General features: G+C 40.7%; 1 protein-coding gene and 1 non-coding gene across 5 annotated transcripts; both read right to left on the reverse strand.

The window, feature by feature from the left end:
* Nucleotides 1–4,614: 4,614 nt before the first annotated feature.
* Nucleotides 4,615–35,729, reverse strand: RAP1B (RAP1B, member of RAS oncogene family). Of its 4 annotated transcripts, none has more exons than XM_063133906.1 (8): nt 35,650–35,729; nt 16,372–16,458; nt 14,037–14,105; nt 12,133–12,189; nt 10,194–10,334; nt 9,026–9,169; nt 7,552–7,667; nt 4,615–5,862 (listed from the first exon to the last, which is right to left on the reverse strand). In XM_063133906.1, exons 2-7 carry the CDS (start codon nt 16,426–16,428, stop codon nt 7,581–7,583), a joined length of 555 nt encoding a protein of 184 aa, XP_062989976.1. In that variant the 5' UTR covers nt 16,429–16,458; nt 35,650–35,729; the 3' UTR covers nt 4,615–5,862; nt 7,552–7,580. The 4 variants fall into 4 exon arrangements, with proteins under 4 accessions (XP_062989976.1, XP_062989977.1, XP_062989975.1 ...); XM_063133907.1 differs by lacking the exon at nt 35,650–35,729 and adding an exon at nt 35,126–35,223 and having other exon boundaries at nt 16,372–16,457; XM_063133905.1 differs by lacking the exon at nt 35,650–35,729 and adding an exon at nt 35,027–35,095.
* Nucleotides 35,730–47,676: 11,947 nt separating this feature from the next.
* TRNAA-UGC (transfer RNA alanine (anticodon UGC)) lies at nt 47,677–47,751 on the reverse strand. The gene has a single exon. It is a non-coding gene; the product is annotated as a tRNA-Ala (tRNA).
* Nucleotides 47,752–72,089: the final 24,338 nt, after the last annotated feature.

The raw sequence follows: 72,089 nt of genomic DNA on the forward strand, positions 1-72,089 counted from the left end.
CCGTTGACTATGCTGGCTGAGTTGGTGGGAGTTGTAGGCAAAGTGCCTGGAGGGCCACAAATTGCCCTTTCCAGACATAGAGGGAAGAAAAGGAGAGAAGGCTTTGCTCCTCTGCGCGGAACCGCAAAAACGGAACGGTTTGCAGGCAGTGGGGCGCCTCCTACCGTAGTGGAGGACCATGTTTCCGGCTCTCAACACCACTGGGCGAGGAGCGTGGCGAAAAGTTTCCTGCCGCAGTAACAGATGGAGGAGGAGGAAGAGAGGAGACGCCCTTGTTTGATCTGGGAATGCGGAGTTGGCGCATCAAAAGCCACGAAACGCTGGGTTATAATTTCGGATGTTTGAAAAACGTGCAGTGTTCACAGGTTGCATCATATTTTTTTCAGTCTATCAAGGGAGAGACGGACTGTGTCTGTGTCAGCTTGGACTCCAAATAAGGAGATCTGAGCAACTACAGCAATCCCTATAAGTTTATAATGTGAGGAGGAAAGGGCTTTCGAGCATAGCGGTGGAGGCTCAGCCTCGGTATCGTCTTCGGGAGGGCTTAGCCACGTCCCTTTCAGGGTACCCAACTGGGTATTTCACTTGTGCAGGGGTGAGCAACTTGTGGCCCTCCAGATATTCCACCCTACAACTTTCATCCTTCTTCACCGTTAGCTACGCTGGCTAGGGCTGGTGGGAGTTGTGGGCTAAAACATCTCTAGCCACTAGTGCAGGGATCGCTCAGCCTACTCCTGCACTGGTGGCTTTTCGCGTTGCCTCCTCGCAGCTATTGGAAGAATCTTCCACCAGTTGCATTCTCCCTTCTGTACAACTGTTAAAAAGAATGACTAGACCTGCAAAGTGCCCCACTCCTCTTTTCTAACAAAAAACACAAGAGTCAAGGGAAAGTTTGTTTCCTTTATTAGCGCTGAAACGATTTTTACAGTTCCAAGTTTCCCCAATACAGACCTTTTATAACCAAGATGTGCGAGAAGGAACAGTTCTCTTTTGTACAGCAATCGTGTGGTTAGCGAGAGGTTCTGCTGTCACTAACAAGGAGTGTGGATGGGCAAGCTAAATAAAGGACTTGTATTAAGGCTTGTATTAAAACAAGTATTTACATTGACAGTTGCCTATGCACTAGTTGGAGAAGACAGCTCTGGCCCTGGCTACAATGATCAATGCTCTGGTTACCACCAAAACAGCTGTTGCAATGGACTTTACATGGGGCTGCCTTTGAAGACAGTCTAAATACCTCATCTGGTGTAAAATCAACCACTGGATGCTGGCAGGTAGCAGAATATCCGAACCTTTCCAATCTTGTGCCACTGACTGCTAGCTGCACTGGGTACGAAGTGTGTTTCAGGGCCCAATTGAAAGTACTGGTCTTAACTTTTAATGCCCATAACCTCATCCAAAGCCATTATTTGAAAAACACTGTACACCCATGTAATCCTGCCCACATGCTAAGAAAATACCTTGGGTATTTTTCAACCTTAAGATCAGTAGTTGTATTGTAAAAAACAAGGCCTTCTCAGTAGTGCCCCCAAATCTTCCCTTCCAATCAGCCTATGCCTTAGCACTTCAGTTCTGCTTCGTAACCATACCTTGAAGACCTTCCTCTTCAAGGCTGCTTTGGAAGTCATTTCTGGAAATGTGTTTTGATGTGATCACCTGTGATTTATACCTTCCACACAAATTCAGTGCTCACTTTGATGGTAAATACTGCCCAGCAAGTGGAAATGCTAGATGGTTGACCTAGCAGTGGGAAAACCCATCTTGTGAGGCAGCCCTAAACTGGTGGCTGCTTCTGCCATTTTTTTTAAAAAATGTAAAAGTACCTTTTAAGATATAGGTAGCCTTGAGAGTGATCGACCTTAACCTTCGTACAAGTGGAAATATGTTGAACCATGGATCTTCTGATCATGGATAAAAGGGCAAATTTGAAGCCAGCAAAGGGGACAAAGTACACTATAAAAGACAGGTGGCCAGAGCTAACTTACCTGGAATTTAAACCCGTGAACTATGATAAACAGAATACAAACTATGTTTATATTACAAGTCTGAAAATGAAACTGTTATATATACTAACCTGGATGTTTTAAATCTTTAAAGAGTGAGCTATGAGGTTGAAGAAAGAGTTCCCTCTTTTTGGTTTGATTGTGGAGTTTGTGAAAGTTATGAAGTTTTTAAAAAGGTTTTTTTAAAATTTAACTGTTACATGAGTTTCCCACAAGATGCACATTAGAAGCTTCGCAGGTAGAACAGGTTTTTTTTACCAGAAATAAAGTTAAATGTAAACCTTCCCATATAAGATTTTCATACATCTTAAGATAGGTTTATATGCTCACTCAGCATTGCTTCACATGTTACAGTCTGCATTGTTCTACAAATAAATACATTTAGGAGACAGGATGAGACAAATCCAAAAGGTAATGGATTAATACAGGGAAGTGTGATCTAGAGCATGATTTACACCATTGTTTGGTACTATACTTCATGATATAAAGGTCTTTTAGTACAGTGGTCTTCAACTGGTGGGTCGTGACCCAAAAGTAGGTCAGGAGATCAGTCCAGATAGGTTGCAGCAAAGCTGTTGTCGCCATGTTGGGCAACTGAAAGTGTGTCCCATGTTGCAGGCTGTGAGTCCAATGAAGGTCATGGGTCTGGACCAGTTGAAGACCACTATCTTAGAAAATACTTTGGCCGTTTCCTAAGGAAAATGAAGTAGTTAAGTTGCAGGACCAAGAATAATGCATGGCAACATGACCTCGCCATCTGAACATAGCTGAACCACCTACACTTCTCTGCTGACTCCCTTCCCACCCTTTGTACCCAAATCAGAGATGAGAAGAAACCCAGTTGCTTCAAAATGGGCAAAGGTCCACTGAAGCCTGTTCCCTTGGGCAAGGCAGTACTAGAATTGGAAAGCGCTCTCTACCACACAGAACAGCGTACACATGGATGTTTTGCATAATCCTGCCTAATGGAGCAAGTGGGAGAAACCATCTATATGAGGATACTCTCCTCTTTTATAGGAAGAAACTGATATACTGATACTTGTGCCCAAGTGGCTATAGAAAATCAGTGCTGGCTCTGAAGCACAAGTATGGCATTTGGTTTCTGGGAATCAAAGTCAGAACCAGGGCTCCAACCTCTCCCCCTGTAGCCAGAGCATGGAGAAGGCAAAAAGTGGGTGGGAAAGGGACCGCAGAAGCTGCTTTATGCAGCTTATCGGATCTCTAGCCCCCTTCCCTCCCCCTCTATGAAATTGCCTGTTTAGGCAAAGAGGCAGGTTGGATGGAACACAGAGGAGAGGATCTCTTCCAGGCTTTGGCCACCCTGCATAGAATAGTTGGCAGCCTCTGATTTCAGCGGCTGATGTCTATCCAGATATGATTGTGCCCTAAGCCAGTCTTGTAGTTATGAAGGCATGAGAGATAGTTCCCAAGTCCAAACCACACACACACATAGAGAACAAACTTTCTCGCCAGAGGTACAACCTCTGTGTGGAAAACCAATAAATTCATGAGCGCCTCCTAGTTATACAAATCAATGAGCAGAGTGCCTCACCAGTAAAACATCTTATTTCAAATCCAACTCTTTCAATGAGGATTATTTTAATATTGTTTAAATTCAGTTCTCAAAGCTAGACAAAATGCAAGGAATAGCCTACTGCCTGTGCTATCTGCCTCACAACTTTATCCAAACATGGAAGGTTGATCACTGGATATTTTGCCAAGCAATTTGCATGCAACTGCTTTCTTGAGACAGAATTAGGAAAAAAAACAAAAAACCACCCAATCCTATTATTGTCATAGCATTCTGAAAAAGACATATCTTGTAAATAGTAGTTCCAGATTATTGTGATTGGCCTTCAGTAGCCAAGATAAAACATTGACTGAACTTGTAGTTGGATCACTCACATGCCTTCAAATTGTATTATCCATATTTGTGAATTATAGGAAACATCTAGAAAAGCGCATTTTGCCTGTACATTTCAACTGACCCACATTACTTCGTGAGTTGTTAATGTATAATACTTTTAGCTCAATTAGTCTAGCATTTTCTGCATTGGCAAGGCTAAATAATCTTTTAGGTTCCTTCCAGCCCTGATTCTATATAATGGAAAAAGCAGAATTCATGCTCTTTAAAAATGCACAATGGAAGTTTAAATGTTCTAGAAATAAGCAGCTTGTTAGACTACTCAATTTAGGCAGCTGATGTCTTTTCAAGCCAAAGTATTTGTAAACTTAAACGTTTTTGATTTTGAATATTCCAGGAATATTCTTCAGTCTGAAAATGCTAATAGAATAGAATCTCATTTCCCTTTTCCTTTTCTTATCTTTTCCCACAATGGGAAAATGAAGTCTGAAGAATTTACATTTCTTCAAATAGGTACTCTGCAGATAGGGCTCACCCAACCATAAAAAGTTCCTCTTGACACCAGTAAGTTACTGGAACATTAGTTGTTCAGAGCACAGCAATGATGATCTACGATAATAGATAAAATTGGGCAAACTTGTACAAATTGGACAAATAATTGTTCCGTGATCCCAAATTCAACTGTTCAAGGAACATTTTTAACATCTTATTACTGCTTCATTACACAAAACATTCATTTACAGGTAGTTGTAATGCAAGCCCTTGCATGGCAATCCAAATTTATTGAACTACTGATGCTAAGTCATACAAAATTGCACCACTTTTAATTAAGGCTTTTAGTTTACATTTGGCCACCTCAAAGCAGTTGTAACATTAGGTTGGTCAATTTAAATACTGTGGCTCCCTGTTGGATTTTACACGCAATCTTTACACCCAAACGTTAATGCATACAAAGCAACAAGGCATTGTTAAATAAATCTGCAAAAAGGTAATTACTGCAACTTAGGCCCTGGGACCAATTACACATGATTAAAATTACTTCCCACATTCACATCCACAGTACTCGTCCACCATTTAACATCTCAACCAAAACGTTACACATGTAAAACAATCACTAACAGGCAAAAGTACTAAACCTGTATATTTGGTATTGCAAATACACTTATGCATGAGCAAGCAAGGGAATTCACAGTGAGAATCTACAGCTGCAGAAGCCCAAAAATGATTTACAAAAAATTGTTAAATCATTAAAAAATTGTTTTAAAATATACACTTCTTGTTGTAGACCCCCACTGTACACACAACTATAAACATTGTTCCCTATGTAAACAAGGAAAAGGAAACATACAATAAAAGGTTGAAAAATCTGGACATTTCCTTCCCAACAGATATTAAAGGCAATGTCTTTAGATAGACATTATACTGAAAAGGACTCATTTTAAAGACTAGATCACTGTCTCCACAGGTTTTTTTATCCTAAAATTAAAAAACTATATAGCTGTTGTGTTAATCAAAGCGCTTTTGTACAATACAATGATGATCCTGTATTTCTTTTAAAAAAGTTACAATAAGCTACAAATACCAATGAAGCAAAGTTATCTGGAGTAGTCTATATAGGAGCTCTTTGGACTTTCTTTTATTACGCTAAAATAGTGGTGCTTTTAGGATTTACATTATTGTACTCTCCAATAGGAAGTATGGGGTTTGTTGCAGTATACAGTACAGTTTTCATACATGTACAACATTGGTGGATGAACAATGTCTCTTATCAGTAATACTGGATGTAGGCTCTGGTTTTACCAGTTGCATACACTTAGATTATTTATAAGTAAAAATCTCTCGTGACACTGGAAAGTGATTAGAATGTGCAAACTGATGTAGTAGCTGTCATCCATTTCATAAGGGTACCACCACAGGAAAGTCCATTTAAGATGTTGGTAGGTTTAATAAAGTTGGAATGCTGGCACTGTTGTAGTCGGCAACAGTTCTTCAGACCTAGAACAATGAAAACCAGAGAGATTATCACTTAGATAGTATCTAAGCAATGAAGGAGAATCCTCGTATTTAAATAAAAAGTTGTTTCATGTACTAGGTTGCAGGTTGCTTTTGGATTCTCAGCCATGTGATTTTATGTTCTGTGTATCTTATTTGTTACATTGTGGTCTTAAAATAAACTTGATCCAAATTATAAGGATCAGATCCAGAGTAAACCTTGGACTAGCAGCTCCTTGCAGTCCACAGGCGTTGTGGATTTAAATATGCAATCCGTGCATATATCTTTTTTTTACTTCCAGCTGACAGCTTGACCCAAAGTGATAATGAAATCAAAATTATTTATAAATGTCAACACAGCAAACGTGGTGTAGTGGTTAGAATGCTGGACTAGGACTCAAGAGACCAAGGTTCCAGTCCCCACTTGGCCATGAAGCTCACTGGGTGACTTTGGGCCAGTCACTTACTCTCAACTTAACCTACCTCACAGAGCTTCTGTGAAGATAAAATGGAGAGGAGCAGCCTACCTTAAGCTCCTTGGCTGAAAGGTGTGGTATAAATGTAACAAATATTACATTAATAAATTTAGATAGGAACAAGATGGGATGGAACTGGGAGATAAGCGACACACAGCAAGAATGAAAGTAAATTGTGCAAATTGAAAGATGACCGCTACAAGTATAAAAGGACAATAACTAAGGATTAGAACTGATAAAGATACATGGTTCTGTGTTTTGTGGCAAGTGGCCACAAACAGCAAGTGGCTGAATATAAAGCAAGTTGACTTATAATTTCAGAAAACCTAGTATTTAGATGGTAGCTAGTACACTATGTAGTGAATTGTGCAAAGGTCATCCATAGTTTCAGAAATGGTAAGAATGAACTCATCTATTTGGAAACAAAACCAATCTGCACAAACCAGCCACTGTGATAAGATGCTGCCACCTCTTTTCAAAGCTTTTTAAAATTGGAATTTCTGTGGCTGCTATATTTTCTCTTAACATAAAGACTATTTCCTCATATTAGGATGCCCAAACAGTCTTTGCTCTATAAATATTCTCCAGTTTGCTTATATATGATTTGCTGAGAATTGTGTGGAGTATTTTTGCTGATGCTTAGTCACTTATTTCTTCAAGTAATAGATGCTGCTAATGCATCCTAAAACAGATTTGACCCTGTTCAGATGACATGCTAAGGTTAAGCATTTTAAACATTATGGTTTAGGTGTCGTGTGAACCATGATTTAGCATACCATTTCGAACCATGGTGGCTACATAACCATGATTCAAACACGCTCACTAACCACTTGCTGGAAATGGGTAAGTGGCCTAACCATGGCTTAGTGTGTTGCTTGAACAGGTCCTTTATCTTTTATTTCTTAACTTATAACCTTAACTTATAGTCTTCCAGCCTCTATATTATTTTTATTTTCCTATTTTTGAATTTTTGCTTTTATATTCTTGTTTTCAGCTAGTTACTGAAATCCAATGAATATCAACCACCACAAGTGGAGTTCCACTCTTGGAACAGAACTTTGCTGCCTCCCTCTTCTCACTGCAGCCACTGAAAAGCTGCTCTTGAAGGTCCAGTGCTTCACCCATGACAGATTTGAGGAAATCAACTGGTTAGTACTTTAAAAATACACTACCATTAGATCTGGCTTTCATAAACTGTATTTACTTTTAATCTTACCTGGCTCAGTGCTACAGTATACACATGTATTAAAGTAGCTGACATGATGACTTTTTGCGTGCTTTTCCAGGCACAGGAGTTTTTCTGTTAATTTGCCGCACAAGGTCATAAAAGATCTGTAAACACAGATTTCGCTTCATATATTAATTGTTTTTCAAGAAGTTTAGTCATTTACAGACTTCGTAGGTTTGTAAACATGAAAATTTAAGTATCACTGCACATACTTGATTATGTCTTAAATAATGGAAACTTAAATTTGTCTTAGTAGTGCTTCCATCCTGCTTTCCTGAACTTTCGAAATTGACAACTCCTACATTTCCCCAGTTTCTTCAGACATAGCCTCTTGCACACATAATTTTAATGAATGGCTTTCTAATCATACAACTAAGATTCTGATTTCCATCAAGGAGGCTACACACACAAAATTGAAGTTGCAATCCTAAACTCTTTCAAGGGAGTAAACCCCACTGAACACAATGAGACTTGCTTCCAGGAAAACTTGCATAGCATTACATTGTGACTCAAATAAATATGTGTCTTTTCTATAAAGCTGCAAATATGAGCAACTTTTAAGGGAACATTTTCCTTAAAGATTTTAATGCATTTCACCATGAATATTGGGGGAATCGTTTTTCCCAAAGGGGAAAATATTGCATGCACACCTGTGATGTTTTCTCTTTGAAGAATGCTTGCATCAAATCCCCAAACTGTCTTTAAAAAGCCAGGGAATTTAAAACAATATTGGGGAGGGAGGTTTTCCTACAACCATCTTCTGAGAGAAAAATTGGGTTGTTTTGGACATCACAATAAGCGTCAGGGTTCCCAAGAACCCTGGCTTATTGGCATGGAACAGCATGCTAGCATACACTGCCTGATTGCCCCCATTTGGCTTCCCTTCTGTCTGTGGTTTGTTTAATAGGACATCTAAACAATGATTCAGGCTTGTCTCTCCCCAAGCTTAAGCCAACAACAAACTAAGGCTTATGACTCTGGCTTGTACAATCTTGATAAAGCAGGATTCTCTGGAATATTGGCTTATTGTGATGTCGTGACATTCTCTCAGAAATCTTCTGATGCATGGTCAAATGTCATATGCCTGCTCCTTGACTATGGCACAAAATTACTGTTTTAATATATAGAAATTAATAAAACTACCTCATCACTACACACATGCAAATATCTGTAATTTTCATTGAACAAAGAAGCCAATAAATGATCACCCAATCATGTATTCTATTCCTGCTCTTTATACAGTATTTCCAGAAGGGAACTAAATATTCATTTCTAACCTTTAATATAGTCAGACTTAAAAAGAACAGCTGTTTTAGCCTTAGCAGCAGAATATACTGCTATGGTAACTAAGACCAACAGTAATGTAGTTTAGCAAGCAGTTTCATAAGCACCTGTTTACTTCATCCTATGCATGAAGTAGAGTATTCTTATGAAATACATTAAAAATTTAAAGTGTTTTTACCTCGTTAACATTAATCTTTGATTTTGCAGAAGATTCTAAGAATGCACAGTTATTCCATTGCCTTGCTAAGTTCTGTCCTTGTTCCTTTCCCACAACTCGTTCATCTTCCAAATCGCACTTGTTGCCAACCAGAATCATTGGTACCTAAAATGATAATCATTAAGTATATGCATAAAGATTTAATATGTATATTGAATGGCTGTTATTGTGAGGAGTTGGGAAGTCATTTCTGCTATGCTAGTAACATTAAGTTTTTAAATTTGAAGACTTAAGTGGCAATTGAATTCTTACAGGTACCCAACAAGAACAGCAGGAATTATAAGGAAAGCATGAAATCATTAGAGTCATTTTAAAGTATCATCATTTGAGAATTAAGCCATTATTAAAGAATGGCTTCAACTTGGGAGTACTACAGAGATCTCCATCAAGCACAATATGAAACAATAACAACGTGGTAGGAATGGATACTTCACGTCTAAGAAACCAGAATGTGTGGCAGGTGGAGGACATTATTTTAAATACTGCAGGAGCCCCACCTCACCCCCATCCAGTAAGGTACAGGAAACTTCCTCAGGATTCTGCCAATGTCCAAGAATAAGCACTTCTTCATACAACATTGATACTATAGGGTAAGATGGTGCAGGTCAATATTCTACCTCCTCAACTAATCAAAACATGTACACAAGAGTCAGCCAGTGCTGAGGGGGCAGGGAGACAACAGGAAGAATTTCCACATCCCTTTCAATTAGCTGTACACTTGACAGAGCCAAAGATATAGGCTTGGATCCTCACCTACATTAAATTAAATTCATGGCAAAAGACTTCCCTTTCACTCTGCAACCACCTGCATTCCATCCCACATTATTCACGAGGCCCTCCAACCCCGTTTTCAGGGGGCACAGGCGGGAAGAAGGGATGGAGAACATCCCTTCTGTGAACTTCCTTAAGTTAACTTTACAATCTAATAATGGTTATCCCTAATTTGGTTTTCTAAGCCATGCTTCAACATAGTTATTTTCCATAGTCCTTTTTAAAAAGGACATCTTAACATTCTGTATTGCACAGTGTTGCAAAGAAAGAGCCAGGTGGTTAAAGGGGAACAGTAAGCGACATTTAAAAAGAAAGTCTCCATTAGCCACTTTCACAGAATGTTTAGAAGCTTGCTTACATCATCAGTGTCTTTGACTCGAAGAATCTGTTCTCTTAGATCCTGCAAATCATTAAACGTGGACTGTGCTGTGATGGAATATACTAAAGCAAATCCTTGACCATTTTTCATGTAGAGGTCTCTCATGGCTGTAAACTGTTCCTGTAACAACAACAGAAATGGACAACTCAGAACAAAATCAGACTGACTTATCCAAGAGTGAGGACTGTTAACACAAACAACTGTTCTGAAAAAAGAAAATAATGTAGAAGAATTTTCTGATTATTCATTTAACATAAAAAGTGGATAATTTAAAATGGAACTTAATGACATAGTGGCTATCAAGGATGGTAATGTTTTTCTCAATGTTTGCTTATACTTAGAGCAGCACATGTGAATAGAAACAACACAGCCTTGTTACTTGATAACTACAAGTATATATCCTAGGATTATTATGTATAGAAAGAAGCTAACTTTTCTATGTTTCTTTATTCCATTCCCTGTTCTTTTCAGTTCTTTGTCCCGTCTAATCATGCACTGGTTACTTTGAAGTGTAACTTAACAAACTTGGTCTAGAAATTTGCTTACCAAGATGTTGCACATAACTTGTAGCACATAAGAAATAACCATGCAACAACCCTTCTTCAAACATGGGGAATAGGAAACACAGAGCAATACATATTGTAATGAAACATCCTTTCTTCCTTCAGTGATGTGGGATGGAAAACTTTCCACTGCTATAAGTTTCCACAGATCTCCAATTTTTAAAAATGCATTGTTTCGTAATGAAGGTATACAACAGCAGTCAACTTGGGCAGTAACAATGAATGCAATACTAAGCAGATCTAAAATCAAAGTTGCAGTTAACTTCTTCAGGTGTTACTCCTAGAAAGCACATACATTTATGTACACTACTCTTCAGGCATGTTAAAATTACTATGTTGTCAGTTTGCAGTGCCTTCATCCCACCTCGCACCCTCCACTTCAAATCTAAATAATTTAAGGAAAATATATGATTTTTTAAAAACAAGTAATCAAAAATAATTTCCAAATAAAGCTTTGAATATAACATTTAAATCACATTAAGAGTACTTCAATGATTTTTTCCCCAGCTAAACTGCTTTCAGCTACTGGAAAAAATCAGGTATTTATACAGCCTATGAAATTAACATGGTACACTTTTAGTTCTGGTTAATACAGTAAGATGAATATGGTGATGCAGTTCTCAATTGATTTAGGATAGTGAAAAAATCTTGACAAGCCACATCACTGCTTCACAAGTGATGGTGGAGTCTGTACTGGCTGGCTAACTACCTAGAAAAGATCTTCCAGCTTTGGTGGAAAGTTCACTGAAAATGTCAACTCAGTGAACAGCTACAGTGAAAAGGTAAATTTCATCTTAGAGGAAAAAAAGCTAATTTTATAAAAATAAAACTGCAATTCTGCAAGATTATAACACAGTCACATTTAGATAATAGTAAGTAAGAATAAGTGTGGTGGATACAGAAATTGATCCTCTGTTTGAGTACAGAGTTGTTATATGTGTGCAAGCCTCCAAGTACATGCTTTAAGATACCTGCATTAAGTAGACCATAAATCCTTTTTAAACTGGCACCAACCAAACTGCAAGATGTCAGTGTGACTTTGTGTGAGCATTTAAAAACTCTGTCTACCTTTCAAACTCTTAAAGAAAACTAATCTTCTGTAGTTCACAACTCCATCCTCTTATTTCCTCCTCCCTCACTGAAATAAAGCATTCTACTAATCAATAATTTTACTTATATGCTTCTGTCATAGGGAAAAGAATACTTTATTTGTAGCTCAATGAAGAACTACAGTGACATGTTAACTGCAGTCTAGAGAAACTGACAAAAAAAAACCTAGTTTATTTTGAAGCCCAATCTATTGCTCTGTTAAATACATTTTATTTATAAAAGATGTCCTGCAGTATTGTACGTACCGTTCCTGCTGTGTCTAAGATTTCAAGCATACATTGTTGTGCATCTACTTCAACTTGCTGTAAAAAGAACAGAATTAAATTTACATTGAAGTATAAATAATGAGACTTTAAATACTCAATTGCTTGCCGTTACAACTTATATCCACAATGCACAAGGTTTTGTCCCTTACCATATTCAAAGCAGTTGGCAGGCTGAAAGAGAGTTTAAGAGTTTATATAATAAAATAGCAAAATAATTAGTTAATTCTGCTTGGATCAGGGTTTATTTGTAGCAAGAATTGAATACTAAATTGGGAGGAAGGGGAAAGAAAAAGCAGAGGAAGAATAAGAAGACAGCAAGAAAGATAGCGCCTGTTACCATTCGAAGTCATTCCAAATAAGACAAAACCCATTTTTACTACTAGATGCCCAAGACACCAGTGCAGCCTGACTACGGTTGATGGTCCTGAGAGAGGTAAGGTTTGAGCAGGGCCACACTCTCTACTTACCTTGTGTATTACTGAAGATGAGGATAAAACAAAGCCTTGTGTCCCCAACTCCTGACTAGCATCAATGCCTCTTCAGCCCTCCTCTTTCTCCTGCTATCTTCTCTCCCTACTGAATGCAGCCTCTCTTGTTCTTAGGAGCTGTTATTTCCTCCACTTACCTAGTCCCTTCTCATTAACTCCTCTCTTCAGCCTTTGACTCACCTTTCCTACCTTTCCTTAAATTCTCATTTTTCATTCCATTGTTCAACACTGCCCCATTCCTTCACCTAACCTGCCTCTGGACCCATGCCTGTTCACTTCCCTACCAATCTCGAATCTTCTTCCCACTTTGCTCCCTGCAAGGTTTCCCTTCAGCCAAACTCACGATTTCCTTCATTTTACAGAAACAGATGCCAAACCTTTTATTGCTGGCAGTTTTATTATCTCAGGAGAATGTCCATGAATATTCTACAATATCACATCAACTCAGCCAGTCACTGATGGACACCACAAAATAGATACATGTGCATGTTTTAGAGCGCAAGACAACCATTGTTTGGCATAACAAGATCATTAGTCTCCCACCCACTCCTGTGACAGATTTCACTCATTTTGCTCTCTCTTGTGCTCTCTCTCTCTCTCTGTGCATGTATACAATTTTTGTTTATTTATACTCTACTCCATTTTTCCTTTAGAAAAATGGAGTAGAGTATACATTTATTTATTTAAAACTTTCTTTTTCCTAAAGCTTTTAAAACTTGATTTTGTTTTGACTTTTATACTGTTAGTTTTACTCTACCCTGTGCCTGTTTGGTGCATTCTCTTCCCCTCCTTATTGTTTTATTATGATCTTATTAGAATGTAAGCCTATGCGGCAGGGTCTTGCTATTTTATTGTTTTACTCTGTACAGCACCATGTACATTGATGGCGCTAAATAAATAATAATAATAATAAAACCTCAGAGCAGCTAACATGGGGTTCCCTGTTGTCCCCAATCTTATCAGTGAACAGGTCCATATCCACTTAGTTTCATGCTAATACATGATTGGCTACTGTGAGAGTATACACTGAAAGCTGCTAACTTTGACAGTTATGTTGTTAATAGTGCTCAGTGTTCAAAACGAAGCCCTGCATCATTCCTGACTGAAGCTTAGCGCACTGTCCTACTTGTACTTCTCAGATTCTGGAGGCTAGGCTAAGATTCAAGCCAACTCAAAAAAGGACCCATTCTCGTCTGACTAGAAAAGCCTGTATCCTACCCTTCCCTGATGCTGCACTGGTTTGCCATGTGGCCACAGGAAAAAACAAAACAGGTTTGGGACAACATCTCTTGCTTGCCTTAATGAAGTAACTTTGGGTGGTGGGCTATTGTTTTGAAAAGTAACAAATATGCTGTTCAATTACATGTATATTTCAGCTTAAAATAATTAACATACCTTTCTGTAGGAGTCTTCTATCGTAGGATCATATTTTTCAACAAATATTCCTTGAACAAACTGTACAGTCTACAACAAAAGACAATATTTACATATACACACAATTTATATGCAATTTTGGAGAATTCAGAAAAAGTAAGTTGTTTTTAGGTAGCTGTGTGTTTATAATAGCTTACTTAAAAATTGGCTTGTCTGTTTGGAGGTAAGAGCAAGCATTTAATTATGAACAATGCTTCAGAGAGAAACTGTTTAGTCTTAAAAAGAAAGAAAGTGCTGCTAAACTCAACTGCGTTATAAGTCACAACTCTCACTATAATAGACTCAGCGCACATACACACCACCTTTCCTAAGGCATTTAAATTGCTTTTCTTATCACAGTTGCGTTTAAGGCAGGGAAGTTAGGTAACTTCAGGTGAGCGATAATGGCTAACTACTCAAACCTTGATTTTTCTTGTATTTGTATGACATTTATGATCTGTCTCCATACATACGAGACAACTTTTACTTCAGGTTCTTTTTTTAATATTTTGAACTTCTACAAAATTTCTGAATCTTCCTGCAGATACATTACACATTTTATTGTTCATGCCACTGGCTATTTTGTTGTGTGTACTTTCCTATAAAAATAGGAAGAAGACTAACTGGCATTTATCATTTGGAAGTATTTGTTCTGAAATATCCAAACACCATGTTTCAGGCACATTTTATCCCCAAATAGAAAAAATCAGAATACTGCCATTGTAAAAGAAATAATAAGTACAAGAGTTGGGCTTTAATATATTTTCATTTTAAAATCCAGATTCTGGGTTCTATTTGATCTTGTGATTTAAAAAACCCAATCATTTGTTGCGTTCACTCAAATGGTATTTGCATATTTTACCCACAACTACAACTTTCAGATAAAAGTCATGTGGAAACTTTGAAGGAAGAAGTCCCCCCACCCTCAATCCTTAGGTCAACATAAATTCTACCAGCGATCTGGGGTGGTGTGGTGTGTCACACACACTGTTTGTTCTGATGCATTATTAGGTTGTATCAACATTTATAAAATCTTGAAGCAACTGAAGTTTAAAATGAAGACAAGAGTAAAATCTATTTTAGATTGATATAATGTGCTATAGATATAGATGGTGCGTGTGTGTGTGCATGTGTGTCTTCTGGGGTTCCAGCACTTGCCTGACTATGCTATCTGCTCGATCACGTGAAGGAAGGCATCTCTTCGCTTAGGCACCAGGTAAAGACTTGATTTATTAATTATAGATATTTATAGATAGCCTTAGGATTGCCAAAGTCTTTTCATGTCAGGCTCTAAAAAGAACTTCATCAGCCCTAAAAACTGCCCCAAAGAGGCAACTTCTAAAGCCCCCAAATTCTCCTCCAACTTTGATGGAATTCAGAGTCGCTGGATTTCCTGGCTGACAAATTCTTTGCATGGCTTGAGCACCAAACTATAACCGGAATAAAATGTATTCATGATTTATTACTTTGGTTTATTGTGGAGCTGAAGTAGTAATATATGAGAGACCATGGCCACTGGTTTTATCCTATGACTGTATCCATCTTCACATGAAAATGGCCAATTTCTAGTATCCATGTAGATATTAAATAAATACAGTGAGACCCAAAATCTAGAAATTTTAGCAATAGTATAAAAGGAACTTCAGGTCTTCCAATAGCGCAGTTGTCTTGACCAGCATCCTAGAAATGGGGCTAGTAACTTTCAGGAGAGTATAGTTTTCCAGAGCAGAAAATTTACTATGCTACAGTAAGTGTAGTATATTTTATAGGCTCTCCATTCTATCACATTCTATGTTAACTTCCCAAATTCTAGTTTAAGCTTTAATATAAGCCATTGTTGTTGACCACTGACCTATTTCTCACTACTGTTTTATGGAGATTTAAGAGGAAATGAAGAAGTTTGATTTCATTAGCGCTGACCATTTCAACCTCCAAATCAGGTCCCCGACAGTGACAATTTGCACATTCATCTCCCATTCACTGTACCATTTACATTTTCCTAATAGCAAAACCCACAGCCTCTGATCATCCAGAAACAGAAGAAATGGAGTATCCCATTGACTCTATTAAATTAATTTTTAAGTAGAGGTTAAAATGAGATAAATTAAATTTGTATAAATGTTTGTATTAAGTACATGCACACATACAGATACTCATATTACGCACATGCAGTGCTTCCCAAATGCCTTTTATACAAAAATGGGCTTGTGCACTTTACAATTCACAGAAGTCAAATGCACCACGCTCACTGAATTACAGGTGGAGTATGCTAATTTTATACACTTTAAGTCATAAGAGGCAGTGAAATTCTACTTACCAATGCAGACTTCCCAACACCTCCCGAACCAAGAACCACTAGTTTATATTCACGCATGGTGCAAGTGTTGAGTCACCACCTCAATACCTACAAGACAAAAGAACATACTACATTATAACAATATATACTTCAAATCTGGCTTATTGACTTATTTCTAATATGTTCAGAATAGGAAGCGCTCATACTATTTTTTTTAAAAAAAATAGCTTATAGAAATATAGTTATCTTGTTCCAAAATTAGTCTCTTTTTCTATGCCATTGGCCCTGAAAAATATGTCCGTGCACCTTATAGTTTAGGATGAGGAAGGGAAGAGCAAGTATCTTTTTTCTTAATTCGAATATATATGTTACATATTCTACTTCCAATTGGGAAAATCCTTCCACTAAAGAACCTTTGATTTAAGCCTACCCAAACTCTCACCTCCACTGAAAAAGCATTAAATAAACCTGTCAAAATATAGGCACATGTATAATCCAAGAGTGTCTCTAGACAATGTTTGCACAAACTATGAGTAGCCACCAGCTGTAGAATTCATACTAATCATTATTTCCTCTCATGGGATGTCTAGATGTCAAAGCATAGCCAATGATGAAATATTATGATGAAATCTCATTTCATTTTCAACCTGCTAAATCAGTAGGTCAAGAGTAATGGGCACATTTCTGAGCTGAACCCTATCAAGTCATTCTCAATGGCCTCAATTTGGACAAACGAAATAGTATAACAAAATAGACTTAAAATATGGCTATGGTATTCTAGAATTTATACTTATACCTTACTTGAACACTAGGAACATACATTTTTTTAAAAAAGCACAATGGTAGTGTTCCAAAATGTAAATAAATCAAAAGGTAATTATCATCCAAGTACTTGCGAACTAAGAAAAACTACAATCGATCACAGACTGCTGTTTAATTGAGCAATAGACATAGACCTGGTTTGCACAACACAACAACCCATGTTGGGTGGTCAGCCTTGTTTGTTTCAGGGTGGCTTGTCGTGACATACAAACCCAGTGTGGTTTTCTCAGCATGGTTTGTTAACCATGGACAAGCAACCCTGAGAATACATGAACTGGGTTCGGATAATCACGACAGGGAAAGAAGCTATTATGGCTTCTCTCTCCACCCCTGTGCATGACATGTGTGTGTGTGACAGTAAAAGAAGCCATTGTGCAACTGCTATTTGCATAACTCTCCGCTCTGCAGTGCAGGTTGGTATGTTGCCCAAACCCAGAATGTGGCACAGCAGGGGTGGTTTGAACTCACCCTACAACTCATGATGTGCAGTAGAGGTTGTAGGGTGGGTACAGAGCTACTCCTTGCCCACTGGGTTCAGACAATATGCCAACCCCACTGCAGTATGGGGAATTATACAAATGGCAGTCATGCGCACAGCACATGTGGGGGAAGGTGGGGGGAGAAGCCACAGTGACTTCTTTCCCTGTTGCAACTGTTTGAAAAGCCTCATTGTTTGTTGTTGGGTTGCTCAGCATGGCTTGCCATGCTCAAGTGGCTTGAGCATGGCATGTTGGAAAAGGCTACGGAACCACCTGGCAAGAGCGGCAAAAAAACCTGCTGCACCTCATGATATCATTAGCTATTCCTTTCTCTGTTACATCTTGAAATGACACTACTCAATTTACTCCTCCACTTCATTGGCTTCCTAGACAGCAACACATCTTTTTTTCAACCTTCAGAGAGATTTGCCCATATTTAACATTATTTTCCCACCATCACTACTGAGGAGATTTGTACAAATTTAATGTTACATTTTGATCGTGCAAACCTGCTCAGTATTTAAAATGTGCCTGCTAAAGGGTGAAATGCGAAAGTTGAGAATATGAGAGAAAATGGTTACACTGCAGAACTAAGTACTTTTGGGCTGGTTGGTTTTTTTTTTGCTGAAAATAGTAAAACCTACTCCCATTTTCACCCAAATGCCAGAGTGGTAGCAAGAATGGTTTGCATGGTGGCTTGTTTAAACTGCAGTGCTTGTCAGGTACCTTCTGCATAGTTACCTGACCAGGAATGGCTTGTCATATCATCTGAACCTGGACAGAATAGGTTGTTTGAAGGGAAACAAGCCTCAAGTAACCCATTGCTTGCTGTAGAATTCTTTAATGGTTGCTTCCCTCAAACAAGCCATGCTGCCCAGGTTTGAACGACACAACAAGCTTCACCCGGGCGGGTAATTAGACAAATAGCAGCTGGCTCATGCCGCAGCTTAAACAAGCCCCTATGGCTTGTTTAAGCTGTGGAGATCATGCAACCCATGTTGATATGATCAATATTGACGCAAGCATTTTGTTAACTGCACAAATTTATTTATTTTATTTATTTGTAATATTTATATACTGCTCCCAATTCAAAATTTCGGAGTGGTATACAAGATAAAATACCATAAAAACAGAATAAAACACCTTAAAATAGGTTTTTAAAAGAAGCAAAATGAAAGGTGAACTGTGACTGGTCATTAAGGAAAGGCTTTCTGGAACAATGAGGTTGCCAGGAGGCACCGAAAGGAATACAAAGTTGGTGCCTGCCTGACTTCCAGAGGCAGGGAATTCCATAGGAGGGGGGCCACCACACTGAAGGCCAGCACATCACATACACAGCTATTTAGTTTTATACCAAAGACAGTATACTTCTGCCAACACAGTTGGTCTAATACCAATTTCACATGAAGTATACACATTATGTATTCATATTCTTGCATAACTGAATACTAAGATAGTATTATTTTTGCAACAGAAACATGGGACTAAACAACAGTTGAAGAAAACGAGTGAGCAGATGAAGCAATAAGCAGCTGGGCCTTGGAGTTGACTGTAACAAATAGTTACATCCTGAGCAAGCAGAAATCTAAATGAGCAGGAGCATACTTTCAAATAGCTTGTACAGAGGCTACTACACACAACATAGCAGTAACACAGGCTTGATATTGTATGGAAATACTGTAAAATACCACAGAGCTCTCCACCCTGGTGCCTATAAAACGTGGCCATAATTAGACAAAACTGGTTGAGTCGACACACCACACAAACGAGCTCAGAATAAGGTTAGAAGATGGACAGTACCACTTCTGACTACAGCTGGTAGTGGTGTGGGAATTCCACTTTTGAATTTTGCTGCTGTTACATTTCTATTTGAATCGCAAAGAAAAGGATTCAAAAATAGAATTCCCTACCTTTAACAAAACAATATATTCTACCTTTTATTTTTCTGCTACATCATAAGAAGCAGATTATCTGTAATTCATGTATGTATATACAATTATCTTCTATGATTTCCCCTTATTTAGGAGTGATGGTGTAACTGACTCCAGCATAACATTCTTCACTGTCAAAGAGTTGCAACATGCAGAACATTGGTCTGCTCTTCTACTTAGGCACCCTACAGTCAAGTGCTTCAACCTAGAAGTCATTTATTACACTAGTCTGTATGAATGCTCTACCATCTGCTATGCTAGAGAAAAGATTCAATAAGGATTCTTCATTACAACCTTGTCGTCCCTGCAGTTTTGGGGATTTAGAGACTGTAATGAATGTTTTATTACATTGCAATTTCTATCAGGATATTAGGAGAAAACTGATTGTACCTTTATTATCTAAGTTTCCTGGCAGACATAATCTGTTTTATGCATCTTACTGCTTAGCTGACACGATTCCTACAGTTACTGGAAAGGTTGCTTAGTTTATTTCTGTTGCACTTTAGTTGAAAGCTCAGTTAACCTGGCTTTATATTTTCAGCATGGATGATACACTGTTCTATATATCTTTGTATATATACTTTGTTGCTCTGTATGTTTTTGAAAATATATCTTGTAAAGCTTGCTTTTATAATCTGGTTATGGATCACAACAAAGAAATTTGGATTTAGAAGTCATTGGCTGCGTTCGGACAACACAATAGTCAACCCTGTGTGAACAGGCCACTCCATGGATGACTATTCACACAGGGTTGACTAATAGTCTCCACCCTCCCCACTGAATGGTGGCGCTGGTTCCCGCTTTCCATTTTGGGATGCCGTGGAGAAAGAAATATCTCCTGATGGGAGTAGAAACCAAGCAGGCCACTTGTGGGATCAGGTGATCCCTTAAGATGTTGAATCATTCTTCCCCTCTCTCAGTTTAGTCAAACCGCCACCCCTTACTTATAACCACCCAGCAATCCCATCCCTCCCAAGAGTGAATTATGTGTCGGGGTGATTTAGTTAATAATAATAATAATAAACAGCAGTAAAAATGTTACACCCTTGTGGCTCCAAACAAGGCAACAATGTCAATGACAGGCCCACTACGCAAGGCAGTCCTTTTAAACCTCAACCCCAAGAAGCTGATGCAAACTGCTGTAAATAGGTAGGAGGTACTGGAAAGTTTGAAGCCAAGCCTGGGCCCAACTAGGAGGCCAAATTCTCTAAGCACCAAGAGTCACTCCAGAGAAGCCACCAATAAGTGGACAGGCAGGCAGATGCTAAAGTACACTCTACCTGGGCAAGGCGAACCATTCTCCTTCTCCAGGAGAAGGTGGTACTGGAAGAATAGTGCTATCTGCCTCATGCAGGATATTGCTATTGCCATATCATTACCAGTCATACTGAAAGCTACAAACATCTATATAGCTGGAATACCATTTTATTAAAATATTTCTATCCTCTTTTCCATCACCAAAGTTCCCCACACACACCTCAATTAATTCATAAAAACATAACAAGGTATCACCACAGTTGAACACTAAAAGCATTAGCAAACAAATCCAAACAGTCTAAAAGGGCAGCATGAAGAGAAGGTGAGGCAATTTTTTGTTCAAGGCCATGGCACAAGCACAGAAAAATATTTGGTGCCTGAGTGCCCACAGAAAGTGGGCCAGACAACCCTCCAAGGCTAGAGAGTTTTATAGCCTGAGTGCTACAACTGAGGCAGTCATGTCCTGCATATCTGTACTAGTATCAATGGTTGGACTGAGACCAGGGCCTTCACCAAAAACTAGAGATTGCTCTTTGCCCTTTCAATATCCTGGCCCCAAACTTTTAGGGCTTTGAAAAAGTGACAATCACTGCTATTATCGTAAGCAAGCATAATTTATAACTTGGCACATCATTACCAATTATGGAGCAGATCTGTTAAGATATCAGCCTTAGCTCCCAATTTTCCAGATTTGTGGAGTTTGGGCCAACACGAGGTAGCCTTAACAATGGTCTTAAACCACTAGGCTTTTACAAACCATTTTGTAATTAAGTTCATACCATCACATGTGCCTCATTTGAATAAAAAAGTATATATAAAAGGAAATTGTCTACAAGTATGCGTAGTTTCTAATTTCATATCACTCATTATTCAGATTTGCCAACCGTTGTGACAACTAGAAATAAACATTCCTTTATGTTTACTTGTACAACATAGAGCATTGACAAAATATTTTGCATGTGTGCCTAGATACTTGAATTCCATAGTTGCATAATCCTGTGTCTGTGCATTCCTGAATCAAGTGAAACTTCAGTCTACGGAACAAAAGTGCTATTGCCACTAAGTAGCCTTTTCATTCACATCCATTATCTACCAAGAAGCATACTTTCTCTACTTGTTTTGCCACCTCTTCCCTCCAAAAGTACAAAGCAACAGGAATGTGCTTAACACAGGAGGGGGGAAGTAGAGAGAGGATTGTGAAATAGGACTGTGAGGTAGGAGGATGCAGTCAATGTAATCATGCTCTTGCTGGATCCAGGACACTGTAATTTTGGGCTTCACATTTAACAACACGAATAAAGAGTTCTGAAAAGGACAAAAAGTTATACAACAGCCTACAAGGATGAACTTCAGGAGGTTGTGCAGAATCATGGAGTAATACAGATAATGCAATTTGTGGTTGCCTATGAATAATTTTAGTGGATGCCACGCTTCAGTGAGTCCAGCTAGACTCAAATATAATGGAAGTCAAAGTAAGTTGGATATAGTTCCAAGTTTTTGGGTTTTCACTCAAGTAAAATTTAACAACTATTGTTAAAATTTGTTTTAGTAAGAACCAGGACACCCAGAGTATAGAAGCAACTTGCAACAGAAAAAAATGAGTTTAGACAGTTTAAAAATTCATTTATAATTTAAAGACAGTGCCAAACATGCATTTTACAGATGAAATAGAAGTTATTCATTTAGAAATGTAAGTTATAACTAAACTTCCTTTTCAAAAAAGTAGAGATAGACCAAAGTGACAGATTATTGCTAATCAGACCTTCCTGTTGTGCAACTTCCACAGAAGTCAAGGAAAAGACGTAACATTAGTAAGGAGACCTTAACAGAACAATTTGAATGTTCATCCTAGCAAAAGTAAAAGCAGCAGACACATTGATTTTTTGGGGAAAGTGGATCATTTGCCAAGATTGGTCTTTTTTTCCTAGAAAAAGTGAGCAAGCATAGTATTATCTGCTGAAACAAATAGGGTCTAACTTCTAGATTCAGCATGCCACATCATTTAATTGCCAGTTCCAGCCTGTGATATTGATTCCCTGCTGTGCAAGAAAGCCTTTGTGTTGGATTCCCTTGATGTGAATGGCCTTTATTGACATTAGATGATGCTCTGTCCAATTCAGGAACTCTGATGCTATCCAATTGTGACTGAAGTGTTTTTGTTCCTTTATGCAAAACAATCAGATGTCACATCACTGCCAAGCACATGAGACTTGTTCTCACCAACAATGAGCTAACAATCTTTGCCATCAAGTGTGCTGCCTCTTCTTGTTTCAACTATTTACACTGGACTAATATTATAAATGAGCATGTCATCTATTTATAATAAGCCTTAACAGCAAGGCCTGGAAGCCACTGGAGTGTTAATTAAATCAGCTTGCTTTTATGTTAAGTGATCATGGGTTTCCCTAACAGAATCAGCATACTGGAATTAGCTATAAAATAATGAGAGCTTTTGAAGGATTGAAGCTGAAGGAAAGCCCTGATGTGTCTTTATTTCTAATTTAAACCACACCTTTCTACTGATGATATTCAAGACAATTCAAATTCAACAATAAATCCAAAATATCACCAATAAAATAGAGATCTAGTCATCCTAATCATAGAGGTAAAACAGAAGCAATATCTGAAAAGGCCTGTTGAAACAGAAAAGTCTATGCTGACAACGCTCGGGCAGGTCTGTAAGGGAGAAGGCAATTTTTAGGGTTTAGAAATTGAAAGATTACACTGAGTTAAGATCAGAAACAAACTGATAACCAATATAATCCAACTAACAGACTTGGTTAGAACGCAAGCAGCTACATTTTGAATCAAATTGAATCCGAATTGTCTTCCAAGGCAGTCCCATGTAGTAAACTAATCTGAAAGTGACTGGACAGCATGAATTAGTATGAATGACTGAGGCTACCTTTGGATTCTCCATAATATCATTAATGTACTTAATGCCAAAAGCACAATGGCATTATATGCAGATATTTTAATAATAATAATAATAATAATAATAATAATAATAATTCTTACCCACCTCTCCCATTGGATCGAGGTGAGGAACAACGTTAGTACAACAATACAATATAAATCAAATACATAAAATTAATTAAAAAGCATATAAAAGCAATACAAAATCAAAAAACAATAAAGGTAACATTTTTATGTGTGGAAATTTTAGAGAAAGCATACACAAAAGCTATGAAATTATAGTTCACTTCTGAGACAGTATCAGTACTGAGAACTGTCATATTTTTATGAAAACAATGAATGACTTCTTTCATACTTCCTGGACAAGCAGGTTTTCAAAATAGTCAAAGCAAATGTATCTATTCAAAATGTGAATATTCAAAATTACATTCCAATAACTGAGGCACCACAAATACAGAGGTTCACAGTTCAGAGCAGTTCAACTAAAACCTGAACAAACTACTGGGTCAACAATTCTTAGTTGGTTTTGGTAGTCAGGAAAAAATATTATCGTTGTAACATTGCTTCACAGAGGAGAGTCTTTTGATATTACACTAAACTCGAGGCCCAGCACAACTGTAGGCGGGAAGCATCCCTGCTCTCCTTCACAGCTGAGGCAAGGGGTGGGAGCTCATTCTCAATGTGCTAAGCCTCAGATGCTCAGAAATCAGCAAGCAGTCTCATGATTTTCCAAGTGCTTGATGTTCACTGCAGGATCAAGGAAAGTCAATATGGCATTAGAGAGAGCCCTCAGACTTCCAGACATGGAAGGACATTCTCTTGCCAGAGGGGGGGAAAACTACTTTCCAGTAATAAGTGCATATGTGGATCCTTGACAACGATCCCGTGTTTGACTACATGTACTAAACACATTTAATTGAAGACACCCTTATTATAAAAAGATATTCAATAGTATATCCAGAATGTTTTCCCATAAGAATTTTAATCTGCTTCCAAATTTCTATACCAGGGTGACAACTTCCTTTCAGCCCAAGAACCAAATTCTATTTCTGAGAAGCTTTGGTGCGCTACATTCCAGTGGTGGCCAGGGCCACAAGCAAAAGTGGATGAGTCTGAATAAGCCAACACCCCACCTCCAATCAATTGTTACCAACTTCTAGTAGGAAGTATGTCTACTTACAAGAAGGTGGGACACATCTCTGCATGTCTACTCAGAAGTAAGCAGGGCATAACGTGTTCTAACTCCACCATTGTGTGACTGTGGGCTGCTGTAGTGTTCAGTAAAATTCATTGCAATGTTTGATTGACAGTTACTCTGTCCTCTCTCCTCCCCAGTCCTCCCGCTGGCAACCCATCAGCCACTGCTGATAAAAAAACAATCCCAGCGGCTCTACTGGAGTGGCACTCACTCTTTTCGCCACTCTTGCCAGGGAACTCTGTAGCCAGTGGGAAAAGTCAACTCAACTGAAAACTCCATGGAGACCACCACACCACACCACGCCACACCACTATCCTCTGCACAGTGTGGATGTTCTGCATGGAGTGTTTCCCCCCCAAAAAAACCCCACCATTGCATGGAGTTTTCCTGCCAAACAACACATTTCTCAACAGTGGTGTAAAAACTCTACTGTGGAGTTCTAAAACCACCATTGAGAAACGTGTTGTCTGGCCTGAACCAAAGTGACTGTGCTTCTACATTCCCTTCCTCCAATTTTCTCCCACTCTCAATCTTAGAGCTGGAGAGAGGGTGGAGATCACTGCAAAGCTGTTACAACGATCCCCACCCATCTCTGCAGCTTCAAAGTTAGGAGGAAGGCTTTTCTCTCATTAGAGGATGGTGGCACATTCACCATGGTGAGCATAATTGTTGAAGCCTGTTCAGAGCTAAGCTGTGACCATGAACAATGGGGCACAAATATATATATATATGGCCAGGTATATTAAAGATTAAGTTGTTTCCCTTCGTACTGAATTACGAGTGGAGTTAGCAGAATAGTTAGTACCAAAAGGTGTTTACTAATTTTTTTGATGCTGTATATTGCACCCTAATTTTTCACAATAATTCTGCCCTGGACATTGCTTTGTATTGAGCACCTAACATACAAATGTATTTGATGTAGGAAGGGACAACTATTGGTAGCATTCATAGACCTGAAAGGTTTTTGATGCCATTGATCATGAGTACTTCTGGTTTAAGCTAGGTAAGCAACATTGACCATCACCAGCTGAGAAGGGTGAAACAAAGTAAGTATTGCCACCTTTTCCATTTTTCATCAATGACACTGTTCAATACATGAACAATGACAATTTCCCCCCTCCATTATTTATAGGAAGAAAACTTCCTCTCTTAAACTATACTGTCAAATATATTGTCAAAAGTCTTGAGGTGGCTTAAAAACATAAATGGGACATAGGGCAAAACGAGATAGAGGAGGTGCCCAAATATTGCTATTTTGGTACATTATTTGCTGCCTTGTGTTCACAGCAACCCACATCAGGGCAGCAAAATCTAAGCCAAAGAGGTTATGAGTAGGATCCTTAAATTTTGGTATATTGTTGGGGGTAGGTAGATGTTTCCTATCCTAAATGTAATAAAATGAAAAATTCAGCCCCAAATACTTTATGGATCAGAGATATGAATTTTTTGAGCTTCGGGTGAGTTAGATTGTATCCAGAACAGAATTTTAAGAACTATCTTCTGGGGGCCCAGATATACACAACACAGTACCTACATTTAGAAACTGAATCATGACAATATACCTGCTGAATTTTCATTTTGATTAAAACTGAAGGGACTGTCAGAGCATCACTTAGCAACATTTTGTTACCTAGATCAACTGGTCTTGAATTCATTAAGAGGAAAATCTTGGTATCAGAATATGATGAGTTTACTACAAAAAATTGTTATTCAAAAACTTACTTTCTCTGAGAGATTATGTTCTAGCTAAAAAGGACTTTGAATTACACACCAATGATGTATTTTTGCAGGAAGATTTTATATCTGGTATATCTAGTTCAATATGTTGCAGGTCCAGAGGACTATTAATGGAAAACTGTAAAGTTCAATTTAAGGAAGGAACTAATTCTTGCCAGGTTTCAGTTAATGCCCTCTGTAGTCCTTGATGATTCCAGGGATTTTATTCTCTATAATTAACAAGGAGGCAAGTTCTCTAAAATCTGTATTTTGAATATTGAATTACAATAGGTCCAGAAGAAATACTGACATGAGAAAACTACTCATTCACTATTGACCTTATATGGTGCCTCATCCTGCCCACAGCTCCAATCAACCCCAAGGACACTAATATTCATAAGACAAGCATATTTCATTATTCTGATATCCACAATTCAAGTTGGTTGCATGATTCCATAAGTCACTTATACTTTGTGCTGAAGTGTGTTTGGATATGTACTTGCAAATGCAATGTTCATACCAAAAATGATAAAGTGTCTTCTGGCAGCTTTATTTTGGCAAAAATTATTCTGGCAAAGTTTTTGTGGATGCTTTTACTTCAACAAATGCAATCCTCATACCAGTTTTCATAAAAGTTTCACTCACTTCAAGGAACAAACAAATTATGAAAAACAAAACAAGATAATAACATTCTTGAAGTAGATACATTTCTTATGGTGTAAGATGGGTTGCAAATAATAACAAAACAGTGGAGAAACTCTAGATTAATATCAAGCAATAAGCACTCAACTTATCTAGAATTGTACCAGCAGATTTTCAAAAGTATTATGTTAGTGTTGAGGAAATATAGGCCAATTGATAGCTGTGATCTTGAATGAGAACTGATTCCAAATCCCACTTCAACCACAAACTCTGGTTGTTGAGAATGGGTAGAAATGCAAAGTGCCTGTAAATTCGTAAATGAAGCTAGCTGCCCTGAAAACCTAAATGGACAGGCAGGACATAAAATTCGGCCAAAATCCTTAAGAGATGGTAGGCTGGTTAATTATTATTTGTTAATGTATCTGTGTTGACCTAATAAAATTAATGCTTTAAAAATATTTGACTAGTCAACTGACCAAATTTCTTTTGACTGGTCAATCGCACAACGCTAAATGAAAAATACTTTTAAAAGGCATACAAAAAGATGTTAATACACAATCCTTTATATTAAACCGACTCTGAGCTTCTAACTTTATGATGTGTAGTTTTGCCTTCATTTACCTTCATTTAAACAAAGGATGGGTAACCTGTAGCCCTCAGCCTAATTTCAAACCCCCTCTGGCAAGAGCAATCTCTTCCCCTGCCCCCAGAAACCAACTGGACAGGAAGAGGTAGAGAAAAGAGGGTGGCCTGCCCACTGCTGGCTTCAACCCCACCCTACTACAGGAATGCAGCCACCAACAGATCATTCCCCAAGGAAATGCAGCCTTTGACAGAAAAAGAAGTTCCCCATTTCCCATTTAAACAGATACATGCTGTTTTCTGATAGTTTCCTGACTTATGGCAACCAAAATTTTGCTTTTCCTCAATGGAGACTATCCAGGACTTCAGAGGACTGCTGTATGAGACTGACAGAGGACTGCTATCTTGGCAAACTCTTGCCCTAGTTTCAAAACTCTGTTTAAGAGTTCTCTGTCCCAGGGATTATTATTGGAAATTTCAAGAAAATTTTCACCACCAACAAATTATAAGGACATTTATTTAGGCAGGCATATTCCTCTAAGAGTTTATACTAATTATTTTTACTACACAATTTACTTGTAAAAGATAGTTATTATATTTTAGTGAATGTCATCTAACTTCTATGAGATTTATCAAAGTAATAAATATTTTACAATTTTGATTGTATCTAACTAGCATCCAAAAGTTTTTCTTTAGAAAACCTATTTCTGTTAAAACTTTCTAAGATTTCACCAACTAAACAATCCAAAGCATACTAGTTGCATTTTTGGAACCAAGTGTAAACATGGGTGCTATTATACAAAGTAGCCATCACTCTATCTCCAAAGTAGGTACTTTAAACATCGTCTCTACAAATTACAAATAGGTAGGGTAATTAAATACTACTTAAATAGATTACAGTACTTTTATATCTTCCATAAAACAAAACAAAAGAACACAACTAAATTTGTAACTGCTCCAATACCTTGCAGCAAAATGAAGTGTTTTGTTGCAATGCTAGTCTAACTGAAGTCCGATACATTTCAGTGGGCCTACCCTAAGAAGGTCGAACATTGGACACAACCCAAAACATTTATGTGCATGAGCAAATAGAGATGAGAAATCCCCCACCCCACAAAAGCTAGGGGAGGGGGAAAGTCACTTTGTTATTTTAGGAACACATAGTTATTACATATAACATAGTTTGCTCGTAAAATTATCATGTTTTGGTATATTAAATTCTAAAATATAGGTTATACAAGGCCATCAGTGGGGAGGAAGCAGCAGCCAGGCATCTCTCCATCGTGCCTGGGTCCAGTTCCAGCTGAGAGCCCCCTTCCCTCCTGCTACCAACTGTCACTGCTGAGGCCATCAAAGCGAAAGAAACCGGCAGTCAGGCATCCCACCGCCATCCCTCCATCGTGCCTTGATCTATATGAGACTATTAGAGGGGGAAAGGAAGCAGTTGCTGAACTTTGCAACTAAGAATCTACTGCCTGAATTTGCGTTCCCCGCCCCCCACTCCTCCCTCCCAATCCCCTTTCATTTTGTGTCATGTTTTTTAGATTGTAAGTCTGTGGGCAAGGACTGTCTTGTCTTAAGAAATATTTTTGTAAGCCGCCTTGAGAGCCTTTTTGGCTAAAGAGCGGGATAGAAGAGCTAAATAAATAATTTTTTTTTTAAAAAAACAATACTTGCCAATTACACATTGAATTTACTTTTAAATGTTAAATTTTTTTACAAATGGAGCTATGAGCTGCTGAACTCTAAGGAATCTAGCCTTCCTTAGCTTTTGCCAATTTATGAGGAAAAAGTTAAAATTGAAAACAGGAGAAACCATCTATAAAACCATCAAAGGAAGTTATGTATTCTGAACTTCATCTTCTCCCACAGTGTCAAGCAGACACAGAAAACACTCATTTTCAGAAAAAGAGCTTCAAAACAAGGGGAAACCCTTCAACTAACTGAATATTAGTTTTGCTACATGAAACTGTATAATCATTATCAATAGGCTCTGCTTGTTCTCATCCTTCATTTTATCATCTTCTGGACTTCTAGAAATGGAATGTTTGCCTGCATTAAGCCAAGCTTCTCTATCCTTTCACATGCCAGTTTATTTCTTGGTTTGATCAAATGTCAAGAGGAAGCTTGGACACAAAGGGCACCGAATCCCCGTTCCTTCTCTTGTGAAAATGGCAGTGCCCTCTGGAGACAAAAATGCATCTTGCTCTTGCACTTGAGAGTGGTACTGTACTACTTGTCCTCTGTGTGCAGGAATTTTAGTGGTCTGAAAATTTACAGTCTTACATAAGAATCTTTTAAATGTGTTTTGGGGAAGTAAGGCCAGGAAACAATATATGAACACCTTGTCTTAAACATTTTATTCATAATTCTAAAAGAAAATATATCTTTTTTATTATTTAAACAAACAAGTCCCTAAAAAAATGTGTGTGTGCGTGTGTGTAAAAACAGTTTCTCTCCCCTCTCCAATGTTTTTCAGGCCTTCACATCTTTATGTATAAAAAGTGACTATTTGGGAGATATTACTCTATAAAGAGACTATGTGTTGAAGTCACTGGCTGAATTCTTGAGTAGGTGTTCAATGAACCAACTTCACCAGAATAAGGCCCAAACTAGACATGTTAGGGAAAAGCCATGTTTTTCACATGTCTGTCCTGTTCATACAAAGCAGGGCATGAGAGTTTAAGTGGGATTGTTTTTACATCAATAGTTGAGAAGCTGTCTCCCTGCACTTTTTAAAGGCACTTTTTTTGTCGTTTCACCTCAATTCTGATATTTGAACTGTGGGGGAAATGGCAAAGCATGGGGAGTTAATGCACAGGAGGGCTCAACTTCCCTCAATTAGCTGCTCCTTTTGATGCAAAAATTACCTCCCACTGCCCACATTATGTACTAACAGAGCACACGGATGAATTTAAAAGCTGAACTTCCCTTCATATCTAGCTTGGCTCTGTGACATCCAACGGGCCCACATTAAAGTCATCTCTGAATGTCTAGTTTGATTTGTACTTCAAGTATTTTCATGTTAAGAACATAGGATTACTGGGGTAGGTTAACTATTGGATTACTTCATAGCCTGACCTGGAGAAGCTGGGAATGGAGTCTTCTGGGGACCTTTTCCAGGCAAAGCATGTGCTTCTACCACTAAGCTACAGCCCCTCCCAGCATTCTTTGCCTTCTTGCTTCACAAGCTAGAAATTCAGGACATTTCTTAAGCCTCTTTCTTATCCATAAGAATGACTAAAGGACAAATAAGATCACAGCACACATGCAAAGAAAACTACACAAAAATAGTCAAGATACTCTTTTAGTATCTTCCTACAGTACTAACTCAGGATAAAGCCTTTTGATTATACTTGATCAAGACTTGAAGTGTGTTCTTTTACTGATGGGAATGGGATTTAACTGGCTAAATGGAATCTAATTAAAAGTCAACTAACATTCTAAGAAAAGGACGTCAGGATGTTGAGGGGACTGGAAACCAAGGCTTATCCAGAATTCTTGAAAAAGCTGGGTATGTACAGCCTGATGAAAAGATGACTCAGGGGAGACATGATCATCCTCAAATGTCTGAAGGGGCATTACACAGAAGGAGCAAGCATTCTCTGTAGCTCCAGGGGGCAGAACTAGAACCAATGGGTGGAAATTTCAGGGAGGCAGATTTCAGCTGAACTTTAGGAGAATCTTCCGAATAATTACAGCTGTTCAACAGTGGAATCGGCTGCCTCAAGAAATGATGAGCTCTCCTTTGCTGCAGGTATTTAAGTAGAGGCTAAATGGCCATTTGTCAGGGATACCTATAGTTGCATCCAGCATTGCAGATCTTCTAATAAGCAGGAGATTGTACTAGAATACTTACTAATTTAGGTCACAAACTATGTCTCGGATACTATGGCTTTGTTTTTCTGTAAGCCTCCCAGGTATTTTGGTGGCATACAAACATTGCAAATAAATTAAATACTATTTCCCCCCTCTATAAACAGAAGGACCTTCTATGAATAGAAGGAGTTCTGCACACAGAAACAGTTATTCCATAAGCAAAACTCTTTCCATTAATGGAACTTTAATTCCATTAAATTAAAGTTCCTTCCATTCGCAGAGTGAAAACTTAGAAACAATGCCTATGTTTACAACTATGTATCGATTTTGAAGATATGTAATATTGCACAAAACCTGCTCCAAAGCATTAATAGTAAAATTCACTCCTGTTGCAATACTTGCTGAAGAAGTGTGGAGAATCAAATATTTTATTATTTAGATACCTGTTAAAGAAATACAACCTTACAAGGAAGAGGTATATATAGGGTAACCATATGAAAAGGACAGGTCTCCTGTATCTTTAACAGTTGTATTGAAAAGGGAATTTCAGCAGGTATCATTTGTATGTATGGAGAACCTGGTGGAATTCCATCTTCATCACAACAGTTAAAGCTGCAGAAGCTATACTAGACCAGATTTAAAAGAGGGCAGGGTACCTACAGCTTTAACTGTTGTGATGATGAGGAAATTTCACCAGGTTCCCCATATATACAAATGACACCTGCTGAAATGTCCTTTTCAATACAGCTGTTAAAGATACAGGAGCCCTGCCCTCCTTTTCATATGGTCACCCTAGGTATATGTAGAAAATCAGAATTCACAACAGTATACATCAAGAAAATTAGTGAGCAAATATTTCAGAAGTCATCATACTAAATCCAAAATACACCACTACAAAGTTTTAAAATAGTGTATATATGTGTGTGTATATATATCAAGAGAAGTTAAAATTTATTTTAATATTACCATAAATACAGTTGGTAAAGTTTAATACACTAACAGTACAATTTTATACATGTCTACTCAGAATTAAGCCCTACTGAGTTCAGTGGCGTTATCCCTGATAAGAATGTATAGGATTACAACCTAAGTTTCATTTGTGATCTAAGTTTAAGCCTTGTCTAATCTTCATGGCCCAAAACAGGTAATACATATTTACAAATACACTCTTCTGTAGGGGTGGGAAACTTGTGGCCCTCCAAATGATTGGACCTACAACTCCCATGATCACTTACCATTGGTTATGGCTGATGGGAGTTGTGGGCCCAAACATCTGGAGGGCCACAAGTTGCCCACCTCTGCTCTGTGGGCCTAACAGCAAGTAACAAAAGTTAAGCCGAAACAGAATGGTCTTTCACTGCTTCTCTTAAACTTTAAGCTTTGGTAAATCCTCAGAGGTAGAGGGCACCCACTGTTCATGGAGCAGTCATAAAAACACACCTCAGTGTCTTTACCACTCAAAACTGGTACACAAGTTAATATTAGGGCTACTCTTGATTCATGATTGAACATAGGGAGAGAGATAGTTTTTTGCTTTGCTGCATAAGGCTCAAGCCATTAAAGGCTTTATAGGGCAAAGCCAACATAAGGAAGAGTGCCCAGAACATGACAGGAAGTTAGGGCAGAGCATGTAGTATGTCCCTGTGGTTCTTCCTATGGAGAAAGAAGCTTCCAAAGCCTTCACATTCTAAACTAGCTCAACTCTCTCTGTTTCTTCAAGGATAATCTGCACAGCATTATGGCAGCCAAACCTCAGAATTACAATCAATACAAAAAACTGCCAAATAGCAGTTCCAGCCTGACACCACTGCATCCTGACTTTCTAGACATTGTATTAATTTCAAAAGCACCCGAAGTCCTCAATACTAACAGGAAAGCCACCTTGCCTCCCAGTCATGGACCTCTGACAATCATCATCAATTCAGTCTTGACTAGATTTGGTTTCTTGAGACAGGAAGTTACTCAAATATTGAATTAGGGCAAGTCAACTAGAAACTGTACAGCCATTCAACAAAGGTAACAGCACAAAGAGCTGAAGAAAGTCTGCTTGCTAGATAGAGATGTTGCTAAAAACCAGAATAGTTAAGAAACATAATTGCTTACAATAAGGTGGGGTGTAGTAAGGACTTCCATTTTGAAGTAAATTTCTAAGCTCACTCAAACATAAATGCTGCAGTCACTCTTTGTCTGCAGACTTAAGTACAATTTAATGGAAATTAACAACCATTGATTTTAGTGATGTTTGTGACAAGCACTGCATCGAGGTCCAAAGCCTTAGATACCTCATGTCTATTGGGACTACCATGAAGGAAAGAAGCACAGGGTTGTTGCTCTGAACCCACCCTTATTTCTCTCCACCACCCTCGATTTCTCTCTTTGATCTCAATTTCTCTAACGGGGACAAATAACACTAACAGATATGTCATCAATAAAGAATCCACAAATTACCTCTTTCAGAGGGGCAGTGCCTCTTCTTCTCCCACCCCACGATACGAAAGTCTGAATTCAACCCAAATGCACAGAAGAATAAGGCCTGGCCCAAACTCGAGTCTGCCCGTCAGGCGCTGCTATCTCCCTTTGGCGGAAGCATCACACAGAGTATGTTGCTCATTCTTAGGGGCTGGAAACGAATTCTGGCAGGAGAATGGGAAGCGGAAGAGGCCTATCTCAGCCTGAGGAGCGGCCGCCCAGCTTCCCGCTGGGGCGGAGAATGGAAACAGTGAGCAGCTTCGACCCAGCCGGACTAGGCGGGGCTGCGATTCCCAACAGAGGCCGCCGACACCGGTGTCCGGCCGGCCGGCCGGCGAGAACTTTCTTCGCCGTTAAGAGCAGGGTGGGAGTTCCTCTCCCACCGCCCCCCCACACCGCCCTCCTCCTCCACGGCGGGCCCCAAGTGCCGGTGCGGCCTCGGCTCAGGGGCTCTAACTTTCCCCTTCCGCTCTAACTTCTCCTGGGGACGCGGCCATAGGAAGGGGGGAGGGGCACGAGGGTTTGGAGCCGCCTTAGCCCGGCTTCTCTTCACTGAGGGGAGCGGTCGGCTCGGTTCCGCCTCCGCCATGTTCTATGTCGAGAGCCTTGTCCCGCCTGCAGAGCGCTGCCGACACTACTACTACTACTGCTGCTGCTGCCGCCACCGCCCCCTTCCCACCCGGCCCTCGCCCCCTTCGCAGGCTCTAGCTGCCGACCCACTTGTGTCAGACACTCGCCGCCACCCCGCCCGGTGCCGCACCGGTCCTCTCTCGCACTCGCTGGCACAGACACGCTCCCCACCTCGCCCCCTCACCCGCCTCATTGCCATGGCGGCCTCTACCTACCGGACGGCGCTGCCGCTCCCCGCGTCGTCCGCCGCCGCCTCCCTGGCCGAACCTTCAATTCCCCCCGCCCGTGCGAGAGCGCGCGCGTACCCACACACTCCCTCCTCGCTGTCGCTGGCTGGGCGAGGCTTGAAGCCGTCGCCGTGACGCTGCACGCCCAGCCTCGCTCTGGTTTCCCTTGGCTCAGTCCGGTGGCGCTGGAGAGGGGAGGGGGGAATGACCTCTCCGCTCTGCTCGGAGCGCGCACGCGCAGGGCCCAGCCCGGGGACACTGCAGCCCCCCTTCTCCTTCCTTTCCCTCCCCCCACCACTCCGCAACCTTACGCAGGGCCCCATCCTGCCGCGGTCTCAGCCGCCTGGAGAGAGAAAGAGAAGCCGCTCAGAGCGTGCGTCCTACGAGCGCGTAGATGAGAAAAAAAAGAGGAAGCCGCAAGAGCAGTGGTAACCACCCCACCCCCTTCGCGAGCACGCGTCCTCCCGAAGATAGGGGAGGACGTGGTGGGCGAGGAACGAGCGCAGCAGCGCATTGAGAGAGCGAGGGAAGGTCCGATCACGCAGCCTTCTTTGGCCGGGGCGAGTAAGCATTGCAATAGACCCTTCGGCTGCCCTCCAAAGCTCACTTACTTGGGTGTAAGTCCCATTGTGCTGAATAGGACTTGCTTCTGAGTAGACCCGTAGAGGGCGGCACTGTAATTCTAAGCGTCTTTCTTCTGAGGGAGCCCCACTGAACTCGGTGGGGCTGACTTACGAGCAAAGCGCCTGAGGGCTGCCGAGGCCATTCGGAACTCGATTAACTGTCGTACTTCATTAGACGGCTGAGTTGTGTCCCTGCCAGAGCGTCCCCGCCCAGTTTTGCTAACTGTGTCAGCTCCTTTTAGGATGCCATTCCTTCTATAGGCTTCTCAAGGAGCAGCAGCCCTACGCCCAACTGTTGGCGAAAAAGAAAAGAAAAAATGATTCCGACAGGCTTTCTTCTAACATCCGATGAAAAAGAGGACTCCGTTACCTTTATGTTCGTATAAAAGGATTGTGTGCATCCCGACCCGATGCAGTTAGGCACTAAAATCAGCGGGGTTAGTTAGGCACATCAAACTCTGTACTGGACCAGGCTATTTAGAGGCCCCTCCGCCCTCCCGTGGCCCCAGTAATAAGTATTGGGCGTTCCTTGGCCTGGGGAGAATTCATCTCCTCAGCCCCCAATCCAGCAAAAGTTAGCCATGTATACCAGCACATGCGTGTTACTCAGAAGTGCATTCTTTTGTATTCCATGGGGCTTACTCCCAGGTAAGTGTGCATAGGATTGCAACTCAAGGCTGATCAATGCAATCTTGTGCTCACTTACACAGGGGTAAACATGCAAGTAAACATTCATAGGACTGTTGTTAAGCTCATCACAACTAACTTATTATGTTGGTGTCAGTGAGACTTAAGACATGACCAACTTTAGGTGGATGGGACCTTGTGTAAAACTGACAGGAAGTTGCAATGACAAACTCCCAGGAAAGGGAGTGGGTGTGGTGGAGTAAGGACAAGGGACTTACCAGTTATAAGAAAAGAACAGCTTCATTTCCCCAAATTGCCTTGCTATCTTTAATTCTTTATTTGAGATTTTATTTTCAGCCTGACCTAATCATGGCTACCCTGAAGTAAGTTGACACAGCAATGAATGCAGAAGTTTGGTTGGGATAGGTTGGTTTGGTTGGTTGCGCTACATGTTTTACGGTTCTATATTTACCAACAACAACCCTGTGTGATAAGGTTATAATAACCAGTAATATAGTGGCTGAATGGGTGACACGCCCAAGGCTACTCAAACTGTGCATGGTTGAGTAGAAGATTTGGTTCCGGATGAAAGGCACATCTCACATGCTGCCTCTTGAGAGACTGAGAAATTGTTTTCCCTACTCAGAAGAGTAGAAATAGCACCCTCCCAAGTCTCTGAAACAAACAGTTCATTGTATACTGGGGATGGATTAATCTGTCAGTTTCGCTTTCTCTCACATTCAAATTTAGTAAATCACAAGATTTTTTCTGTTCCATTTATGAAAAACTGCAAATTTTGTTAAGTTCTTATAAAAAGTGAACCAAATAAAATTCTCACTCGTTTGAATTAGCCAAATTCCAAGCATGGAGAAGACCATGTTGCACACCTGCCTGCTTTTAAAGATGAGGACCCTGTCAGAAACAAGAGGTGGCAATCCAAATTCAGTACCACAAACATGGTTGAATACACAGGGATTCAAACCCAACCTTTAGGAGCTGAGCACTCAAAGTCCTCTGCTATGATGGACAGCTCTGTCAATTTTGCTTTCTGCCTCATTCCATTTTTTAAAAAAAATTGGCAGCAGCAAGAAAGAAAGAAATTTACATATTTGGGTACATTCTTATAAAAAATAAACGCAACAAAATCTCTAGACTCCAGAATTCAATCTAGATCCTAGAAATTCAGAAGTGGCATTTCATTTTCATCTAAAAATTGTCTGGTTTTGTTTTATTCTGTACAGCGCCATGAAAATTGGTGGCGCATTATAAATAAATATTATTATTATTAATAATAAATATATTTAGTATATTGCAATATTGGAGAAATCCCAGCTACTGTAAAATTCCATAAAAATATAAACAAAAGGCATTAGAAATACATTATCAGAGCAGCTTTTTATACTGTATTTCGTAATTGTGTTTTTAACCTGTTGGATGTTTTTTGTGGTTTTAATTTTTGTGAACCGCCCAGAGAGCTTCGGCTATTGGGCGGTATAAAAATGTAATAAATAAATAAGCTATGAATTTAGTTTCCTCCAAAATCTCCACACACAAACGGCTCTTGCAGAATCAGGGTTGTTGGGGGTGGGGATTGCACATGCAACCATGTGGCCCTCTTCACACACTCATTGAGAAAATATTGAACAGAACTTCTATGATGTTGAGACCAAAGATACACTGCTGCTGTATCCAACATGGGATGCATCACCCTGGGAAGGGAGGAAAAACCCAACAACAGAAAATACCAAAACTTCAAAAATTTCAGCCCCACCCACCGAGTGTCCACCAATCAGGGAATGTGCTGGCAACAATGCGCACATGCCATACACACACAGAGACTGAGCCAGTGAACTCATAATGAAGGGGTGTGTGTGTGCATCCAGCACATACCACTGCGTCACAGCACACACAAAACATACAAAACAGTGCCACCAGTCCATCAACCCAATGGCACAAACAGCAATGACCACATTACTACCTCTTTCCAGGTGTCCGTCTAGGGAGGTGTTTGAATCCCCGTATGCCAGGGGTGCAGACTGGGAGCCAAATGTGACCCTCCAGGGCTCTCCAGATGGCCACACCCCTTTCGTTACCCCTCCCCTTTTACCCTGATCAGTGATTATTTTGTGGTTTCCCAACTTTTGTGCATCCCCCCCCCCCATTTTAAATGGTTGAAATGCTTCTCTTAAGGCTTAGTTACTGTCAGTGAGAACTTTAAGCTAAAATACATTGGTAGTTTTGGCCCCGCCCCTTGCCCCCACCCTTCACTGGAGTGCAGCCCTCAAAAGCTTCTCCAAAATGGAATTTGGCCCTCAGGCTGAAAGAGGTTGTGCCCCTTTGGTAATGGGCACCAATTTAGATGGCTTTAAAAGGAGATTAAACAAATTAATGGAGTATATGGCCTTAGCTAGACCTAAGGTTTATCCCGGGGTCGTCCCTGCCTGCTCCCGGGATATCCGGTGTGTCATTTACATGAACAGGGATGACCCCGGGACGATCCTGGGATAAACCTTAGGTCTAGCGAAGGCCTATGTCTATCAGTGGCTACTAATCATGATGGCTGTATATTGTCTTAGGCCTTTAATATTTATTTATTTATTTATTTATTTATTGCATTTATATACCGCCCCACAGCCGAAGCTCTCTGGGCGGTTTACAGCAATTAAAAACAGTAAACATTAAAAATATACAAAATTTAAAAACTATCAAAAACATAAAAACAGTATAAAACAACAGTATCCATTTAAAAACAACAATTCTGGGGTCCATTAAAACCAAATTTAACATTGTTAAATGCTGTTAAAATGCCTGGGAGAAGAGAAAAGTCTTGACCTGGCGCCGAAAAGATAACAATGTTGGTGCCAGGTGAGCCTCGTCGGGGAGATCATTCCATAATTGGGGGGCTACCACTGAACAGGCCTTCTCACTTGTTGCTGTCCTACGAGCTTCCCTTGGAGTAGGCACTTGGAGGAAGACCTTAGATGTAGAGCACAGTGAGCGGGTAGGTTCATGTCATGTAGGTTAAAAGCTGACTAGCATGCAAAAATTCAGCATACACAGCTTTTCCCATTACAAACTTCCAGTACTGTGATGGGAAAGACTGTGCGTATTGAATGGCAGTCTTTAAAGGCATAAAACACAGGTCAGAAGAAAGGTGGCTACCATAAACATGGAATACAAGGTTATAATCCTAACTTTGTGGTGCCTGGCTGTGAGTATGCGAAATTAAATGCATCCACGTTAAAAGAACTGATGTATATGTACCCTGTTAATGTATGGGCATCATTTGTGGTTTATGGACAGTCAGGCAATTTTAGTCTAATGGATGCTGTGTTTCTCTCTCCTTACAACTAACAGTGACTTTCAACGGCTTTCTGAGGTATTTACACTACCTGATGAAACCACAATAGATAAATGTCAATAAATGCAGGAGGCTTAGTAGACAACTATTTCTCTGGTTAAAGTTCCTCGATGGACTCTAAAGGCTGTTTATTTATAATCCAGTATGGATTAGCTCCTGCCATTGCTTCCTGTGGTATCAAAAGTGATAGCAGATGTTGTCTAATGAAAAGACGCACCCAAGAGCAAATTTGAGAAGAAATTAAAACAAACTAGATCCTTGATATTCCTAGATTCAAAGAAGAAAGGAGCTTTCTTTAAAATGTTATAGTACAAATAATTTATCAAATAATGTGGAAGACTGTACAATTTGAACTTTTAACATAACTCTTGTATGTTTTTAAAGGACAAACAAAATGAGGTCATGGAGCTACTATTGGACAATCTTTTGGTTGCAGAAAAAATAATCTGGGTCTGATCCTGGAAAGTGGCAACGACTTCCACAATTCAAAAATAGTTATTCATGGTCTGAAATTGCTGAAATAGCCAAGCTGACCAATAAAATTAATCATATAGATGGTATCCCTACTTCTTTGATTTTAGTTGAAAAATGGACTCTCTTCTATATTAGAATCCTTGCTATGCAAATAACTTCCGTTCACAGAAACAGGAAAAATCCGTAAATAGTACTTTCCTATTTTGTATCCTATTTTGATTAAAGTTAGTATTACAGATCATTTGCTTTTACAGTTCTGCACAAAATTGTAAACTTTAGATTTCTGAAGGTTACATCCCTTTCCAGACAGATTTTGAGTCTAGTTCTCTCAGCTGGCTTGTCAACCAAAATTGCTAGTAAGGGTAATAAACCAGATATTTAGTTTCTCTGGTGTAAAGTAGCACATCTTCAGTAGGATTAATAGACCCTCACTAATATAGACAAAATTCATATTTTCTCTTGTAGAAATCCTGGTTGTTTCATACTTACTATTACAAAATTACTTACAAATAATACTCTGTGTGGGTTGAGTTTCTTTTTGTATAGAGAGAATAACAAAAGTGGTTGCTTATATCATGATCTTGTAATGAAGACCATTTGTGGTAGCTTCGCTTTTCCAAACCAGAATTGGGTGGCTGGCAACTGAATCAAATTTGAGTCAGGAATCAAATATGTTCATCAGAAGTTCATTTAGTTCCATCCTCTTTTCAAATTGCCACCTGCATTGATAAATCAAATATCTGAGGACCAATTGTTAAAGCCTAATATCTTCTTATACCGATTCACTTCTAGGGGAAATTTGGAGGGGTTTTTTTATGCTAATGGCTATCAGGAGTTATGGAAGAGCCCATTCTGTAAAGTATTCAAAATCCTTTGTTGCAAATTTTTAGACATTTACCTAGTACCTTCTTTACGTATAACTATACCACGTGATTCAAGCGTGCAGAAGCTAACATTTGTGGGGGATAATTGTGTTTGCTAGCCTTGTCAGCAGCCTCTGTAAGTGCTGCTGTCGATGGGAACCATGATTTCTCAGCCACAGCAACATTTGGAGAGAGTGGATGAAAATGTTAGCAACTACTCCACAGTCCCCCTAGAAACAGCACATTGTCTGGTAAGGGGCCTATGGAATAAGAGCATGGTATGTTTGCGGCTTGAATGAGATTTAGCCATGCGTGATGCTGAATCTATAGGCCAGAGGTAAAAATGGCATCATTGTGCATTTGGGGCTCTTCAGTTCGATAGCTGAAGGCTAATGGATAAGGGACCGTTGCCTTTCTGCTAGTCTTAATAAAGTATACTTCATTTCCCCCCTCTTACTTCCAATGGTGACATTGAAATAAGGAAACGTTATAATGTTGTAAATGCTGGTATCTTATTAGGCACTGCAAAAATGGAAAGGCTTTAAAAAGCCATATAGCCTTCATTAGCCTCCCCCAACGTGATGCCCTCCAGATCGGGCCAATGGCTATGCTGCCTGTTTGGCTATTGCTCAGAAAGGAAGTCTCTAGCTGATAAATTGAACAAAATAACAAGAAAGTCTCTGTACATCTTTAGTTAAGTTAAACCTTTCATTAGATTTGGTTTTTCTCCATGAACTGTGTTCGCAGGGAACCAGCTGGTTTACCATGGGCTTAGCAGTAATGTTCTGAACATTGAAAATGAAAAATTAGATTTCGTTTGAGTGGATGGTGTTTTAAAATTTCCTTCCTTCTTAATTTATGCTTCTTTTAGCTTCACTATATTTAGCTTTACTGGTCTAGAAGCTATATCCAAATGCAAATCATCAATAGGAATACAGAAAGAGAAGGCAAATCGGAATATTAACTAGCTGCTAACTATTGGTACTCATGTGCTGAGCTAGTGTCAGCAAATGGCATCCTTCCACAACAGCGCTGAGGTCTGCCCCCTACCCCACCCCCTTTATGCCCATGATCTAGCATTGCTCCAGGGCACTGTGAGAAATTAAAATGGTTGCTAGACTTAATTGCCCAGTGCTATTTGGGGAGCTACTTCTTTAGTGTCAGAGCCCACCAACAGAAGAGAGGTCCCACCAAATGGCCCTGTGCCCAGGGTTCCTTAAAGCTTGGAGCTGCTTTCTTCGCTATCAGTGGTGACTTCCAACCTCAATTGTTGATGTCCTTCTTTAAACTGAGTGATTGGTTTCTTCTATTAAGTTGTTGTTTACAAAATATACCTGGTTACTAGATTCTTCAACCAGCTGTAAGAACATAAGAAGAGCCATGCTGGATCAGACCAAGGTTTCATCTAGTCCAGCATTCTGTTCACACAGTGGCTGAACAGCTGAGGATGGGAAACCCACAATCAGGACATGAGTACAATAACAGCCTCCCACCCATGTACATAAGTTTACTGCCTCTGATATTGGATACTTTCTAATAAGTTCTTCCACTTATTCTATTCCTTCGATTATGGAGAACTTTTACTGAAATGAACTGCAGTCAACTTAAATGGAAAACTCCATTTACATTTAATGTTGCCCTTTTCCCAACTGTAATAAAATAATTTTAGATTCTGTGACAGTTGCTTGGAGAATCAAACTTTATTAATGACTTGTAAGTTATCCACGGAGCACAGGCCTCTGACACTGATCTGTACTTCTTATGACCTTCCATAAGATGGAACAAGACAAGATACAGGAGCTTAACTAAGTGGCACCATGTATTCTTTAGAAGTGTTTATCTAGTAATGACAATTCATTTTTATTGTAAAATAAAAGTGCCATTGAGGTCAGTTGGGCGTTTCGTGACAAAGCTGGATCTAGAAACAACCCCAGACTGTGGACCTGATCCTTCATGGGTAGTGAAACCATCATGAACAGGTTGAACACCATCTGCTCAAACAAATGCACCATCCACCCATAGAACCTCCATCTTTTAAGGATTGTCAAGCCAATCTTTATCAATTTATCAGTAGCATAATCAGTCATGTTTGAATAATCAAGTTTAAATTACACTTTCTTTCATAAGTGTGCACTGCACATTTCATTAGGGTGTGCACCCAGGTTGTTGTTTTGAAGGCCAACATTTATTGAATACTCAGTCATAAAGGACATTATTTTCGTAAATTTATTTTTTGTTAAAATTGTATTTCTGCGCTACTGCTGATTTTATCCTGGTTGTGTTTTATATTGTATTTTATATTATGTTTTTATACTGTTTGTTTTATATTTTGAATGGTTTTAATTTGTTTGAACGGCCCAGAGAGCTTCGGCTATTGGGCAGTATAAAAATGCAATAAAGAAATAAATAATAAGAAACACTGTAGACACTGATGCCCTTCTCTGCGTTCAGCTTGCCTGACGGCAGGAGGGCTGTTGCATGTGGGGGGTGGGGGTGGAGGGGGAGGAATGAGGAGATGCTCCTCAAGCCCCAGCATTGGTTGGGCTTTGTAGTGATACTGGTCAAAGGAAGGGCTTACGAGGTGATATTAGCCTTCGGGAGCCCTCCTCCTGGCCTCTTTGAAGTGTGGCTCCTGGCAGAGAGATTCCTTTTCGCTCCTGCTGCCAGGAGCAATGGCGCATTGTCAGGGGCAATGGCAGCAGAGCAGATGGAGGTCAGCTGTGTTTGGATCCCTACTCAATTCCCCCCTCAATGCAGTGCTTATTGCTTGAGACATTAAGGTGTGCCTGAGCACACCTGACACACCACTTGCACATGCCTATGAATTCTGTGTATACATAATAAATACATTCAATTTATCCCTCGTGCATTCCAGTCCCAATTCTTACTGCTTTTTCAGTTTTGTTATCACGGCACTTGATGTGAAAACATAGGCTTGAAAATCAGCTCTGGCACCTAAACTGCCCCCTTCTTCCTTTCTCCAAAACATTCTCCAGTAACTGCAAGGCGAAGGGCTGATCCTTGGCCTCCATTAAGCTCAAATGGCTAACACAAAGTTTCCAGTTAAAAGATCCCTGGGAATTGTATGGCCTAGAAGCCCTACAATTCCCAGGTAACTTCATTGGGAACTTCCTTGTGATAAGGCTTTTGTAGGTTTTCTGGACCCTTGGTAAGGCAGATAAATAAGATCTTAATGCAGCATTAGGAGAGAAAAGGCAGCCTCAATGGTCTGTAGGGCCCAAACCCCAGGGCTGATCATCTGTGACAACGTACCATATTCTCTGGATGGCCCTCTGTCAGCACTGGAGCAAAATTAAAATCAATCATAGCAAGAAGATGGTATTTTAAAAGCATCATGCTGCTACCTCAGGAAAAGAAGTTCAATCCATTTGTTAAATAATCAATATACTGGGAATCTACACAGGGTTTTTTTTAAGTAAAGCCAAGCAGTTTTATTTATTTATTTTTGTTTTTTGTTTTTAAAAGAAGTTTAAATATCACTCAAAAGATGTATCAAGTTACCCAGTATTATTAGGGTAAGCAGAATATAACAAAAAATAAAAAAAAAATAAAAATAAAATACTGGCAAGAGTACGACTGCAGTAAGCTTTATTGTACGAAGGAGGCAGCTCTATTATTCTTGGTTCATGTAGATGAATTTCTGACACAAAGCTGATGTACCAGCCTGGCTGAATGAAGACAAAACAGTTCCTTTTATTTAACAGAACCAAAGAATCTGGGATAACATTTTGTGTACGTCGATACCTTCAGGAAAAATATCGAACCGTCTGTTCATCCAGACAGTTGCACGGGAGCACTTCACTGCATTAGCTCATCTGCATTATTACACATCATAGCCCAGAAGTACTATTTTATTAGCTAATGGTCATAAACCACATTGTATAACTATCTGACTCTTGGCAAATAAACTGAGAACCATTTGTCCTTCACTCCTTTGAATCAACACATATAGTTCTTTCCATTTGTGGCAGAAGCTGGTGTTGCTGATTAAAATCAGTTGCATCCGTGTCAGCAAAATATCCTTTCTCTCTTCCACCCACCCACCCTTCCTGAGTGATGGAAATTCTGAGATAGCTAGGTTAGAGGAAAGAACACTGGAGACTTTGGGTATCATTGGTATCCATTTCTAAGCCTGGCATCAGTAGTCAGCATAGGTAGGAAGCTACTAAGGGCCCAGGGATTTAAAAGGGTCCCTGCCTCTGGCCCTGCTATCCTCATCCTCTTCTTCCACCTGGCTGGCCCTGCAGTGCCCAATTTTAAAAGTTGGGGGTGGGAATAAACTCAAGTTTTGAATAGCAGCAATCTTCACCAATAGGATGCTGACTTTGGGGGGATATGGCCAATGAGGGTACACAGCTGTCTTTATGTTGCTCCTGTGTCCTCATTGGCTAAGTCCCCTACAAAGGGAGCATCTGATTGGTTCAGATGCTAAGTTAAAAAACAACAACCCTTTTTAAAATTGTGGGCAGGGCTGACTGGAGCACCATGAAGAGCTGCAACCCCCCCCCCCCAGTTAAAAAAAAAATCTTGAGTGGGTGCCAGGGGGCTTTGTCCGTGGTGGGGGTGGGTGGGAGAGGAGTGGAGTGAGGGGCAGTGACAGGCAGGCTGAGCTGGGTGAGTGAGTGGGTAGGTGAAGGTTTGTGGTGGATGTTTGGGGCTGTGGCTGCAGGCAGATGAGGGGCTGTAGCAGGTGGGTGTTCCAAGGCAGCAGGTAGGTGGGTGGGTGGGGGGCTTTGACAACAATCAGGTGGGGGCTTTGGTGGCAGCAGGGAAGCAAGTGGGTGAGGGGCTGCAGGGATTGGGTGGATGGGTTGGTGGGCAGGGTGGCGGCAAGCAGGAGGGGGTCTGCAGTGACAACAGGTTTCGCCAGCAGGGGTGGTGTGCTGGAGGCCTTTGCAAACACCATGCTGAGGGGCCAGTGGAGTCTGTCCCTGTCCATTTCTTGACAAACGTAGAGGTTAAATGATATGGATGCAGTGACAATCAAGAGCCAGGCTCTATGTGTCACAACCTGGCTCCTTAATTGGTTATCAGAGGGCAAGTTTATGAGTTTCCAGGCAGATCTCAGGATCGTCATGAATTCCAACAGTATCAAAGAGGGAGTCCTGGAAACCCCCGTGTTCTGTTTCGCACTACTTATTAATGCTGTTTAATGTAGAAACAACTGAAATCTCCAGTGCCAGTTTTTTGTTATATTTAATTATTACTTTTCAAAAAATTTTGCAGTAATTGTGTGTGTTTGTGTGTAAACTCTGCCATGATGGCAGCTGACAGTGTGTGATGAAAATTAATAGAAATGTGTTTAATGCTCATAGTTTATTTGAAATAGCTAAAACGCATGATTGATTCAATTATATGCCCAGCTTGGCTTGAGTAAGTAATCTACATGGTGCTCAGGTCTGCTAAAGTGGTATAAGTGACAGCTTCTATTAAAGAAAGAAAGAGAGAAAAAGAAAGAAAGAAAAGTGAATGTAGGTAGGCTCGACTGCGCTATGGGTGGGAATATTTCTCTTATTGCAGACTGTAGGAAGTAATGATAAGTAACTACATTGGAATAAAGAGAAACCACGGCTTCAGATTTAGTGCTGGATTGTAGTAACCCCAAATTCATAAATTAATAAAATCCAGATTCTGTTGTGGGCCTACAAAGCAATTTGGGAACACAAAGCCAGCCAGCCAGCCAGCCTCTTTACTCCCCCCATCAGAGTAGGATATATTTCCATGACAATACCCACCTAAATTCCATAGCAACATTAATCTGGTTATTTGCCACAAAGCCCAATTTACAGGGTACATGGGATCTCAATATTCACCTTTATCCTTCAATGAAACACCAATAAAACTAAAGCTCCCTATAGAAATTCCCACTGGTGTAAGATGAGAGGATGGTGACTTTACACTAATGGCTATGGTGTGAAGAAATGGCAGTGGGCTAGTAGAACTGTGTACAAAATTTCGGAGATGACCAAAATCTGGCATGGACTAACTGAAGACTGTAAATTCTGAAATATCAGGGTCACCTCTACCATTGTTGCTGGTTTCTGGCCACCATTTTTTCCCTTAGCTAGTGTGACATTGCAAACGCTTCTGCGCATAATGCTATGCAACATGGACATAATCTTGTTTGGACTTGGTTGATTTCGTCTTTGTATCTCGAAACAACAACAACAACATAAGCATGGAAAAAATGGTAAAGTGCTGACAAATACTATTCAGTCAACAAGAAATTGAGATTATGTGCTCCATTTGCACAGGAAATAGAACCGCAGTTGTTGTAGGTACTGTGGCTTCTACTTGCATCTTAGCTGAGCTGTTATTTCATCAGAGAAGCAGGGGAGAGGAACATCCTAAACGGTGAATTGCAGAGTATGCAAGGTGCTGAGGGTGATAAATGAAGCAGGTTACACCTCTCACAAATACTGCCTGGGGCTACCTGCAGAGTCTCACAGGCAATATGGCCTCAGTTGGCAGGAAGTCCTTTCAAGGTTATATTTTCTTTCTGCTTTAAGACCATCGTAATTTTACAAGCGGAAAGCTCAGGTCATGGCATTTCCTCCTAGAAACATAGGAAGCTGCCTTGTACTGTGTCAGACCATTGGTCCATCTAGTCCAGTATTGAGGACACTGGCTGACAGGAGGGTTTCAGGTAGGAGTTTTTGCAGCCCTACCTGGAGAAGCCAGGGATCAAACCTGGGGCCTTCTGCATGCAAAGCAGATGCTCTACCACTGAACTATGGCCCCTCCTATGGCAAGTAGTGAAAATCACAACAGATAAAGAGAACAAAACATTATAGTGCGGATTGCTTCTATTTAGGATTCCAGCCTGCCTTGCTATGCCCTCTTAGAAGATATGCTATTCCATTCTCTCTCTCTGTCAGTTTTCCTACAGTCAGCCAATATTCCAAATTTAAAAATATTCCATATTTAAAAAACTTTCTTTTTAAATCTCCCTTGGTTTTAAGATTTCCCCCCCTAAAGATTTTTTGTAGTCTGAAAATGTTTGGGTCCCCCAATCCTGCTGATACCTCCTTCTTGCCTATTAACTGTGCCATTCTGGCTACATAATGAGGTTGCTAGCCAACAGGTTGTATCCAGTGTTGCCCTACTTAGAGTAGACCCATTGAAATGAATGTGACTCAAGTTAGATTAATATTGGATACAGCCCATCAAGTCCTGAAGTGGTCACAGCCATATGCACAATAAAATGATCACTTTAAGGAGTAAGACAACTACTGCAACAAAGCTACCTAAGCCAGATCTACACCAATTAGGATATGACACTTTAAAAACGTTGAAGACTGTACCTGGAGTGTGTCCTGGGCCCCAACAGTTGTTGCTACTGTTATAAACTGTTTTAAAGCTGTAGTGTAGATCCTGCCCTAGTTACCTGTCTCAAGTTCTGCTGTGGCTGAATCCCGCCTCAGTCACAAGAACTTAAGAGGACTTAAATTTCCCCTTGTCCCTGCAGGCGCTCCCCCATTTCTCTCTGGGGTACAAGAGAGCTCTGGATCTGATCCTCCTTGGAAAGCGCGTAGATTCCATGCCAAACTGTAAATAACTACAGGAATTTCGGTAAATGGCAAAACACAACCACTAACTATTTTTATCCACTTGTTACTTTTAGCTTTCAATAGCTTCAATATGGGGGAGTTGTTTTTCCGAATGTAAAACAGCCAGCAACTTTTTATTCTTTTACTGTATTTTATTCTTTGTTATGAACCACTTCCTTAATTTCAAAAATAAAGAAGCCAATGACACTGCAGTCTATGGTTTCATGCCAGAGGACATTATTCCAAACAACACTTTTGAAAGGGAATGGGTCACAAGTTTGGATGTACATAATTGAATACTGGGTGGTGGTGCACTGAGCAATGTAGTTTCCTGTGAGAATCCGAGTCCTAAGATTAAACTCAGGACTATTTTCCTAATGCTGGTTCAGACTTAGAATGAGAATGTCCCAAAATGTATTTCTTGCAGCATTTATAACTCAGCCACAGACATTTTAATACATTACAATGTTAAGGGATTATAATGAATGTCATGTACTCTGATGTAAACTATACCCGAGATTGAGGAACAGTAAGTTACAGTTGCTATGGGAACCCTAATATTGAAGATACTAGAGCACTGAGATATATTTGAAGTATAATTTAATACTTAGAATTACTTGAAAAGTGATATGGGAAGTTAATAGTTGGAACATCAGATAAAATATCTGCCATATTAGTTCCAATTATTGCCATACTGTTTTAGTTTTCAGAGAGGAAAATATAGAAAGCTATCTAAAACTTTATTTGGTGGTTGGGGGGGGGGGCAGAATCCTCATCAACCTGATCTAGTGAGATCAATCTGTGATAGAGTGGCCATGTGTCCTCTTTTACAGAAGAACATCCTCTATTTGAAAGGCTGCCAGGGGACTGTCCTTTATGTTGTAAGCATCCTCTATTGGGCTGTCCACTGCAAGTCCAGTTTAAAGATAAAGAACCATTAAAAGGAAATGCAGGATGGGGCCTTGAAGTTGCCCATCAACAGCATCTGGACAACAGGCTGAGCAGGAAGGCACACAGGTCACCTGGCCACAGTCTTCCACGCTATGATGAGATGTATTATACTTCTAGTTTGATTATAATAATTATTTCTGAATTTGCATCCAAACATATAAATTAGTATATGCAAATGTTATGCAAATCAGTATCCACTGTTGTCCTCTTCTTTGGTGCTGCATGGCCTCCTTTTTGGCAATTCATATGTGGCCATCCTAATTTTGGCACTTCATAACTGGCAATCTAATTCATAAGTGACCTCCTTTTTTGGCAATTCATATGTGGCAGGTTGAAGCTCTGCCAATCTAGCATCACTTAATAGTGGGTCCATGACTAGGGCCTCTGTGGCCAATCTTTGTCAGGTTCTGTCCTACCTGGCGGCCACAGTGCACCTTGCTGGCTGCAGAGTAGTTGCAGGACCCAGGCCCATGTCAGCAAGCATTCCAGATGGGCTGATGCAGACCAGCTGGGAGCAGCCAGAAAAGGGCTATATAAGAACTGCATTTCCATCCCAGCCTTTGCCACAGCAACACGGCCTCCTGAGCCTGCTGTAGCCCGTTCCGGACTTCCTGCGATTCCAGACCTTGCCTGACCTGCTTCGCCTGACCACTCCTTTTGCCTCTGGCCCTGCTTGAACCCTGCTCATCTCTGGACCACGCCTTTTGCCTCTGCTTCTGCTTGGACTCTATTTTGCCTTTGGACTCTGAACCCTGCTTGCTTCTGGACCTTGCCTTTTCCTCCGGCTCTGCCTGGACTCTGTTGCCGGTTCCACCACCGCCTATCATGGCCCTGGCGTTCCTGCACTGAGGCCCTGCTGCCCATGCCCCGGACCCTGACAATCTTAGGTTGGAGGTGGTCCTCCATCGTTCATATGGATGGAGGTGGTCCTTTGAATAACTTGGTCAGGTCCCAAACTAACCATGGCTTTAAAGGTAACCACCAGACTTTAAATTGGGCCTGGAAATGAATAGAGGACAAATGGAAGCTACAATAAAACGTGGAATACAGGGTCAAACAAAACTGGAGAACATCCAAATTAACCAAATAGAATGAAGAGATGAAGTCCCAGGATGTTGAACAGTGTGTGTGTATGTATGTTCTTTAAAGTAGCCCAACACGTTTCTGTACTGTACCATATATTCGGGCCTTCTTCAGGTGCTAAACCAAAAGCAGAAATAGACAATGAAACACACAGGTAAACATTATGAAATAAAACATTCAAGTTAAAAATCATTATATTAACCACACTGTGATAATGCCTGTGTGTACTTACTTACCCCTGTTCAGAGTTCATGGGTGTCCACTGGAATTTTTCCAGGGGATAGCAAAGCTGCATAGCAGTTTGTGGTTGTAATTTATGAACATAGTGTGCACTGCTACTACACATCTGTGCACTTTCCTTGTGTGTGCTCTTTGTTGCTTAGCATCGCATTCTATGGCATTTAGAGTAATAGAAGACGCTGGGAATTTAACAGCACTATTCAAGAAACATCATGAAGTCTAAGAAAATTTCTTTGAAGTGATGGATAAAACACACACACCTAGGAACAAGAGGTGGTTTGGAACCCAAATGCATGACACAGCACAGCTATCTTAAAAATATCCTATTGTATATTTTATGGCATCATTGCCCTTATAACAATATTGCCAACTTTGTACATTGTTACACTTTTTTAAAAAAAGCCCTGATAGGTATAATGTTTCTGGTAGATCTTTTGATTTAGCAGCGATAAGGCCTGGGCGTCAGCTTTACCAAGATATATAGATCTAGCCTTTGAGAAATTTGTATACCAGGTCTACAACTCTGTTGTTTCTCAATGGGAAGACCTGGTGTTTATTTATTATTTATTTACTACTAGCTGTACCCGGCCACGCGTTGCTGTGGCTCAGTCTGGTTAAATGGAAAAGAAAGAAAAGAGAAAGCGCACGTTTCTAATATGTTTAATTTCACAATGCTTGTGGGTAAACAAAACTTTTTGTTGTTCCATTGTCTGTGTAGATATAGAGATTGTCTGGTTTGCCGACTCTAGAACACGCAACATATAATTGTCCATGTGAGAAGCAATCTGTGTCTAGATCTAAACCGCACAATTCTAAAGATTGGCCCTGAGCTTTGTTGATGGTGATTGCAAACGCCAATCGAATTGGGAATTGCAATCTCTTAAATTGAAATGGCATATCTGTTGGAATCATAAGAATGCGAGGAATGAGGACATCTTCACCTTTGAAAGGTCCTGTCAAGATTGTTCCTTCTATGACATTGCTCAGTAATTTTTTTATTGCAAGCCGCGTGCCGTTGCAAAGTTTTGGCTGGTTGATATTTCGCAACACGATAATTGGCACGCCGATTTTCAATTGCAGTACGTGCGGTGGCATCCCTGGCAGATCGAGTGAATTCAAAAATTTTGTTGGATAATAAACCGCTTCATCTGCTTCCACAACAGTGTCGATGGACTTGTATGTGACTGCCTCGCTTTGAATGTTAGACTGAATAATATTGTTAAGTTCGTAGACGTCTTTGTTCTTGGCCGCAAGAATAGCTCGTTCACTCAGCCAATCGTGATTCTTATAATTGGTCTGAATATTGGGAAATACTTTTTGAACCAAATCTTCTTTTGACGTCACTAAATTGCAGAAGTTATGAGGCAACGAAATTCATCCTGAGGTCAGATCAACCGGCACCTTTCTGTTCCCAATTTACAGCAATTGACGTGAGAATATCTCAGCTGATCGGTCGTTTTGCAGCTGGACACGCATATTTGTAGTTAATTTTAACGTCTTTACATGTCGCCACAAAGTAGAGTATTTCAGGGAAGCATTTATTTCGTCCGCTGGTGTCGATCGAGGAATTACAGATAATGTTTGCCTGAAATCTCCTGCAAGCAATATTAATGCGTTCCGAAATGGTCTGATGTTTCCACACAAATCTTGCAATGATCGACCAAGAGCCTCGAGCGATTTTTTGTGCGCCATTGTGCATTCATCCCAAACAATAAGTTTGCATTTTTGCAATACTTTACCCATGCCGGATGCTTTGGAAATGTTGCACGTGGGAGTTTCAATGAATTGCATGTTCAATAGCAATTTCAAAGCCGAATGAGCAGTTCTTCCACCTGGTAGCAATGTCGCAGCTATTCCGGATGACGCAAGAGCTAAGGCTATGTCATTTTGGGATCGAATTGCTGCCAGAATCAATGTAATTAGGAACGTTTTACCAGTTCCTCCTGGCGCATCTAAGAAGAAGATTTCTCCAACCCCGTTATTGACAGTTTGCATTATTTGATCGTAAATGCCATTTTGCTCAATCGTTAGCTTAGGAATATTTGATTGTACATACGACAAAAGATCACCCGTGTTGTAATTTTGTTTGCGACGCAATTCTACATCGAACGAAGCACGCGTCATTTTGACATAATGTGAAGAAAGCAGTTAACGTTGTAGCCAGTGGATTCAGGGCTATTTGTTGCACATTTGCAGCTGTGAAATAAACGCTTTGTCCATTTTCTAGATGTACTGCTAAGTGAACAACAGCTGGACTTCGTTCATGTATGGGGAAATGAAAGAATTCGCCATACAGCTTCATTGCTGCTTATGTATCTTCCAGCCTGATCAGCATGTGTTTCTTTTAGGTCCAACAGATGGTGCTGTTTTTCAAAAAAAAGCATGTTTTTACCTGTCACAGGTGTGACATCTATATAATATAGGTATATAAAAACACACGCATATTCGAATGCAACGTTGTGTCAAAATTTCAAAGCAATCGGTGAAGAACTTTTGGAGATTTAAGATTTTGAACAAACAAACATTTACATTTTTATTTAGATAGATAGATAGATAGATAGATAGATAGATAGACAGATAGATAGATACCACTCCCCATTGAAAATTTCAGAGCGGTATACAAGGTAAGATAAAATAAAAACAGAATAAAACACTTTAAAATAGAGTAACAATCTGGTATCTAAACAATGTCTTTCTACCCACAGCTGAAACTCTCAGGTCTGTCCATGACTGCTTTCACCACTGTATTGACCCTTTGGGCCAAAAGCCATTATAAGGTTGAAGAACATGGTTAATCATAAGGTTGAAGGGTATGTTCAGCTTGCAGACCACTCCTAGGCGCAGACAACACACAGTAGATTCAAGAACCTTCACAAGAGGTTTCTTTATTTTTACAATACACATGAGAAAAAATTGTGGAGCTATGTGGCGCACTATGGCTGCGTTCGGGCCATGAATAGTGAATGGTGGGTTAATAGTCAACTCCAGGGTTGTTTACAGAGGGGGTACTCCCCACACAACCACTGAGTTCAGACAACATATTAGGCAACAGAGGGGGTAATAACACACAGTTTATTAATTTTCTGGTACTCCTCACAGTCACACGACATGTTGCCCCTCGCCCAGTGTCCTTCTGGGCTGCTGGTGCTCCACCCTACCTCCTCCCTCAGTCCTCCTGGCTGCATCCCATCAGCCATTGTGAGTTCTGCCAGCTGTACAGGAGCAGCTGGGCTGTTTTTGGCTGCTCCTGTCACATATCAACAGTATCAGCCCAATCCTTTGCATGTTTATGGGGTGGTGGAAGTGTTAAACCACACACATGCACACACACAAAAGCAGTGTACATAAGGAGTACATTTTCCCTTGTGATTTTAGGACTGGCAGGGGTTGGCCTTAAAAAGCAGCACCAACACCCAGATTGACGATGTTCCTGTGATCTCTCTCCACCTCGTCTCACCTCACCTGTGGGCTAGAAAACAATTCATTGGTTCACTTTAAATTAAAGTGAAGTCAGCCAGGGTTCATGCCAGATGGAACAGGATAGGAAATCAGTGACTTCCATAATCACAGTGGGGGATTCTCTATGAGGCAGGTGCTCTTGTAGGCTACCAAACTGAAGGCCTAACAAGCTGCAGTGCTGCTTGACTGGGCTTGCCAGTATAAGCTGGCCTCACTGCCCCTTCCAGGTCTACATTCTACCATTTGCATTGTAGCCACTCTCAGCTGAGCTCGATGGAATCCCAACCCCAGGTTTAATTTACTGACCTCCCTTGCTGGGCCTCACCCACCCATGTTGCGGCAAACAGGACACTAGAGATAGTCCATGGGGCAGATGTGCACAACACAAGATGCTGTTGATGTTGCCTACTATTATCTCTTTGCCTTATGTGGAGGTGCTCCCTAACTTGAAGGTATTCCTCCCCTTTCCATATTTAATTTACTGCCCTCCTGTCCTGTCCTGAGCCTTGCCCATGTTTCTGGAAACTGAAAGTAGAGATCAATGGGGCTCGTGCAGCACGAGCAGCAGCCGTTGCTTCTCAGAATGATGTCATGACTGGAATCCTGGGGGAGGGGGGTAGTTGCACCCTCTTGCCCCTATGAGTGGATGCCCATGTCAGGATTCCAGTTAGCCATCCTCTCCATCCTGATCTTCCCGTTCCCCCCTCACCACAACAGTTAGCCAGCATTCTGTGCTAACTGAGCATGTTTCATCCTTATTTAGCTGTTCTGGAGTTCCCCCGCCTTAGGGTTATTTTTCTAAAAAATGTTGTTGTTGTTATTATTATTTTGTTACTTCTGCAAACCTTGGGTTTCCCCCAAGGCTGCTAATACCTCCCTCTTTTGTGTAAATGTTTCAACTATATAGCAATTAGCATTTGTAGAACTGAGCTCAGTATTTGTAGATATGCAAAGAGTAGTTGAAATTAGTTAATTTTCAGTTCCTGTCAGTCAAACAGCAAGCGAAATGCGGAAAGGTGCAGATCATGCAAGTTAATACAGATTTATATAGCATGTAGTTTGGCCCTAAGAAATTAAACACGAACAGGTCATCCCTTATGGAGCTCTATGCAATGTGAAGCAGATATGTTTGGATGCAAGGGCTGCTGCACCTTCACAACAAATATACGTTACGGTGCTGTAATAATGCATTCAAACACCCAGGATATTGTTTAGTGCAGCAACTCAGGATGATGCAATTGTGTTAGTGCAGTTGCACCATGCAAACATTTGCCGTGGCTCAGAAAACAGACTCTTTAACTTTGCAGGCCTGGATCGGTTCATTTCAGGAGCTCTGGTTTCCTGCTGCTGCTAAATGAAGAGACATGAAAAGGGAGGGATATTGGCTGTGCCCTGCAATAAAGAGATAAGAGCATAATATTGTAAGCACAGTAAAAATGTCCAGTCAGGTAGAGAGAATGGTATTTAGACAAGCACCTCAGCAACTGATAGAATCTCTGGCTGGCAACCTGTTTTATGACTCGTGAAATCATCCTTGATTCCCTCCCACATTTATCTTAGAGGAGTATTGAGGTCTAACTGAAAAGCAGTTTGGGACGTTATGCATCTTGATGAGGGAAAACTGAATGAAATACTAAGTAAGTGTGGAAGCAAGGAGGAAAATGGTTAAACCACCAGAGATAGGGTGGCCCTGTATCTTACATTATAAAGGACAAATCTCCATTTGAAGGGACATAGGTCACCTGGTCAGTCTCCCTATGGTGAGTCATGGTGCATTTCTATTTAAATTATAGAAATTATTTCTAAATGTGCACGTATATGTATAAATTGTGATAGATGACCAAATATTTAGAATGGTGATAAAATAGCATGGACTGGAAAAGGAATAGTGAAGGGGTGCTGAATGGTAATAAGTTCACCTGCTGGATATATCACTTTACACATCAAAACCACACTCCTGGAAAAGATGAAAGAATAGCTCAATAAACTATCCACATCTGGAGGGAGATTCCACTACTGTTGTGTTATTCCCAAAGGAATTTAGATTTTCTTTAGGCTGAAGAAAGATGGTAAGAACACAAGGAGGACAACAATTTGATGGCAACTTTATGTAATGCTCCTTAAGGAAGTGAATGAAGCAAAGCATCATTTTCCATACTAAACACATAATGTGGAATCAACCAAAGCTAACATAGTTCTGTGTGCATCTTTCTTATTCAAGTGTACTTTCAAAATTTCTCAGACCTCTCATCTGTATTATCTCAAAAACATGTTTTCCGTAAAGACTCTTCTTTCACTTTGTTGTGCAAGGAAGTCATGCATGTGATGTCCACGACAACTGGTCCACTATTAAAGAAGTAGTGACCTTTAAAACCTAGCTCCTTATCATGGAAAGAAGTTATTTAATGTCACAAGCCAAAGGTGATTAAGAGCTCTCTATAGAATTGCTTAAAATTGGAATCAAAGTAAAAGAAGGCCAAAAGTGATGGTAAACCAGGCTGCTCAGTGAAGATGGCCAAATGCTGACAGGAGACAAAGATCAACTTCTATTTTGGCTCAGTCCTCTCCTAAAAGAGGAGGTGTCCCATCTGGCATATGTGAGAAACAGGCTGTGAAGGGATACAGGTGCAGCTTCAAGTTGACAAACTGATGGTCAGGTTATATCTAAGCACCTTAAATTAGTTCAAATCCTTAGGTTCAGATGAATTGCATCTTAGGGGGTTGAAAGAGCTAGCAGATGGACTTTCAGAATGTCTGTCTATTATCTTTGAGAAATTGTGGAGAACGGCTGAACTACTGGAAGACTGGAGGAGGGCAAAAAGGAAGATCAAGGGATTTCTAGACCAGTCAGTCTAAAATCTATACCTGGGAAGATTCTACAGCAGATTATAATATGCTTGATCTATATGCACTTTGACCCTAATGCAGTGATTACTGGAAGCCAGCATGGATTTGTCAAGACAAGTCCTGTAAGATAATCTTATTTCATTATTTTGATCAGGTAAGTTCCTTAGTAGATTGTGGAAATGCTGTGGACATAATATATCTTGACTTCAGCAATGCTTTGGAAAAGTGTGCCATGACAAACTGATTAGCAAGCTAGTTAAGTGTGGGCTGGATGGCAATACTACTAGGTGGATCCTCAGCTAGCTGGATCCATACTCAAAGAGTGGCCATCAATGGTTCCTCATCAAACTGGAGGGAGGTATTGAGTAGTCTGCTGCAGCACCCAATCCTGAGCACTGTACTCCTCAACATTTTAATTAATGACTTAGAGGAAGAGGTGGGGAAAATGCTTATCAAGTTTGCAAATGGCACAAAACTAGGTAGGATAGCTAATACCTTAGAAGAAAGGAATAAAATTCAAAATGATCTTGATAGGTTAGAATACTAGGCAGCAAATAATAGAAAACACTAAGTACTTCATTTTGGAAGAAGAAATCCAATACACAGGTATAAGGTAGGGGATACCTGGCATGGCAGTAGTATGTGTCAAAAGAATCTTGGAGTTGTAGTCAATCACAAGCTGAATATGAGTCAGCAGTATACTGTAGCTGCAAAAACGGCAAATGCAATTTTAGGTTGCATCAATAGAATCATAGTTTCAAAATCATGATGAATAATAATGCCACTCTACTCTGCACTGGTCAGTCCTCACCTCAAGTACTGTGCCCAGTTTTGGATACCCGACTTTAAGAAGGATTCAGAAATAAAAGGACAAGTTCAGAGAAGGGCCACAAAGATGACCAGGGGTTTAGAAACTAAGTCCTACAAAGTTGAAGGAATGAAGTATACTTAGGCTAAAGGGTTGTCACACAGAAGGGGACCTCAGTCTGTTCCTTATCATCTAAGATAATAGGACATGAAATGGGCTTAAGTTGCAGGAAAACAGTTTTTGGTTGAACATCAAGAAAACGTCCTAATGGTCAAAAGCAGTCAGATAAGGGAACCAACCACCTAGGAAGGTGGTGGGCTCTCCCTTGTTGGTTATATTCAAGCAGAGACTGAATGGACATCTGTCAGGATTGTTTTAAACTGGGCAGGGGGTTGGGCTCAATGGCCTACAGGGCCCCTTTCACTTCCATGATTCTATGTCCCTGTGATCAACACTGGGCAATTTAAGGGACATGTGAAATAACCAAGTCTGACTTAAAGGAATGGAACTGGCATTTGAGAAAATTTATTGGCATAATTAGGGTTGATATCGCTACCGAGGGGCAGACTTCATGGTGCCAAGTTGGTGCCGCTATGCCGCCAAACCCTGCGGTATCACTGCTGTGGTATGGCAGCAAGTTATTTACATGAAGGGAGGCAGTGCGGACTTTCCATTGGCCATTAGGGTCACCAGGCCTGCCCGTCCCCTTCCTCTGGCTTCCAGCGACCAATGAGAGGTCGCCTTCCACCCGGGAACGCATCCCAGCACAGTGCCCGAGCAAGGGCAGATGGGGAAGAGCTGCGTTGACCTCTTCAGCTCTTAGCCCTGGGATGGCTCCGAATCAGTGGCTGTGTCATATAACTTACGCAGCGCAGATTCAGAGCCACCCCAGGGCAAAGACGACATTAAGACAGCAACTAGAATTCAAAGGGAAATATAAAGAATGGGAAAGATTTGGTTCAATGTATATTTCAGGAATAAAGGAGAGCCAGGTTTGAATGTTTGGCCTTAGGCGCTTGCCGATTTGAGAGGGCTATTGGTATTGTCCAGTTGACTATAAAATTAATATACAGACAGGCATATACTTTTTTTCCTGTCAGACTCCTTTGTCAGCGTGAAATAAAACAACTGCTTCCCCCATCCCTATGTAGCAGGATTTCTGTATTCACCCTTTTTTTTTTAAAAAAAGTGAGAAAATAAAGTCTGAGGAAATCAGGATTGTCTCCCTCATCAGCTTTATGCTGATTCCTTTCTGCGTAGAGAGCAGCTTGCATTGTTACTGAGGGCAGCACTGACCTTCATGATGATAATGATGGCAGATTAGACAATGATGCCAAGTTACAATTTCCTGATTGTCTGGGTTAATCAGTCTTGGAGAACTATTTGCTCCATTTATGGATGATGAAACCTGTGTGAGTTTTAAAAGTGCAATAAAACCTTCGAAGCACAACAGACTTGGAGAAGAGCCAGTTCAAAAGTAGGATTGTTATTTCCGCCATAGATCTACATTGTTTGTGTTTAGATCCAGGTTTGCATGTGCCACTTTACAATTCTTAATCCACCAAATCTCCTAGCCCCTCCGGCATGAGAGAATGCAGAGGTTTATAGGCGCTAACAACATTGAACTATCTGCTTCTTGGGATACAAAGTGCAACTATATATCTAGACTTTGTAATGAAAGAAAGGCAGACAGAGAGATCCATCACACCTGAACGTTTGCCCTTGTATTACCCCCCTCCATTTACTTAGCGTTTCAAAGCCTTACGTTTCATTCATCTTCACACCTCTCCTCGGAATCATTGTTTCCCCCACCCCGCAGATCTCATTTGTACCTCCCCTTACAATCTATTGATTGTTCGCAGGGACACTTTGCCCTGGCACGCCCCCTCCCTTTCATCAGCAATGCCACCCGCCCACAGAACATCAGATTGAGTTTGATGGGATAAAAATACACGTAGAGGGTCGAGCACATTGCTGGAAAAACCGTTCCTTCTCCACACTTGGAAACCTCGCAAAGAGGGGGGTGGAACAGGCGAGATCAGGCCAGGATATGGACAGCGTCATCTGAGTCCTTTGTATGCAACGCACCGTGACAGCGGGCTATAACGCTGGTGTGATGGAGCTCAGAATTTAAACTGCCAATTCCAAAACAGAACCAAAGCTCCGTCATTTTTTAGGGCTGCTCCTCACGGGATGATTCTGAATTGTATGTATACACCTTTGGGTGAGACAAAATCTGGTCTAATAGGAGTACTACGATTTGATTTTATCTCACTGATGGTTTTATTTCACTTCTACTCTTCACTCATATCCCAAATACAACATGCCCAAATTTAACAGTGGTACAAGAGGGAAAAGAGTGCATTTGAAATTATGATGGTGCTGGTATCTGAAACGTTTTGAAATGTGCAGCCTTCTAGGTCCTGAGGAAGTTTTAATTTGCCTTCACTAGCTGCCTTGAGGGGACTCCAGCACAGGCAGCTGATTCCACAGACCAGGGGGCTATCTTCACGGCACCAGGTTGGCACCGCCTCCCTCTTCAACCACATGCTTTCTCTTTCCTGGAGTGGCATCGGGTAACCCTGTTGCCCAAGGGAAAGCACGGGGTTTCTGGGCAGCCATCTGGGTCCTGGAGCTGCCCCGCCCTCTTCGCTGGTCGTCTTTCACTAGGCTCCATCTCTGGGTTAACCCCTGATTGGCTATGGAGCAATGTTACTGCAGAAGTGCTGTGTTGATGTCGCTCTGTTTGAAAAAGTCCTGGTAAATCTCTGATTTTTTCAAAACGCAGCATTGCAGGGAAGCCCCATGGTGGCTGTGAACCTGCACTTGCGTCATCTAACCAACAGGGCACAGATACACAGCACCAACAGATAGCCCCCAGTTTAAGCCAGTGTCCTCAGCCACAAACCCATTGGACAAGCCACTGGTCCCTTACTTTTCTCACTGAAATTCCCCCCAATAGTTTTTAATTCCCCACCATCACCATGTTCTGAAACCAAGCATGAATGGCGGTGGGGAATGGTGAGGTAGAACATTTTTGGCAAGGTGGGCTGGTGGGCATAGGATGGATTGAGTACCTCTCCCTTGCTTTCTCTCTCTTACAAGTGCATCCTGATCCATATATGCCTATTAACTAGACACATGCATGGTTAGGGCTGCACATTTGCTGATATAATACCTCTATACATCGGTGCCCAAATCTTCAGCTTCTTCTAGTCTTACATACCCAATGTGTGACATTGGACAAGGTCTGTACTATGCTTGGTCTTTTTGTTTTACATCTCTAAATACTTTCATTTTAGCCAGGGTAGAGATGGTTGTGTAGAGATGGTTGGGCATCTGCTGAGGCCCCACACCCCAACTGTGGTCCACGGACAAGAAACCCCGAGAGTTGCTTCTCTTTCTCCTTTCCATCAGTGCAACCTGCTTGTTCTCCTGCCTCTTTCTCTCTCCCAGATAACTGTGATGGAGATAAGGAGGAGCAGTAGATGCCACCGCCTACTTACTCACTGGGGAGTGGGGTATCTACATGAAGCTTTTATTCCAGTTCTACTCTATCCCCAAGCCAATTCTGTCAGATGACATACGTCCCTCTCCATGGCAGTGCAGTGTTCCTTGCCCTAAATCCAGTTTTTCCCCCAAACTCATTTTGTGATGAATTTTCCCCATTGCTGTGGATTCAGTGCAGTTTGGGAGTCCATGTGACCTCAGCTGGCTTCACTGCAGCCAGTGGAATTGGCGCTGACTGGCTGAAGGAAAAGGTGTATGGGATAGGAGTGGGGTGAGAACAGAGGGATAAACATGGCTACCTGGAAGTAAGTCATTGCCTTCCATTGCACTTTGCCGAGTGCAGGAGTGGGGAGAGGAGTCAGCCAGCACCACTGCAAACGTGGGCTCCATTGCTGCCTCTCCACTCTTTACTGCTGCACTGTTTTGCAGTTGTGCACTTAGGGGGCACCCCTCCCACCACAGGCAGAGAGATGGATGGGTGCGGATGTTTGCATGTCTACTCACAAGTAACTCCTCCATTTCACTTTATGAGCATGTGAGCAACAGGTGGGGGAAGCCTGTTGATTCAAAGCTTTGCAGCTAAGGAGGAGCACAGCTGAAAGAGGGTAGGCGCGTGTTGATTCGAAGCTGCGTAGGTGCACAGAGGCATCCTTTCATTGCTACAGAGTTGAGCAGAAGAAAATAAAATTACTTTCAGAGCCGCATCATTAGTCACTATTTGCTGCACATTATGGCCATGTAACCAAGTCTTGGGGCAGGATATTCCACGTTCAATCCTGCCTATGTATTGCGGTGGTTGTCGCTTTCGGGTTTTTGAGAGGATCAGCGTGAAAATGGTGCCGTGTTGATGGTCCCCGTCTCTCTGCTGACAAGCAAGCAAGTAGTAGCAATGATGGGAAGTAAAAGGAGCAATTTATTTATTTATTTATTTATTTTATTACATTTATATACCGCCCCACAGCCGAAGCTCTCTGGGCAGTTTACAACAATTAAAAATGGTAAACATTAAAAGTATACAAAATTTAAAAATCATCAAAAACATAAAAAACAGTATAAAAACAACAGTATCCATTTAAATTCTGGGGTCCATTAAAAACAAACTTAACGTTGTTAAATGCTGTTAAAATGCCTGGGAGAAGAGAAAAGTCTTGACCTGGCACCGAAAAGATAACAATGTTGGCGCCAGGCGAGCCTCATTGGGGAGATCATTCCATAGTCGGGGGGGGGGGGGCAACCACTGAAAAGGCCCTCTTCCTTGTTGCCATCCTCCGAGCTTCCCTTGGAGTAGGCACTCGGAGGAGGACCTTAGATGTTGAGCGCAGTGTACGGGTAGGTTCCATCAGGTATTGCGGTCCCAAGCCATTAGCTGCAATAGCAGCTAATGACAAAGGTAGTTAGAAGTTAGATTCACTGGGGGGCGGGGAGGCCTATGGAAAGTGCCCTGTGAAGAGCCCTTTAAAAAAACCCTACAGCCAGCACTAATTCCAGCAGGGTGGTTCTCAGCTGGGTGGAATTAGAAGCTCTCATGCAGAGAATCCTTACTGATTTGTTTTTTTTAAAAGAGGACAGACCTGTTATATTTGCATACACTTGGTGTTTCTCTTCTCTTATTATTATAAATTAAAAGAAAGCATGCTCTCTTCTAATTTGTTGATCCGTGATGGCAACTCAAAGTATTGTCACAACCAGCCAAGAAATCCCTTAACGCATTAGGAGTTTTTGAAGATGTAAGGAAGAGCACATAGAAAACAACATCAAAGCGGGCAGAATAAAAATAGCAGGGTGAGGAGGGAAGCAGCCTTTTAAGCAAAGACTTGAATCCTGCCAAATGATCCACGGGTTTGCAAAGAATAAGTGATAACAAAGAACTTCAGGGGCTGCAAGGAAGCACCATGGATATGACTGGAGCATGAGAATGCATTAATGCAATGCTAGCCATAAATACAGTATATAAGAATAGATGCTCAGGAAATGGCTGGCGGATGGCTTATCTGTAGCAATGTTAGCTTGTTGGGAAATAGTGAATTGGGAATAAACATTTGCAAGTGGAGTCCTTTCAACAAAATGTTTCAATACGGAGTGCTTCTCTTCAGGGTCCTTGACGCTCCATGCCATACCCCTTTCCCCTTTGTTCCTCCTGCTAATCATTCCATGCCCACTGAGCATGCACAGTCCTCATCGACCTCTTTTGGGGTTCCCCCTCCATTTTGGAGTTTTGGGGTGGTGGTGATGGTGGTGGTGGACATACATGTCCAATCCCAGCTACATTCAATTATTTGATTTCTCCATTGATGTCTATAGGCAGCATTCTGTTCCATTTCTGAGGACATTTTAAAATAGAGGGCTGGTTCGCCTGACACACCAGGGCCATTGTGGGTTATTTAACCCACAATGAGCATGTGCCGAGCACGTGTGACTGCCATTTTGAATATGTATCCCTCAATAAGGGCTGCACCATATTGTGCAAACCTGGTCACCATGGGTTATTGGAGGATTGCCCTTATTGGGGGCTGCACGTTCAAAATGGTGGCTGCACATGTCCAGCACGCATCACAGCTCATAGTGGATTATTTAATCCCTGACAACTGGTGTGTCATGTAAACTAAGTAAGTTTCTCAATGTGAATCAGGAAGAGGCCTATCCAGGCAATGAGATGGGTTTTAAGATCTTTTAAATATCTATGTTTTATTGTCATTTTGTATTCCAGGATTTTAATTACTGCCCAGAAAACGTCTGTTATTGGGCAGTCTAAAAGTGAAATAACTAAATAATACAGGGTCCCTTTATCTTTTAGTTGCAAAGGAGCTTAGAACAAAGAAAGAACTTGTTACTGATTTAAGGAGCAACAACATATGCAGCTAAGTAGCCCCCTCCTGTATTTACCCCAATGTGCCCCAAACAATTTTTAGTGTAAGTCATCAGACACAGAAAGCTCTAGGGCCTAACAAATACTTCCATATTTATTCATTCATTTAGCACATTTTTATCCCACTCTTCCTACAAATGTTGTTGTTGTTGTTGTTGTTGTTGTTGTTGTTGTTGTTGTAGTAGCAGCATCAATGTGCCTAGTGCTTCATGAAGTACAAGAGATCAGGTCCGTGCCCTGAAGAGCTTTCAATCGAAAATTCAACCAACAGGGGTAAATAGGGGGAGAATATACAGTGATTTCAATTAAATGCATTAAGCACCTGATGCTGTAGCCCAGGTGCTTGTAAGCCACCTTGAGAACCATTTGACTGAAAATAAAATACCAGAAATAGAAACAGAAAAAGTTCAGAGGCAGAAGGACGAGGAAGTGGGGATACTGAAGAAGGTCAAAGGAATAAGGGCGTATTCAGGTTGCTGAATTAGAAGCAGAAGAAATAAGTTCAAATAGCACCAGTGTGGCTGCTAAATCTTGTCACTCGGCTCGAAACCTGGCTATTTTATTTTATTTTATTTTGTTTGTATCCTGCCTTTCTACCAAAAAAATAAATTAACTAAAAATTGGCCCTGAAGGCAGTTTACAGAACCAATTAAAATAGACTAAAACATTAAAATACAATAAAAATATAACAATTACAGAAAATTTTGTTAGAAACAGCACCCACTTACAGATTCAAGGTTACATCATGGTTAGAGAAAAAAAATGCACCATAAATCTCTTGTACTGACCCTAGTACAGTCTTCCCCAACCTGGTGCCCTTCAGACGTTTTGGATTACAACTCCTGGGGTTCCTGGATTGGCCATGCTGTCTGTGGCTGATGGGAGCTGAGGTCCAAAATATCTGTAGGGCATCAAGTTGGGGAAGGCTGCTCTTAGTCTTTGCTGGTTGAAAATATCTACTTGTGGTGGGGCGGGGGGGGAGGGGGGAGAGGGCGACTAGCTTGGGTCCAGAAGGTGACAAATATCTCATTGCCCAAAGGAGTGGTTCCAGCCACCATGAAGGAAGCAGGCAGGCCACGTTTGGAGGACTGCAGTTCAGCACCATAGCACTGTGTTCAACACTGTTCTATCTTATCCCTGTGCTGTTTAATACCCACATGAAACTGCTGAGTGAGGTGGTCTGGAAATGGAGAGTGAAATGTCATCACAGATGACACCCTGCTCTATATATCTCTTTTTACATCTGAGCCAGGAAAGGCAATAAAAACACTGAACTGTTGCCTAGAATTAGTAATGAGCTGGATGCTTGAGCAAATAACACAAAGCTCAGTTCAGAAGAAAGTGCTGTCGGAAGAGAGATCAATGATCCTGGTCCTACATGTGGTTGCGCCCCCCTGAAAGAGCAGGTTGATAGCTTAGAAGTGCTGCTGGAGGTAGTCTGTGTTTTAGACGCTCAAGTAGCATCCATGGCGTGAGGCACGTTTCACCAGCTCACGCTGAGGCCCCAGCTGCGGCCCTGCTTAGACTGAGAGAACCTGACCACACCGTTATCCATACTCTAGTAGTAACATCCATGTGAGCTGACTGCTTATACTTCTATACTGCCCGATAGCTGAAGCTCTCTGGGCAGTTCATAACAATGAAAAACATAAAATACAACATGCAATAACATTTAAAAGTTTAAAAAATGGTATAAAATAGAAGTAAATGTTGCACAGGCTGGAACGTAACTTTTCAGTATGAATTGATCTCGCCTGGCTACCAATTTGTTTCTGGGCACAATTTCTAGTCTTGAACTTTAAAACCCCAAACAGAGTGGGACCCGAGCATTGAAAGATTGACCTCCTCCTACATCAGAGGTGGGCAACTTGCAGCCCTCTAGATGTTTTGAGCTCCCATCAGCTCTAGCTAGTATAGCCAATGGTGAGAGATCATGGGAGCTGTAGTCCAAAACATCTGCCCCCCCTGCATGCTTCTCACATCAATCCTATATGAACCTGTCCAATCTTTAAGATTGACTTCAGAGGGTATTCTTGAACTGCCCCTGGTTTCAGATATTAGGTGGGTGCTAATCAAGAAGATGTATTTGGAATACTCTCATCAGACGGATTCATGAGGCAGCTACATTACTGTCATTTAGGTGCCAGGTTAAGGCTTTTAAAAATGATTATACATTGTTTGTTGAAATGTTTTTAAATTACTTACTATAGAAGAATCTCCTTCCCCTTTTCTAGTTAGGGGTGCAGGTCAAGTAAAAATAATTCTGTTTTTCCATGTTACCTCTCTTCCACCCTTATCCCTTCAGGCCATAGACACGTGTTAAATTCCCTATCTTCAAAGTTATATGCCAAACAATTTACTGCAAGGGTGGAGTTCTCCAGATGTTGTTGGACTCCAACATCCATCAGCCCTAGCCAGCATGGTCAATGGTCAGTGTGTTGTACTACAACAACATCTGGAAGATCCCCACCTCAGTCATAGATTTAATTTATACACCTTGATTTACTTTCTACTGTGCTACCAGTTTTGTCAGTTTTATGGACTGCTGCTTTATTTGCTTTCCTATCTGTTTTAGAGCTCTGTCACACCAGCGTTTTATTGCACTTTCATCCTGCCTTGTTTACCATTTTGCCCCGCAACCCTCACACAATGTCGTCCCTGTGCTGCAGTCATCTCACCTCTTCCCCACCATTTTCTGTGTTTTTCTGGGGTGGGGAAAGTGCTGTATTTTTTCTCCATGCGGGATAAAACCACCCTTCCATCCTCATGTATTGCTGTCCTTGTGCTATGTCACTGAACATCCCTTCTTGGGTGTGTGTACGTTGAAGGGTGGTCTTGATGATGAAAGAGGAGGGCATGGGCGGTTCTCCAGGGCAGAGGCGGTTCTCCTCCAGCGCGCTGATTTGGTCGAATGGACTTTCGTTGCTCCAACCCCACTCTCATTGCTCCATTTCAACTTCCCTCTTTTTTGCCCACTGTACGAGGTGCCCAGTCGATGAAATGCTAAATCGCTAAACAGTAGACAATAAAACCAGAGTGAGGGTGGGGGGAAGGCACCCACATCCATCAGAATATCCATCAACCACAAGAAACAATGAACTGGAGGGGGAAGAAGGGACGGGGTGGGGCGGCAATACCAGGAAGCGTGAGCCGGCACAGGTGAAAAGGTAAACAATGCCGTAACAACACAGGTATGAGAAAGTGACCAGCACTTGACACGCTAATGAAACAGAGGTGGAAATTGCAGGTGCATTCCAGGAAAAATAGTAGATGTGATGGAACTCTTAGCTGTGTTAACTGGTTTTAAAATTTTATTGTTTTAATTTTTTTTATCTAGCACTCTAATTTTGGTAGTTCTTTTTATTGTTGGTTGCTCTGAAGACTTTTAGTGGAAAAGCGACTAATAGATACTTGAAATATATAAAAAGTACCCATAAAGAGGCTTGCCTGGGTTGAGAAATGCAGGCAGATTGGAGAAAAGCGTAGTTCAAAGCTGGAACACCTCCTCTGCTCTAAAAATGTTCTCTGTGTTTGATTTTAACTGTAGTAGCGAGACAAATTTGATGTCATATGTGCATTGAAATAAGTAGTAAAGTAGAATGAAGGCAAAGATGAGGTTCCTTGCTGTCTGATGGAGGACACTAAAGTTGCCATCTAGAACTCATTGGTACTCTCACAAGCCAAGGACAAGAGGATTTTAGGTGAGTTTGCAAAAGAGAGTTGCATTTCACTTCACTTAAATGTTCCAACAATAAAATCCTCTGCATTTTTATTTGTTATATTTGTTTTGTGAGCCACCTAGAGAACCTGTGTTATGAGGTGGCTGTACAAACTTAGTAAATAAATAAATGAATGTTTACTCAGAAGGAAAACGCCACTAAATTCAGTGGGACTAACAGTGCAGTCCTTTTCATGACTACTCAGAAGTAAGACAATGGGGATTATTCCTAGGTATGAGAGCCTAGGATTGCAGCCTTACTCCCTTGTAAATTTAGGATTTGCAGCCTAAACTATGCCTGGCAAAAATTCAGAGAGGAAAGAATATGTGTATGCCATCATTCATGCTTTTTCAGATTTTAGTGCAATCTTCCTCAACAGGGTATCCTCTAAATGTTTTGGACTACAATTCTCATCATACGCACCCAGTATAAAGGTACAGTGAAGAGTTCCTAAATGAATTGTCATAAGCACAGAGCCTGCATGATCAGGACTTTCACTGGTATGTCACGTGAAGTATAATCCGCCCCAATAAATTCATTTTATTAAATGTTTCCTCCAAAGCTTATTTTCTAGGCTATATGATTACACTGTGAGTTTAAAGAGTAGCCTCCTATGTTAATAACAATAGTAAGGTTTTTGCCTAATACTTTTTGAACGTTTGTGTGCTGGAAGTCCAACATAAAACCCAACAATGATACCATATCAGTAATATTCCTCTCCTTGCAAGTCATTTAGCCATCTCCTTTCTAATTCTAAGAGAAGTGTCAAGTTAGAAAACAAGCCATAATCTCTAGGCACATACTGAATATAATGACAGGCAGCCTAAACAACTTGTAAGGAAATGACAAGGCCTCTACTCTCTGCCATATGGACAGCATGATTATCTTGACTTTTCCATTTCAAATCCCTTTATCATTCAATGGAGAGTTTCTCCTTGTTTAGGAGAATTGGGTGGCTTGACTGACTTGATGGTCCTGGCAACTTAAAGGGCAGGATTTTAAGTGACTCCCAGAAATGCAGATTCATGAGCAATTAACTTGCCTGCTGATAGGATGACAAGAATCTTTCTGCAGCAGTAACTTCAGAAATGGAGATGTGCCAAAATAAAGATGATACTGTTCGCTTGTGAGCAGCAAAATAAGCACCATGGAGATGTATTTATTCTACAAAACAATATATGCTAGACTTTCAACTATCATAAGTTACGCATGGGTTATAAATAATGAAATGTTGTTAGCCAGCCCTATTTACATATATATGTAGACTGATGTGTCAGAAAAGCTGCTCAATGTTGGGGCTCTCCGGCTTCATCCACATCCAAATGAAGGAAGGCTGCATGTACTAAGTATCCAATGGCTGCAATTACCATTAAAAAATAAATAAAGCATATACATGTCAGGAAAAGATTATGACTTGATGTGTCCCATCTTTCAGAGATGTACATTGGAAGAGACAGTTAATTATTGGAAATCCAGAGTAGAATTCTAGGATTTCTTTGCTCTGCCTCCCAGCTTGTAGTTCTTAATATCTAATTAGGCTGCATCTGCTAGAATATTTGAAACTTGCATGCATATCCTCACTCAGCTATGAAATTTACTGAGTAATCTTGGGCCAGTCACCAGCCTGACCTACCTCACAGGGTTGTTGTGAGGATAAAAACATTTCTTGGAAGAAGGGTGGATAAAAGTGGAATGAATGATGAGAATTCTCTCCTGATATGGACAGTTTGAGGGGATTACGCAAAATATAAGATGTAAAAGTACTGAAATTAGTAATTTAGTATGCCACATTATTTCCTTAAAATGCATTTCCCAAGGTGCCCTTTTAGTCTCTAGCACAAAGGTGTGCTAGAGACTAAATGTGTGGCCCATCAGATGTTTTAGCCCACATCTCCCATCAATCCCATTACAATCCAACAACATCTGGAGGGCCACACATTCCCCAGCTCTGCTGTAGCAGAAGGCCTCTCTCACACACAGAGGGGCTCTTTTTGACCTAAGAGAATAGTATTGCATGAGTAAAGGGGCTCCAAATCTAGAAGAGTTCTTCCTTTTGTGCAGTCTACCCCAAGCCCCCTTCACAACCTTTTAATGCTGCACCACTTTCATATGCTACGTTCTGTGTCTTCCTTATTCATTGTGTTTCTCCTATTGCAAAACAATGCCCAACATACTGTAGTAAGTCTTTTCCATTGGATCAGTGCTAATGTACTGTAGAACATAAGAAGAGCCATGCTGGATCAGATCAAGGTCCATCTAGTCCAATATTCTTTAACACAGTGGCCAACTAGCTGTTTAGAAAACACCCACAAACAGGACATGGGTGCAACAGCATCCTCCTACCCATGTTCCCCAACAACTAGTGTACATAGGCTAACTGCCTCTGCTACTGCAGGTAGTACATAGCTATCAGGACTAGTAGCCACTGATAGCTTTCTCCTTCTCATCCAGGCATTTATCTAGCCCCCTTTTAAAGCCATCCAAATCGGTGGCCATCACTACATCATGTGGAAGCAAATTCCATAGTTTAACTACGTGCTATGTGAAGAAGTGCTTCCTTTTATCTGTCCTGAATCTCCTACCAATCAGCTTTATGGGATGACCCCAGGTTCTAGTATTTTGAGAGAGGGACAAAAATGTCTCCCTATCCACATTCTCCCCACCATACATAATTTGTACCTCTATCATGTCTCCTCATAGCCTCCTCTTTTCCATTCTAAACAATCCCAGCTGTTGTAAACTTTCCTCATAGGGAGTTGCTTGATCATTTTAGTTGCCCTTTTCTGCACTTTTCTCAGCTCTACAATATCTTCTTCTTTTTAAAAGTATGGTGACTAGAACTGTTCTGGTCACCACACTGTGTGCATCCCTTGGTGCATCATCCCTTGATGCATCACATGAGAGAAAATCGAGTTTCCTTACCATCACTTCTCCACCCACGTGTTTGTCCCTTATTACTTCCTCATTCTCAAGGGAGAGGAAAGAGGAAGGAAACAACGTGCACGTGGCCCATTCAGTGGGTTGTTTTGATCAGACTGCTTCTCCTGCACACAGCAGGAGATAGCGGCAAGTTCCGTCTCAAAAAATAAGTCGAACTTACTGGGGTGTTTTTTTGTTGTGTGAGGAAAGCTAGAAGGGGAGAGAGGGACACAGATGGCGTCATGAATAGGACCCGCAAACATCTGTGAGTGCCCAGCAATGAGTATGCAATAAAACGCTCGTCTGATTATGCCCTTGCTTACACTGAACCGCATTTGCCATTTGGATGCCTATTCTCCCTGTTTGGAGAGATCTTTTGGGATCTTTTTCTTTCCACTCATGGTTCTTTGAGCCTAAGCTATTATACTGACATTTTTGTTAGTTGTAGTTCAAAGATACAATGTGAAATAATGGGGTTCTAAGGTCAACAAAAACTTCAGTAAAACAGTCCTACCTATGCGGCAGGGTCTTGCTATTTACTGTTTTACTCTGTACAGCACCATGTACATTGATGGTGCTATATAAATAATAATAATAATAATAATAATAATAATAATAATAATAATAAATATTTTTAATGTTCAGACAATTTAATGTGAACAACCATTGTAAGGTTATTCCCACCGCTATTTTCAAAAGCTTGAAAACAGGCACATCTGCTGCACTGAACTTTCATTACCTTCTGTTTTTGACTGCAAGGAAAAGGACAGTAGACGCTCAAGCATCCAAAGGAAAAGTGATAAAATACTAATATAAAAAGAGTAGCAGATGCCAGTGGCAAAGGTTGAATTTTAGCAAGCGTACACAGTGTAGTGTGAAAGACAACTCGCTTAAAGGTATAATTAAAGGAGCCAAAACAACGTGTACTCCATTCCAATGAGTAATTTGTTGCAAACAGCATGTCCCGGTGCACTCTGTCAATATGTGTGTGTGTGTGTGTGTGTGTGTGTGTGTGTTGTGCACGCCTTTCAAGAGAGTCAAACACAACATTTATGCATATGAAGGCCTTTTTCCAGGGTAAAAATAGATTAAACACCTGTTAAGATAATATCTAAACTGAGCTAGTTGAA

The sequence above is a fragment of the Elgaria multicarinata genome, chromosome 9 (assembly GCF_023053635.1).
Source record: "Elgaria multicarinata webbii isolate HBS135686 ecotype San Diego chromosome 9, rElgMul1.1.pri, whole genome shotgun sequence".
In the NCBI taxonomy this organism is placed as follows: domain Eukaryota; kingdom Metazoa; phylum Chordata; class Lepidosauria; order Squamata; family Anguidae; genus Elgaria; species Elgaria multicarinata.

Coding starts and splice junctions, on each gene's coding strand:
- RAP1B (XM_063133906.1), bottom strand. CDS start 16,428: ATGCGTGAATATAAACTAGTGGTTCTTGGTTCGGGAGGTGTTGGGAAG. Junction 14,106..16,371: donor GTGTTGGGAAGTCTGCATTG/GTAAGTAGAATT, acceptor CTTTTGTTGTAG/ACTGTACAGTTTGTTCAAGG. Junction 12,190..14,036: donor TAGAAGACTCCTACAGAAAG/GTATGTTAATTA, acceptor TTCTTTTTACAG/CAAGTTGAAGTAGATGCACA.